Raw genomic sequence first — 69,321 nt, forward strand, 5'->3', positions numbered from 1 at the left:
CTGGGACACCCCCTTCCTCCTTCCCACAAGCCTGCCTCTCTCTCTCTCTCTCTCTCTCTCTCTCTCTCTCTCTCTCTCTCTCTCTCTCTCTCTCTCTCTCTCTCTTTCTCTCTCTCTCTCTCTCTCACACACACACACACACACTCGCCTCCCTCTCAGGCATTTGTTGTGCAGTTCCTCTTTGTCTGCTGGGCAGGAGGGCAAACACATCCCCCTCCCCTCCCCGTGTGCCTCCCCCCACCCACTCTCCACGGTCTTGGAAAAGGGATGCTGTAGTCTAGCATTCACCCTCCACACACTTGTACATTTTCTGCTGCCCCCTCCCCAACACATCCACGCCTCTCTCTCCCTGTCTCTCTCCCTCTCCCTCTCTCTCTCTCTCTCTCTCTCTCTCTCTCACACACACACACACACACACACACACACTCACTCACGCCGGGCTCTCAGCACATACACCCTGAGCTGAGCGGTTCTGCCGGCTGCAGCCGTGGGCCCCTGCTCACCGTGCGGCTGCCACTGCCTGCGAAATGACGGCGGTTCCCCTCACTTCCAGGAATCCACGCTTCCTGGAAGGTGAGTGGCTGGGCTCACCCCTGCCTGCCACCGAGACGCAGACATGCACACACCACCCGCACTCCCTCGCCGTTTCCAAGGCGGCGGCCGCGTTCGCACCCCAGGGTCTCACCGGCAAGGGAAGGATAATGTAAGTTCAGGCAGAAGGCGGCTAGCGGAGGGGGGAGGGCGGTGATGGGGCTAGGGGGCCAATTCAGTAACAACTCCCAAGCCTGAGGAGAGGGGAAGGATGGGGGCTGTGTGTGTGTGTAGCGGGGGAGGGGGCGTTCCTCCTTACACTTGGGGAGGATGGGAAAGGGTGTTTGGTGTTGCTAAGCGAAGACGGTGACTTGGACAGTGGGAGCTTGTGGTGACATCTTGATTAGGCCTTGGGGACAGAGGTAGAGCAGCCAGGGGTGGAATGCCGAAACAGGCCTGGGTGGGAATGGACAGCAGAAAGACTTGAGGTGAGGGAGAGGAGCTTTGACAGCAGATGCTCCATCCTGGAACAGAGGTGTGAGGGGCCTCAGCCTCCTGCCCACAATAGAGCCAGGGATGGCTATCTTTCTTCGCTCATGCACTCACTGGTCCCTGACAGCAGGCTAGCATTCTGGAGCCCATGGTCAAGAAGAGAAAGCAAGAGGATGAGGTCCCTTGCAGGGAAGTGCAGAGGTCTGCCGAGCTCCGGGCTATTCCCCAGAGGCAGCCACTCAAGGGATGCAGGAGAGGGCTGGTCTCCTTCAGCTTGTGAGATGCTTCTAGCTGGTGTGCCGCTTCCCGATCCCTTCCCTCCCGCCTTTCTGCCCTTTATCCACCTCTTAGTTGTTCTGTTGTGAACCTTACAGGTTTGGCTTCGCTCCCTGGGGGCTCAGCCAATCCATGATGGCTTTCTGATGCCCGAGAGCAACCTTCATTCTTGGCTTTGACAGTCTGAGATTTCTTGGAAGTCCCAGGCATTTGAAATTCCCTCACTTGGGGTTTCTGGGGCTGAGAGGGGAACCTATGAGTTTCTCAAATCTGACTTTTGTCCCTGTCACCCTCAGGCTAGAAATCTACATCCCTGGAGCCCCACAAAGACCTCCTGGCCTTCAACACAGGCTCCTTCTTAGATTTTAGTGCTGTGAACGTCGACTTGAGTCTGTTTTCCCTGTTCCCTTTATCCTAGGGATGACAACAGCATCACAGAGCCTAGTCCATTACCCGTGCTCTTCGAGGCTCCCGATTTCTCTCCTGTTTCCAGCCCTCCACTGGGAGAGCCACAGAGAATGCTTTCCCCTTAGTGTCCCTCTGGATCCCTTTAAGAATACTGTCCCCCAGCTAGCTAGCCCCTGGTCTCAGAGGCAGCCCCAGCTCCAAGAAGCTGAGACTAAGTATGGGTTTCCAAGAAGCTCGCCCATCATTGTAGGATCGAGGTTTTAGCAGGTCCCTCCTTACTTTCACTGAGCGATTTGGGACAGGCCAGCACTAACTTTCCAAAGAATAAGGAGTGGGGTGTGGCTCACGCCTGTAATCCCAGCGCTTGGGAGGCTGAGGCAGGAGGATTGTGAGTTTACTTAGCCTCTGTCAGCCTGTCTAACCTTCTAACCTCAGTAAACTCAGTTGAAAGGGCATGTGGTAAAACCGGGCCTGAATCTACAAGCCTTGATGGTTGGGGCTGCTCACAGCAGGGTTTGTGTGCAGCGCTGACTTCAGGCAACTTTTTCAGAGAACCATTACGCTCCTCAGGAGGCTCAGCTGGGGAAAATCGGATTGGAGCCCTTAGGCTTTCCCCATAGCTGGTGATCAGGGTCCCTCAGGCTTCCATGGGATACACTGGGGAGTGGGACATCCTTTAGGAAAGGATGTGAAGGGGAAATGGTCCCAAAGTCCTGAGTGGTTGTTTTCTTCCCACTGACCAAAGCTGGAGAGGGATCCCTCAGGAGGGTGTGTTCCGGATTTCTTGCCTCAGGCCCAGGACTCCAACCATTTTATAATGGAATCTTTATTTTGTGAAAGTAAGTATGTGCACAGCTGGGGAAGCGGGTAGAACGCTAACCTAGGCAGACTTCAGGGATGAATTTTAGGCTCTCTCTCTCTTCCTCTCTCTCTTCCTCTCTTTTCCATGTTTAGGCCTTCTGTGCATATACTCATGCATGTTCATGTTAGCAGATAATATAGATGGCTGTGACATTTACCCAGTAGGTATGTTCTCTATATGTGTATCTACATATGTAGTCTGTGTTTGTTGTGTTTATCGACATGTGTGTTTTTACTTCACTCATATGTTTGTGCAGAAAATTGTGGGGAGGGGGGATTTTTTTCTTTTTTGAAAGACTCATGTTTTTCAGGCATGTCATCAGATTAAAAAAAAAACATGATTTCAAAAAGCATTTTCACAAAGTATTTGGTCAACAGGTTGAAATGAATGCATTTAGCCCTCAAACAGTAAATATGGGGTTGGCTGAATTTAGAGAGCCTGATAAGCCCACCTGGCCAAGCGGTGGCCAAGGGCTCAGCATTATGGTCGTGTGGCCCCTACCCCAGCTCAGCCACCACCAGTTTAGATAAGTAACACAAGCTTCTTCTGTGTCTCCAAATCCAAAAAATTAAAGTAATACTGCAGTACCTGTTGTGTAAGATGGTTGCAAAGCTTACAGGGGAAAAAGTGCATCCCAAGCACACAGACTAATAACGCCTGGTACAGGTTACATATTAGCTGCTATCATTATTGTTAACAAATGTTAGCATCAGGTTCTGGGCAGTTCTAGGTGCCCTCCGCGCAGATTCCAAAGCCACTCCGGGAGCTCCAGAAGAAAGTAGTAGGAAAGAATGTCCCTGTTCTCTGTTCTACCCTGGCCCGCCCAGCCCTGGTCCTGCTTCCTGCAGAGTTAGGCAGTGGGTGATGCTCTTCCCCTCGGGCACAGATAAAGACAGGGTAGGCCAGACTCTGCTGCTGACTTCACGGAAGTCAAGGTCCGCACTGAGCGCCAGGCCTCTGGGGTACAAGGTAGGGTACTTACATTCAGCCTCCCTGGTACATGACTGTAGGATCAATGCTTGTGAAATTTAACTCAAGTTTTTTGTTTTTTCTGAAGATTAGGTAGTGAACCGTAGAGGCTCCAGGCCAAGCTTTACCTGCGATCTGTTCTCTCCTCCAAGGTAGCGGGGACTCATCTCTGGAGAAGGAGTTCCTCGGGGCCCCGGTGGGGCCCTCGGTGAGCACCCCAAATAGCCAGCACTCTTCGCCCAGCCGCTCCCTCAGTGGTAAGTGTGAGCCATCTCCGGCACTAGGCAGCCCCTTTTTGTTTGTTCTCAGTTTGCCTTCTGCTGGCTACTCTTTCCCCATGCCTCCTGCCGATTTCCTGCTCACAGACTCTCAAGGCCTTGAGGTGTTCCAGCCCTCTCCTAGAGTAAATAGCTCATGACAGACTGGGGTAAAATTAAAAGGTGTAGGTGTGACATTAAGATAAAGGTTCCAGTAGGGCACGGTGGTGCACACCTTCAATCCCAGCGCTCGGGAGGCAGAGGCAGGCGGATCTCAGGGAGTTCAAGGCCATCCTGGTCTACAAAATGAGTTCCAGCACACAAAATCTGCACAGAAAAAAAAAAAAAAAAAAAAAAAAAAAACCGGTTCGGGGAGGAGGAGGGATAAAGAAATTTTTCCAAAGAAAAATTCTGGAATTGGAGACAGAAATGATCCTTGGGTAGGGAGAGGCAGCAAATGAACAGTCAGAAGACAAGACGTCATCCCCTGCCATCTCACGTCTCCTGCCAGGCAGGGTCCTCCTGAATGCCCCTCCCCAGTTGGCCCTAGATCTGTGACATCCTCTACATGGTTGAAATAGCCAGGAATGTAGGTCAGAGCTAGTGCCAAAGCTCCTCCCCTGTGTCCCCTCAGGTTCCGTGGAAGAGGCATTGGGGGGGGGGGTTCAGTCTTGTCGGGGAGAATAGCCACACCTGTCTTACAGTTCTACTCTGCTTTTAGCCTATTGTCCCCTTCAGTCTCCCCGGGCTGTTTCCCGCCACTGTTTCTACTGGCTTCCTGAGAGGCCAACCCAGACATCTTTGTATCTTTCTTTTTCTGTTTCGTTTTTTTCAGACAGGGTCTTGCTCTGTAGCCCTTACTGACCTGGAACTCGCTCTGTAGACCAGGCTGGCCTTAAACTCACAGAGACCCACCTGGCTCTGCCTCCCGAGTGCTGGGGTTAAAGGCGTACGACCAGCACCCAACCAAACATCTTTCTTAATGACAAGAGAGTGCAAACAGCCTTCTTAGTCACCTCTTCTGCCTGATGACAGAAGAGATGCTGTGCTTTCTATTTTTTTTTTTTTTTTCTTTTTCTTTTAAACTCTATTTGCCTGGTGGGTGGTAGGTGAAGACTGTTTTCAGTCCAGATGAGTTCTGGAACGACATCTACAGTAGTAAATCAGCTACTGCCCCTCCTGACACTCTGCCTCAGGGTTTGCAGTCACCCTGTTGGGGTGTCACTCTGTCCTGGGAGTGGTTGTCCCTCTGCCTGTCTCTGTTCTAAACATCAGTCCCCTGACCCCCAGCCAACTCCATCAAGGTGGAGATGTACAGTGATGAGGAGTCCAGCAGACTGCTGGGGCCAGACGAACGGCTCCTGGACAAGGACGACAGTGTCATTGTGGAGGATTCATTGTCAGAGCCCTTGGGCTACTGCGATGGAAGTGGACCAGAACCTCACTCCCCTGGTGGCATCCGGCTACCCAACGGCAAGCTCAAGTGTGACGTCTGTGGCATGGTCTGTATCGGACCCAATGTGCTCATGGTACACAAGCGTAGCCACACGGGTGAGTAAGTGGAAAGGCTTTAATGGAAGAGCTCTGGGTGAGGCCGGGGTGCAAGGCGGAGGTGTGCTAGCGGACATTGGTAGGGAGGAGGCTGAAGAGACCTGAGGCGGAGGGGAGAGGGGTGCTCAGAAAGGGAAGGGTCCATCGGAGCATGTTTTCTAGGTGAGAGAAAGGGATATGAGCCCCTCAGAACATCTGTCCCTTTGAGGCCCTTTTTTCCAGCTGTTGTGACAAAGAAAAGCTACTACTCCTTTTCTCAGGGCGTAGAGAGAGTGGGTGTCAGGGTCTCTAGAAGGATTCTCGAAGATTCTGTATAGATCAGTGTGTTTGTGGGGGGGGTGCATGTGTAAGGCCTTGTGGTAGTTCTTAACACCAAAAAATGTTTGCAGAAGTCAGAGAGAGCTGCCGATAGTCAGTCCAAGAGGGACGGAATTCTAGGGCCTTCTCATCTTATAATTTAAAAGGGGGTATAGGAGGAGACCCTCTGCTTACCTCCTCTGACTGAGCTCCCTGGATAGACTGGGATCTGAGCTGAAGTGTTTAACTAATTACTCTTTATCCATATAAGATAGGGGTCAGATACTAGGGTAAGAACCTGAATGGTCAGAGAAGCTGTGGGGAAGCCATCAGTCACCTCCTACCAATGTCTGACTCCTAATCTTTTATGGATAGAGAAAAATTAGGTAAATACTACACGGAGATATTTTGGGTAATAATTTTTTGGCAGGTCTTCTAGGCACTGTACAGGTTTCGGGTCACAAACCTCTAGTCCATACCTTTCCAGGGCAAGAGGGCTCCCAGGTGACCTCCATAAAGTAGGCCTGGTATGTGTGGCACTCACTGCCAGTCCAGAGTGTTCTCAGAGAACTTTCCCCTAGCCCTTCAACATACCTCACACCACTCTTTCCGGAACCTGTTCTCCACCTGCAGGGGAAAGGCCCTTCCACTGCAATCAGTGCGGAGCCTCCTTCACGCAGAAGGGGAACCTGCTTCGCCACATCAAGCTGCACTCTGGGGAGAAACCCTTCAAATGCCCCTTCTGCAACTACGCCTGCCGTAGACGCGACGCCCTCACCGGCCACCTCCGCACCCACTCAGGTCAGTGACTATCCAGAAAGAGCAGAGAGAGCGAGCGGCACCCAGAATGCTCAGAAAAGAGCTTCAAGACTTCTCCACACTGGAGAGGGACAAGGTCCTTGAGGAGTGGGAGCGCTCATGGGGAGCATTCAGGGCAGATAGGGCCCTTGCTTGCTGATTCCTGAGGAAATTGTTGAGCTCCTCACGGGGGTATTTTACTGCCACATTCTGTGACACGAAGCAAACGGAGCATGACTAACGTTCCTGGCTTGTCCCCAACCGTTGTTTTCTTTTTCTTTTTTTAAAGATTTATTTTGTTTTTTATGTGCATTGGCATTTTGCCTGTGTGTGTGTGTGTGTGTGTGTGTCTGTATAAGGATGCCAGGTCCCCTAGAACTGGAGTTGCAGACAGCTGTGAGCAGCCATATGGGTGCTGGGAATTGAACCTGGGTCCTCTAGAATAACAGCCAGTGCTTTTAACTCCTGAGCCATCTCTCCAGCCGCCCCCAACCTTTGTTTCCTAAACATTTTAATGATGCCAACATCGACTACACCTGTCACCATCTCTACCCCATTCCCACTTTCAAGATACCAGAGGTCTTGGGCAATCACTGCATGCCCCGCCCTCCACCTGCTATAAATGTCTACACGACTCCCGGACTGGAAGGGAAAGACTGTCCCAGTTCTACCGTGCATCCCACGAAGTGGTGATTTTCTCATAGAGGAAAGCAAATCCAGAGAGTACCCAGGGTCCCCTCCCAGAGAGGCAGGGCCAGGAAGGTCAGGTATTCAGTCAGCTTGCACTCTGCGCTCTGTGAGACCGTCTCAAAATAATGAAACAAACAAAAGACTGAATTAGGATGAAGGAACTGGAGAAACAGGGTTTTCTAGGTGTTTCACTAAAGCTTTGGACTTTTGGCTGGACTGAGCGGGCAAGGAGAGGGGAGTTGAGGGTTGAGAAGAGAAAAGAGGAGAATTAACTGCCTGACCTCAGAATCTTTCCTGGGCTTTTCTCTTTTTCTAAGAGAAGGACTTACAGGGACCGAGAGGCACTGCAGTAACTTCTGCCTCTTCCATCCTGCCTTGGTCCAGATTCTCTCGTGTAACGGGACCTCTTTGTCTCTCTCTGTATGGGGAGAAAGCAGTGTGACAATTATCACTAACTGATGCCCTGTAATCTACAGAGAAATGTTCTTGTGCCTCCTTACATGATCGTCATAAGCTGGGGAGTGAGAAAAAAAATTCCAGATGAAAATGCCCCACCCCCGCACTCCACTTGTTAAGACAGGGTCTCATGTGTCCCGAGCTGACCTCAAGCTCCCTGTGTAGCCGGACTCTACCTCTCAACTTCTAGGACTGCAGGGGCAAACCCAGCTCGTGCTTGTGAGATGGAACCTCAGGCTTCCCACATGCTAGGCAAATACACTACCAACTGCGGCTAAGGCTCCAGCCCCAACCCTCTCCCCGCCCCCATTTGTTTGACAAGACAAGGCCACTGATCTATGGGGAAGGAAATAAATGTTATGGGTGATAGCCTAGTCTGTTCCCATCAAGATCCCATGGCCAAAACATATGGTCCTTTTTCTCAGAGTCTCACTCTGTAACTCTGGCTAGCCTAGAACTTGCCATGTAGACCAGGCTAGCTTCCAAACCACCACAGAGATCCAATTATATCTGCCTCCCAAGTGCTGGGATTACAGATATGTACTACCATGCCCTGCAGTCCCCCAAATTCTTGACACAATCTACAGAATAGATTTTTGAATGTTGTTCCATGGGAGATTAAGGGGGAAATTAGACATATGTGTAGGTCCCATCTCTGTGAGATGCTTCCTGTTACAAATCACACTGTAAGAGACAAGGGTTAAAGGACGTTCCTCTCCTGATGTGTTAAACCATTTCCCAGAGGGCCTTGGGTGGAGAGAACCCTGATACTCACCTCATCCCTTTAGCACTTAGTTTACAGATGAAGAGCGACATGGCAAAGCTTGATTTAGTCGTAGCCGCGCGTGGATGTATGTGGGGGTGAATAATAGTCACCAGTTTCCTAGCAATGCCTTCTCCCGCCTCCCTGCTCAATAATAGCAATAAACACAAATATGCGGTACCTTGTTCCTCTTCGGGTCCCCCCCCCCATGAAGGGTTACCTCCCAAGAGTTGTGTTTAAACAAAGCTACCAGTTTCTGTTTTCCATTTTTTTCCCCCTCAGAGCTTTAAAACACTTTTTAATTTTTTGTTTTGTTTCTTTTTTGAGACAGGGTTTCTCTGTGTTGCTTTGGAGCCTGTCCTGGAACTAGCTAGCCCTTGTAGACCAGGCTGGCCTCGAACCGACAGAGATCCGCCTGCCTCTGCTTCCCGAGTGCTGGGATCAAAGGCGTGTGCCAACACCACCCAGCTATAACACATTCTTTTTAAGACAAAAAAAAAAAAAAAAAAAAAAATTACAAAACACAGTTGTTCTCTTTCTTTTAGTCTTCCTCCATCCTGTCTGTTCTGTTGCTCTTTGTCTCTTTCTCCTCAGTGTTGGGGTCTCTGGGGGCTCCCTTGGTATCTCAGTACAATGACCAAAAGAGAGAGAGAGAGAGAGAGAGAGAGAGAGAGAGAGAGAGAAGGATCAGTGCAGCCAGACAGGGGATGGAGGTTAAAAACAAAACAACAAGTAAAGGGCAATGACTGCCCCTCCGGCAGGGCGGATCTAAGGGCTCTCATCTCTGTGTTGCCTCAGCCCAGTTTCCCTCCAGCCCAAGCAGAGCGTTCGCAAGCAAAAAGTCCCCGCGTCTGCAGCTGCCTGCAACATGGAAAGGTTAAACCGCAGTCTGAGCCCCAGACTCTTGAGATCATGGGGTGGGGCCTGGTGTGCCTACCAGGGACGATCCCCTACTAAGTCCCCAGGTCTTTACTTCCTTTCAGAAGCAGCCAGAGCATCTAGACTCCCACTACCAGTGTAAAGCTGTGTGCCACACACCCCCCCTTTAGCTGTCCATTGCCACTCAAACGTTGTTCTAAGTGGAGTCGGGGCAAGGGATGGCCAGCCCCCTACCTCCCACCCAGAACATAAAAAGCTAGCATGGTCTGTGCAGTGTGCCGTTGCTCCTGGAGGTGGGGCGCTTCAGAGCCAGGGACAGGGAGCAGTCACTTTCACGTTGCCTCTGCTCTGTCCTCCACAGTCTCTTCTCCCACAGTGGGCAAACCCTACAAATGCAACTGCTGTGGCCGGAGCTACAAACAGCAGAGCACCTTGGAGGAGCACAAGGAGCGTTGTCACAACTACCTACAAGGTCTCAACACTGAAGCCCAAGCTTTGACTGGCCAGCCAGGTGGGGCTGTGGGCAGGACCATGGGGGAGCTGAGGGCAGGGATGGGAATTCAGGCAAGGGTGATTCTAGCACCTCAGTAAAGACGGGGTCCACTCCGTAAACCTCCCAAGCATCCCGGGAATGTCCAGCGCGGCTCTGGGGCAGGTCTGTGATGGGTAGTCATTCGTAGAAGAAACCTGGATCCATTTCTTCAGGCCAAGGGAGAGAGAGACAGCACAAAGAATAGAAAGTCAGCGGTAGGTGTATATAGTTGTCCTCAAATGGTACAAGTGTTCCTAGAATGAGCTTTAGGTCGGGTAAAGAGCCCACAGTGACACACGCCGCCTTTAATCCCAGCATTTAGAACACAGAGGCAGGTGATCTCTGTGAGTTAAAGGTCAACCTGGTCTACATAGTGAGTTCAAGGCCAGCCAGGGCTGCATAGTGAGATCCTGTCACGAGAGAGAGAGAGAGAGAGAGAGAGAGAGAGAGAGAGAGAGAGAGAGAGAGAGAGGAAAGAAAAAAAGAAAGCCAGGCCAGTTTCCTAGGTATGACCTTCCTTGACTACTGACTAGCCAGCTTTCTCCCGGCAAAGGCTGCTGGGCCAGTACCACTCATAGCCAGCTGCTGCCACCTGTCCCCCCCCCCCCAGGTGATGAAATGCGTGACCTGGAGATGGTGCCTGACTCAATGCTGCACTCATCATCTGAGCGGCCAACTTTCATTGACCGCTTGACCAACAGCCTCACCAAACGCAAGCGTTCCACCCCGCAGAAGTTCGTGGGTAAGAGTCCTTTAAGCCGTAGCCCCAGCCTGTCACAGCCCTGATTGCCGTGAGACCAGAGACCTTGAGTCTGGTGGTTTGATTTAGGAGGGGGCGGCCTAGCGGTCTCTGTGTTGCTCAGAATGTCCCCTCAGGCAGGAGTGTATGGAGAGGGACAACACACTTCAAGAAACGTGGGGGCTATAGCTCAGTCTGTGAAGTGCTTGCCTTGCAATATGAGAACTGGAGTCTTTATCCCCAGAACCTACATAAGAAGGACAGGCGTGGTGGCATGTGTTTATAATCCCAGCCCTGGGGAGGCAGAGGCAGAAGGGTGGCCAGGCTGGCTAGCCTAATTGGTGACCTCCAGGCCAACAGTCCTGTTTCAAAGAAGGTGGACAGTGTTCCTGAGGATAACACCCAAGGTTGTCCTCCGACCCTCACATACATGTACACACATGTATGCATGCACCAGCACAGAGATGAATATGCACACATACACTCACACAAAAATCATGTAAAAGAGAGAGGAGAGTGGCCCATATTGAGGACTCTTGCGGGCTCGAGGTTTCCCATCTTTTGAGAATAACAAGGATCGTTCTGTGCAGGCCAGTCTTAGAGAGGGAGGGGAGTGAACATGTGGTTGCCTGACAGCCAATAGCATTATCTCTCTGAGGATCTGAAACTTTATGGAGAATAATGACCATGGAATTTCATAGAGGCGTGTGGTGACATTTATGATTCATTAAAGCTTGCCTGAGGGTTTAGAAAGCAAAGCCAGCCACAAGCCATAGAGGTCAGGCAATGGTAATATACCCCTTTAATCCCAGGACTCAAGAGACAAGCAGGTGGCTCTCTGTGAGTTCACGGCCACACTGAGCTAAGTGAAATTGGCCCGGTCCTAAAGAGAAACAGCTCACACAAAGGTGATCTCAGCACTTGGGATCACACGCCTTCAATCTCAGGATTTGAGAGGTAGAAAGGGAAGAGGCATCAGTCTGGGGTTGCAGTCTGAGGCTTGGTGGAGACAGGATTGCAGGCTGAGGCTTGGTGGGGAGATTTATTCTCCAGCCATGCCAAGGAGAGGACAACCCTTTCAGCCTGAGCTAGAGGTAAAAGCTAGTGTCCAGCTGCTTCGCTTATCCGACTCTCAGCCTGAACCCCAATATCTGTCTCTGGGTTTTTATTTTTCGTGCTACAGAGATGCGTTGCCCTAAGACTATATATAACCTGCCTTGGACCTGGCCCTCTGGGAAGTAAATGAGGTTTATTAAATGATGTTACCTGGGACTATGGATGTATACATATATATTAATGGTAGAATTGTGTGCTTCGCGTCTGTGAAGCCCTGGGTTGGGTCCCCAAAACTAATTAATAACGATGATAACGATGCTGTCATATTGAGGCCCCTCCTGCTCAGAAAAACAAGGAAGTAATTCTGGATGTAGTTTCGGGCTTCTTGGAACCCAGTTCTATGAGGTCTGACTCTCCCCCCACAGGTGAAAAGCAGATGCGCTTCAGCCTCTCGGACCTCCCGTACGATGTGAACCCCGGCGGTGGCTATGAAAAGGATGTGGAGTTGGTGGCGCACCACGGCCTGGAGCCCGGTTTTGGAGGTTCTCTAGCCTTTGTGGGCACAGAGCATCTGCGCCCCCTCCGCCTCCCACCCACCAACTGCATCTCGGAACTCACACCTGTCATCAGCTCTGTGTACACCCAGATGCAGCCCCTTCCCAGCCGACTGGAGCTTCCGGGCTCCCGAGAAGCAGGTGAGGGACCCGAGGACCTGGGAGATGGAGGTCCCCTTCTCTATCGGGCCCGAGGCTCTCTCACTGACCCCGGGGCCTCCCCCAGCAATGGGTGTCAGGACTCCACAGACACAGAGAGCAACCACGAAGATCGGATTGGCGGGGTGGTATCCCTCCCTCAGGGTCCCCCACCTCAACCTCCTCCCACCATCATGGTGGGCCGGCACAGTCCCGCCTATGCCAAAGAGGACCCCAAGCCACAGGAGGGGTTATTGCGGGTCACCCCAGGCCCCTCCAAGGAAGTGCTCCGGGTGGTGGGTGAGGGGGGCGAGCCGGTGAAGGCCTTTAAGTGTGAACACTGCCGCATCCTCTTCCTGGACCATGTCATGTTCACCATCCACATGGGCTGCCACGGCTTCAGGGACCCCTTCGAGTGTAACATCTGTGGTTATCACAGCCAGGACCGGTACGAGTTCTCTTCCCACATTGTCCGCGGGGAGCATAAGGTGGGCTAGCGGCCCCTCTCTCCTCGCCTGTCCTCAGCCCAGCGCTCCACCTACAGGTGTCTAACCCAAACCCCAATACACCCCAAGGAGTTTTGCATTGTAGACCCCATCCACTGGCCACCTCGCTTCACACTGGGCTCTGACCCTCTTCGCCCGTCCGTCCGTCCGTCCGTCCGCTTCCTTCTACCCTGACTTATGTAAGCGCTGGGACTGATGTAAGCACTGCTTACATCTCTCGTCCTAAAGCTCTCTTTTCCCAGCACATTTGCTGTATACTAATGACTTTCCCTTGGCCTTTTTACATTGGCCGACATCTCTGGCCACCCCTCCACTCTCCTGCCCATGGCTCCTTTCCTCTCTAAGCCTAGATTTTTTTTTCCCCCTTCCCTGTGGATCCCACACCCTCTAACAGCCCCAGGGGCCAGAAGCGCCTCCTCTTTGTAGACACTGAGCCTCTCGCTTTTATGTCTCACCTTTATTTATCTGATTCTTCACTTTTGATGCTGATACCTCCCAATGGCCCCACCTGAGCTCTGTGGCATTATTATCTCCTCTCTGGGACCCTTCAACCTGGTACTCCATACCTCTCATGCCCTCTCACTTTAGGCAGCTTGCACTATCTTAAATGAATGAAGAAATTCCTCGTTGCAAGTAGGAGGGGGCTGTAGGAACTGTCCCCAGGACCTGTGGGCTGAGGGTCCTCCTGACCTCACTGGGAATACAAGCCCCCTAAGGCCTCCGTTCAGGATCTCCCTCCAGGATGCTTTTCCCTCTCCCTGGTTCACCCCTCAACGCCCTGCCACTCCCTCGGTGGTGGTTTCTCTCTTCCTGGACTGCCCCCCATCTTATATTCTCAGGGGCTGAAGCTAGGCCTGTAGCCTTGTCTGGCACACCCAGAGCTGCAGGCGTCTAGCCGAGAACCAGGGCACGGGAAAGGGGGTGGGTAGAAATCTCTCCTCCTCCACCTTTCAAACTTTTTTCACTCCAGTGACCTTCCTAGGCTCTCAGGGACTCCTCCTGTCCCCGAACCACGAGAAACTGGCGGGTTGCTGCCCAATGACCAGGGGCATATCAGTCCCATCGGTCACGCTGCCTTCCCCCTCCCTTCCAGCAGGATCCACCGTCTCATTCCCGGGCTCCCGGGCCCTGTGATTATCAGTGGCAGGGAGACAGGAATGTCTCTTTTCTCTCCGCTAATTTTCAGTATAACCAAAAATTGTCCCAGGATGAATGACATGTATCATGTATGTGCCCGTCGACCATTCCACCCTTGTCCCAGCGAGACTGGGATGGACGCGACTGACTGGGAGTCACCCCTCACTGGCTTTGCATACTTGCCCCAGAACACAGGGCAGGAGGGTGCGTCCTTCTCTGGTGGTTGCAGAGACCCTGGCTATTTGGATAATCTAGTATTTGCGCGGGAGACTATGCAGGAGAAGGCATAGTCCCGCCGCATGTGGAGGTCTCTCTCTCTATAAAGCGTTCCCGGCCAAGGCCACAGTCGCCCCACTCTGCTTCTCTGAGATTCAAACCAAAGGCTGTTTTTCTATGTTTAAAGAAAATAAGGAAAAAAAAAAAGTAGAAACCAAACACAGCACCTCATAAGTTACAAGTGTTGGTCTTCTCTCTTCCTTTCCTTTTCCTTCCATCTCCACAGGCCCTTTCTTTGTTGGCTCTCTTGCCTCTCTGGTCCTCACTCCCTGTTAGGGATTTCGAGAGGCATGAAAGGGTGGGCTGGCTCAGATCCTGGGACTGGGGCTGTTAAGCCTTCTGGGGAGTCTGCTTTCCCCTCTCACGAGAAGGGCAGGGCCAGAACACTTTCTTCTCCTCCTTCTCCTGCATTACGTGGCTTCCCAGAAGGACGGCATTGGCAGGGAGGAGCTCTGTGGGTTGGTTCCTCCTCCTTGACGATGGATGGAGCAACACACAGGTGCTGTCAAGGGTGGAGAATGGGGTACGGGCTCCCGAGGGAGCAGTCCCAAGAGAAGGGAAGGGTCTTGGAGACAGAACTAACTCCTAGGGAAGGCAGCGGAGCTGAGGTTAGTGTGTATGCTCCTCCTGAGCTACTCTGGCTACCTACCGAGCCTCGTCTGGGCCTGCCACGTCTCTGGCATACCTGAGAAGGACCAGCTCCTCTGAGCCTTTGAGTGTCCCATGTCTCCCTTCCTTTAGTCAGCCTTAGCACCTGTAAACCCCCCCCCAGAACCCGAAGGACTATGCTCGGAGGCTATCCTACGTGCCCACAAGAGCACAGATGGAGGAAGGACAAGACCAGGTGCTAGGGTGGAGAGGCGTCCTGTCTCCCTCCAGCCCATCACTGCACTTTAACCAGGGTCTTAGGTACAAAATCCTACTCTTCAGAGACCTCCAGCTCTGGAACCTCAAACATCCTCACACTCTCTCCCAGCTCCTTTTGCATAAAAAATAAAATAAGTAAAGAAAAAGAAGAAAACTCAACAACGACAAAGCAAAACACCAAAACCCATACAGAGAAAAGAGGTGTTTTCTTTTTTATTACTATTTAAAGACAACACCACAAAAACCAGTAGGGGGAAGGGAGAGATTTTTTAAATAGACACTTTTCCAGACCTTTGTGTATGTGTGTGTCAGTGTCCAAGCTGCAGGTGGAATTTTGTAATACTTCTGGCAGCTTCTTTCCTTGTGTAAATAATATATATATATATATATTTTTAATCAGAAATTATGAAGATCAAAAATAAAATAAACACAGAAGCAAGTGCAATATCACCTCTCCTCCTCCCCCAGGGTTTCTTTGTAGCCTGTTTGGTGTCCCTTTTGACCTTTGCCCCTTCACCTCTTTTCTTGTCCTCTGGCTCCTAACCTACCCCTCCCTTCCCTCTTTTTAATGAGTTTTTCTCCTTCCTCAAACGGAGTTAAACCAGCTTTTGAGACTTCCTGCAAAGCGTTTTGTATATGTAACATACTGTAAGTAAATATTTGTGTAATGGAGAAATACTACTGTAAGTTTTGTACTGTACTGGCTGAAGGTCTGTTATAAATAAACATGAGTAATTTAACAGCCCTGTCTGTTCTGGGAGACTTTCTTTGTCTTCTTTTCCTTCTGGGAGGGAGGCAGACCTCATCCCACTATTTCTCTGTTCAAAACGTAGACAAGTCTAAGACTCAGGGGGAACCAGACAAGACCATGGACATTGCTGGTCTAGCAGAGCAGGGATTTTTTGTTTTGTTTTGTTTTTTTTTTTTTCTTTTTTCCCCTGAGACAGGGTTTCTCTGTGTAGCCCTGGCTGTCCTGGAACTCACTCTGCAGACCAGACTGTCCTTGAACTCAGGCTCCAAAGCCACAGAGAAACCCTGTCTCAAAAAACAAGCCAAAACACCCCCCCCAAAAAAAGTCATAGACTCTCCTCAAATTCGCACCAGTTCCACTTCACTGGCACTGAGTAATTACCTGGGTTTGCTGAGCAGTTCTCAAGGCCAACGAGAGTTGTTGGTTACCGTCAAGGGGTGCATGCCAGCCCCTTCTGCAGCCTTGAGGTTATGGTACCAGGTGCGTCGTTGATGTGGTTCGTGGGTATCAGAGCTTGGTGGGAGGGTTGGTTGACTCCCTCCTTTGGAAACTTGCACGGTGCCTTCTTGTAGCATGAAATCTAGTCCTGGGAGAGGAAACATTCAGGTCCGTTTCAATTCAGGGGTCTCTTGGGCCTGTTTCCTCCATCTCTGAGGGATTACTAAGGGCCATGGGAATAGGCTGTAAGTTTGGAGAGTCTTTTGGACAGCCCCATCCAACAGTTCAAAAGAGGGTTTCTCTTTTTGTTATGGTTTGGTACTGGGGCTTTTGTTAGATGGCCTTTGACTCTTGGAGGGAGCATGTAAAAGAAAACACGTGTGTGTATATTTATACAGGGAGTTGTGTGTGTTATAGGGTTTGGGGTAAACAGTTGATGGTATTATTCCTATGGCTTTTTCAGAAACCCTTATTGTTATTTGACCCATGTCCCTCCTCCTTCTGTATTTTCCTCCCTCCCCTCCCTCTTCCCATTTCCCCCCTCAGATCAAGCATATGCTCCTCTACGTTCCTCCCATTTTTTTCTGTATATACTTCCCTCCTCCTCCCTAAGAAGCCCCCCCCCCAATTTTTCCATTTCCTTGATAAGATTGCTTGTACTCTGCTACTCCCCTCCCTTCTCCCCAATCCCCCCCCTATCCTGGCAAGGATTCCATTTTACTTTCCTGATTTCTTCAGTTGCTCTAGGATATATACACACACTTGAAGATTTGGAGCTAGGAATTTTCTATGTGGGTTATCTCATTCAATATGGTCTTTTCTTCCTTCCTTCCTTCCTCTCTTCCTCCCTTCCTTCCTCCCTCCCTTCCTTCCTCCCTTCCTCCTTCCTTCCTCCTTCCTCCCTCCCTTCCTTTCTTCTATGGTTTTTCAAGTCAGGGTTTCTCTGTGTAACAGTCCTGGCTGTCCTGGAACTCACTTTGTAGATCAGGCTGACCTTGAACTCACTGTGATCCGCCTGCCTTTGCCTCCCAAGTGCTGGAATTAAAGGCCCACACCACCACCACCACAGGGCTCAATATGGTCTTTTCTAGGTCTATCCATTTACTGCAAAGTTCATGATCTCAATGTTTTTATTTTTTTTATTTTTTTGCTGGCTTGTTTGTTTTTTAATAGCTGAAAAGTATGAAACTTTTCATTATGTTTTCCTCAGTCACCGGACATTTAGATTGTTTCCATGTCCTGGCGGTTATGACTAGAGCAGCAGTGAGTGAGACTGAGTAAGTGTCTTCATCTTCCTCGGAGTAGGACATTGAGTCCTTTTGTCATGTGTCCAGGAATGGTATAGCTGGGTTATGTGGCAGATTTATTTTATCTTTTGAGAATTCTCCACACTGGTTTCCATAGTGACTGTACCAGTTTGCGATTCCACCAACAGTAAATGAGTCCTCCCAGTCCCCAGCATTTATCATCCGTTGTTCCATTGATCTTTGCTGACTGGGTAAGATAAAAATCTCAAAGTTGTTTTGATTTGATTTCCCTAATTGCTAGGGATTATGAACCACCCCACCCCCGAAGACAGGGTTTTTCAGTGTATCCCTAGCTGTTCTAGAACTCACTCCGTAGACCAGGCTGGCCTCGAACTCACAGAGATCCGCCTGTCTCTGCCTCCTGAGTGCTGGGATTAAAGGCGTGCTCCACCTCTACCAGGCTTGAGCTTTTTGTTTTTAAGAGATGTTTCTCAGGAGTTGGAGAGATGGCTCAGTAATTAAGAGCACCGTTTGCTGTCCCAGAGGACCCAGGTTCAAATCCCAGCACCCTCAAGGCAGCTCACAACTGTCTGTAACTCCAAGATCTGCCAGCCTCAGACAGACAGACAGACATGCAGGCAAAACACCAATAAAGTAAAAAAAAAAAAAAGATATTCCTGGGCCATTTTATTTTTTATTTTCTTTAATACTATTATTATTATTATTATTATTATTATTATTATTATTATTATTTTGAGAACTCTCTGTTCAGGTCCCAGGTCCAGTTTTCTGATGGGACATTGTTTATTTGGACTCCTTGTTTTATGAGTTCTTTATATAATCAGGATATTAAACCCCTATCAAATGTATAGCTGGAAAAGATTCTCTCCCACGCCATTGATCGATTGATTTCTGGTTGATTACTTCTTTAGTTATGAAGACGCTTCTTAGTTTCATCAAGTCCCACTCAAAAATATCTGTGGGACTGGACAGATAGCTCAGAGCTCTTGAGTACTTGTTAATCTTGCACAAGACCCAGCACTCACAGGGAGGTTCACAGCTATCTGTAACTCAAGTCCCTGGGCAATCTTTCTGGGCACTCATGTAGTGTACATACATGCATTTGGGGAAAACACTTATACATGCAAAATGAAAAGATAATTAAAAATTGTGTGTGTTAGTATTCAGGCATCTGCACTGGCCTGCCCTCGGGGTTCTGACAGGATAGGCCTTCAGCTGCAGCCACCAAGCACCACCTGTGCACATTCACTATGTTCCCTTTTAAAAGGGCCCTGCCCGCCTCCCATCTCTCTTTGTCTCTTCCTCTATCTATTCGTTCTTTTCCCTTTCTCTCTGGTTCTCTGGCTATTTCTCTATCGTCATCACCCCCTTCTCTTTTCTCTTCTACTGTTCCTGCCCCCCAGAGGCTGTCTCCTACCTTCCCTCCCCCTTTTGCCATTCACTTTTCTCTAACAAAAAACCTCCATCCAAGCTCTGTCGAATGGCATCTTTCAGGTGCCGCTATTTGTTTGTTTATTTATTACGTGTATATAGTGTTCTGCCTGCATGTGCGCCTGCAGGCCAGAAGAGGGCACCAGATCTCATTACAGATGGCTGTGAGCCACCACGTGGTTGCAGGAAATTGAATCCAGTTCCTCTGGAAGAGCAGCCAGTGCTCTTAACCGCTGAGCCATCTCTCCAGCCCCTCCTATGCTGCTTTTTAAATCGCAACGGTGTACGCCACAGCGAGTGTGCGGAGGTCAGACGACAACTTTGAAAAGCCAGTTCAGCAGTCCATCTTGGTGAGATGCAGTCTCCTCCTGTTACTACCACACTGCTGCTCCAGAGGAGCTGAGCTGTCCTGTGAGCTTCTTGTCTCGGCTTTCCATCCTTCTTGTCTCGGCTTTCCATCCTCACGGAGCGGTGCTGGCATTACAGATGTGTGCCACAGCTCTTTACATGCGTTCTGCGGATTGAAACCCAGTCCTTAGGCTTGTAGAACTAACCCTTTTACCCTCCCAGCTATATGATTACCCTAGATTGCCTGTAATTCCACGATCAGCCTGGCGGTGGTGCTGCATGCACGCCTTTGATACCAGCACCCTGGAGGCAGAGGCAGGCAGCTGTCTGATTTCAAGGCCAGCCTGGTCTACAGAGCTAGTTCCAGGACAGCCAGAGCTGTTACACAGAGAAAATCTGTCTCGAAAAACCAAAGGGAAGGAAGGAAGGAAGGAAGGAAGGAAGAAAGGAAGGAAGGAAGGAAGGAAGGAAGGAAGGAAGGAAGGAAGGAAATTAATTCAAGATCACACTTGGCTACAAACTGAGTTCCAGGCCAGCCTAGATTAAATGACTATGTTTCAAAATAAAGTGAGAATAATTGTATCTACCTGGTAGACTTGCTCAGTTAAATTAGGTTGGTATTACAAAGTACTAAGTACATATCTCCCCTGGTCTAGGAGTGAAAGGGGGCTCAAGCCTGGAGTGGTGTCCTGCGTCTTCCTCCCAGCACTTTAATCCTAGAGGCAGAAGCAGGAAATCTCTGAGTTCAAGGCCAGCCTGATTTACAGAGCAAGTTCCAGGACAGCCAGGGCTACATATAAGAAACACTGTCTCCAGAAATAAATAAGGTGGTTTAAAACAAAAAGAAATAGTCCCACTAACAACGCATTTGTCTCATTAGAAGCTTTTATTAGGTTTCTTTTGTGTGTGTGTGTGTGTGTGTGTGTGTGTGTGTGTGTGTTTTTTTTTTTTTGAGACAGGGTGTCACTGTAGCTCTGACTACCCTGAAATTCTCTGTAGACCAGGCTGGCCTCGAACTCGCAGAAATCCGCTTGCTTCTGCCTCCCAAGTGCTGGGGTTAAAGGCGTGTGCCACCAACACCTGGCTGAAGCTTTTATTTGGCAGCATGGATGTACAAAATGGTTTATTTCTTCCCAGGTCTTCTCTTTCTTACTTCTACACACAGAACATACACACTTCAACGAAATGAAGCCACAGCGTCTCACGGTGGTGCAGCGCCGCCTTTAGTCCGGCTCCTCCAGGCCAGAGACCTCTCCGAGCCACACAACTCCCACAATGCATCTCTTTGGGCCTCTCGTAACAGGGAGTGTGCGTCCGGAGAGCGAATCCTAGGTAACTTCCGCTCTGGAGACAACGTAAACCGGATGTTATAGAGCCTAGAATCGCTTCCTGGTTCGTAGCGTATACCATTTTATCCTTCCGCCGGCAGGATAAATAGTCCCGCTGGTACTTTGCTCCATAGATAATCAGCAGCGACTTGCTTTAACCCTACACCTCAGCGTAAACTCTCAACAACTAGGTGAATTTGAGTGCAGTAGTTGCGAGGAGTAGTTAGAGTTACACATCTCTAATTTTTTTCTTCTCCCCCGGCGTGAGCGTAGGGATCCCGCACTATATAAGGGTGGCCGGCGGGGCGCCGGATCCTCTTTTCGGGTCTTGGCTCCAAGATGGTGAGTGTGGCCGCGTGGTGAGGGCGCGAGCCGGGCAGCGGGTGGCAGGCAGGGTCTCGGGCTGTAGGGGCCTGAGAACCGGGGCCTCGGAGGAGGAGGCGGCGGCCGGGTGCGCCCCGCAGCCCGGGCTGGAAGTCCGTGCGGCTCGCTGTGCCGCGGCTGCGGGCGGTGACCGGCCGGAGAGGGCGGACGCCGAGGAGGTGGCGCCGCTCGGTCCTAACGTGGGTGCCTTTCCGTCTCGGCCAGACCAAAAAAAGGAGGAACAACGGGCGTGCCAAGAAGGGCCGCGGCCACGTGCAGCCCATTCGCTGCACGAACTGCGCCCGGTGCGTGCCCAAGGACAAGGCCATTAAGAAGTTCGTCATCCGCAACATCGTGGAGGCCGCTGCCGTCAGGGACATATCCGAAGCAAGCGTCTTCGACGGTGAGTGTGCATGGCTGCCTATGGCACAGGGAACAGGCTTAATGTCGAGGTGTGAGCGTGGGGTGGTTTGTTAGCTTACGCTGAGGTTTGAGCTTGGGATTTTTTTTTTAAAGTACTCTAAGACTGGGTTGTAAACAAGACAGTGCGGGTAGTTTGTGATTTATTTTTCATTTTTTTTTGGCTGTCCAGGGACTTGCTCTGTAGATCAGGCTGGCCTTGAACTCAGACATCCATCAGCCTCTGCTTCCTGAGTGCTGGGATCAAAGGCGTGGGCTGTGTTTTAAGTGAGAATGGCAGGCATTGGACCTGGAAACAGTTGGATTCTTCCCCTCCCTGGCTTGAGCTTAACTGTGTCCCTTAGCCATTTGAATGGGGGCGTCTCCCAAGAGATGGGCTTTTATCTCGGTATATGTAGGCTGTGGGTTTGGTTTGCAGGTGGTATTCAGTAAAGCTGAGATGATGGTTCGATTCCTTTTGATTTATAGGGGAAGGGGGTTGATGTGGAGGGGACGGGGCATGTGTCTAAACCTCTTTTCTGTCTGTCAGCCTACGTACTTCCCAAGCTCTATGTAAAGCTGCACTACTGTGTGAGCTGTGCCATCCATAGCAAAGTAGTCAGGAATCGATCTCGAGAAGCCCGGAAGGACCGAACACCCCCGCCACGATTTAGACCTGCTGTAAGTAAATTCCGCTTTTTTTTTTTTTTTTTTTTCCTTGAGACACAGGGTCTTAACCAGGAAAGTGCCCACTTAACGTTTGAGTCTGGTACCAAAGTGTTTGCTTTTTCAGAGTTGGTAGATTGTTTCCACTGGAATAGTATGGTGTCTTAACCTAAATTTATTCATGGCTGAAACCATTGTTATTGGTGATATTCAGGGTTGTCTTCCTTGATTTTGTGTGTCTGTGATGCTAGGGACCAAATCTAGGTCCTTAAATTTGCTCTGTGGTTGAACTACACAGATGAAGTATGGGTGAGTTTGAATTTGTGTGTGTTATTTATTTTTTAACAAAAGTCTCAACTGTGGCTTTAGCTAACCCTGGACTCTTTTGCCTCTGGGGTACTGTACCTTGTTTTAATTTGGTTCCTCTTACGATTTTCAGGGTGCTGCGCCACGACCTCCTCCAAAACCCATGTAAAGAGATGGCTTCGTGAAGACAGAAGTAAAAAACACCTTGGAAAAATAAATGGGACTTATACTTTATGTAGCATTTGAGTGTGTCTGTGTCCGGTGTAAATTGTGTGCTAATTCATTTTCTATGTGTGCTTCTGGAGACAGTAAGGCAGGACAAACTTGGTGTTGGGCTCTGTACACCTTATTTTCTGAGGCAATCTCTTCAGGCTAGCCAGCTGGTAAGCTTCCGAGATCCTGTGCATGCTTGAGTCAGGCTCAACTTTTTTATGTGGGCCAAGGTTAAAGATGTGTTGTCGGCCATACATACCTACCTAAGTTGACCAGTTACATTTTTCTGAAAGATAAGCCAGTTGGTACCTTGGACTAAGTATGATTTGTAGATGTGTGGTCCAGGGACTAGTGTCACAGGGAAGGATGGTGTCGTGTTTCAAGGTCCTTGGTGTGATTGTATTTGCAAAAACTACTTGATGGCAAAGCTATTGATGGTGTCATCACCATGATAGGAAATACAAGCTAAGAGAATTCTAGGTTAGTTTACCCCTGTTAATAACATGGTTACCTCTTGTGTCTAGATTTGAGGTAAGGTCTCCTGCTGTCCTTGGCAGTTTTGGTGATTCCCTGCACCTTGAGGATCTTCACATTCTCAGAAACTTGTTCTTAATTGATAGGGAGAGCCCCTAACACATGAGGCTAAGGTATGGAGGGCAACTTGTAGTGGTCAGTTCTTTTCCACTGAGCCTGGCATCAATCTAAGCATCAGTTTTGGGAACAAAGTATCCTCAGTCTGTCCCAAGTAACTCAATGCAAAGTGTTTGTTTTTTCCTGAAGATATAATTAAGGGCTTGGCATTAATAATTAGTGAAACTGGATAGGTGGGTCAGTGTGCTTGTTACTTGGGTTATTTCCAAGGGTTCCAGTGCCGGTATTTGGCTTTGAATGTCAGAGGACAGGGTACTAGAAGATGACACCATGATTTATTAAAAGCACTGAATATTCCCAGAGTACCTGGCTCTTACTTCCTGGCTCATGGCAGTTCACAGCTATAACTGGTTCTGGGGAATCAATGGTCTTTAAAAATCCTTTGGAGCCAAGCGAGTGGGATGCACACTTGTAATCTCAACGCTTAGGGGGCAGAGACAGGTGGGTCTCGAGGCAGGCCTGGTGTACAGAGGGCAGCTAGGGCTGTTGAAGGTTTTGGTAACTCCCAATACCCAGTAATTTAAAGTCATCCTGGACTACAGAGCAAGATTTTGATTAAGCTTTGAAGCTACTCATTTCTTCAACCAAAGCCAGTTGTAAAACATCAATTGCCATCTCTAGGAAGGTCACCTACATACAGGCATCCACCTACTTGAAAAGGGAAAGTCATGCTATCAGAGAGGCCAACAATTGCTTCAAGGTTCTTCAGATGTTAATTAAAACTTGTGTGAATAATCAGGTGTAGTGAGATAATCCACCCTGACCGCTCAGTGCAACAGGTATAGGTGGGTGCTGGGAGTTGGACTAGGATCCTTCATAAAATTCCCAGGCTCTCTTGAGATGTTATATCAAAGCCAGCAGCCATTTGCTTAACCTGTTGAGGGCTATGAAAACAGTATATTGTTAACCTTCCCGCTAGGTTTTGTAGGTTGCTGCAACCTGAAATCCATCTAAATGCTACTGAGGTGTCCACACTAAATGAGTTCAAAGCAGGCGGGGCCTTTGACTACCAACTAGATTGGTGCAGCTGTTGAGGTGGACCTGTTGACATTAATGAGAAATTGGCTATTGAGTTCCTGGATTGTCCTTGGACACAGCTAATGCTTGGGTTTCCCCTTTTGTGTACACTAGAACTATTGTGCATGGGGAAGATAGTCCTCATCACCTATGGCTGTGAAATTTTTTCCCTTTGAGTTTTGAAGACAAGATTTCACTGTAGACAAGGCTGGCCTCCAACTCAGATGAACCTGTCTGCCTCCCAGGTGCTGGGAATAAAGGAGTACACCACTACCACCTGGCGCTGCTAATATTCTTTATTACACACATCTAGTCTGTTTTTAAATGGTTTTATTGTACACTATGTGTGTGCAGTGTCCATGGAGGCCAGAAGAGGGTGGTGGGATACCTTAGAAGGGTCAATGCTTGTAACTGCTGAGCCATCTCTCCAGCCCTAGCTTTTGGTTTGGTTTGGTTTTTCAAGACAGGGTTTCTCTGAACAACCCTGGCTGTTCTGGAACTTGCTTTGTAAACCAGACTGGCCTTGGACTTGGAGATCTGCCTGCCCGTGCCTCCCAATGCTGGGATTAAAGGTGTGTGGCACCTTGCTTTTGGTTTTGAGATAGGGTTACTGTATATAGCCCTAGCTGCACTACCTTTTTTTTCCCCCCAACTGAACATTTATGCAGAGCTGGGGATGGAATTTAGGGCCTCTTGCATGCTGTGTTAATTTTCTCCACCCTGACCAATATACCTGACAGACTATTCAAGTGAGGAAGGGCTTACTTGGACTCTTGCTTAGTTCCATCAAGGGTGGGAAGGTATGGTTGAACACAAGGTGACAAAAACGTGCAAAGTTTTATTTCCATTGCAGTGGACATAAGAAGGAAGAGCTAGCCAGGAGCCGGGCATGCATGGTTGCACACACCTATAATCCTAGCACTCTGGAGGTGGAAGCAGAGAATCAGGAGTTCAAGGCCAGTTGCAGCAAAACCTGTTGCTTTTTGTTTTTAAGCTAGCTAGAGAGTTGGGGCTATACCTCAGGTAGTAGAGCTTACCTAGTGTCTTAAGAGTTCCTTTTGCTGTGTCAAAACACTATGCCAACAGTAACTTGGGGAGGAAAAGGTGTATTTATTCTTTTACTCCCAGAGGGAAGTCAGGCAGGAACTTCAGCAGGGCAGAAACCTAGAGGCAAGGAGAAGCTACGGAGGTGTGTTGCTTTCTGGCTTGCTCCCCAAGGCTTGTCCAACCCCCTTGCTTACAGCGTTCAGGACCATCAGCCCAGGGGCCTTCCTATATCAACCATCAACTTTTAAAGTGGGCCACAGGCCAACTGGAGGGGTGTGTGTGTGTGTGTGTGTGTGTGTGATTTTCTCTATTGAGGCTTCGTCTTCCCAAATGACTAACTTGTGTCAAGTTACTATAACTCTAACCAGTACACCTAGTGTGCATGAAGGCCTGGGTTCTATCCCCAGCAATGCATAGTACAATACAGGTGTGGCCATGTACATACACCTTAGAGGTCAGAAGAGGGAGTCAGACCTGTAGCTGGAGTTATGGATAGTTGTGGGCCACCGTGTGGGTGCTGGGAGCTGAACCCAGGTCTTCTGCAAGGACAGAAGTCTGAGTCATCTCTCTGCCTCCCCTTTAAAGTTTTCTATTATATTTATCCTGTATGTGTGTGTGGCCATCAGGACTGATAGCATGCTCCTTTTTCTACTAAGCTACTGAGCTATGTTGTTGGTTCCCAAAGTCTATTCTTGCATTTACTATTAGGGATATGGATATATCCACTTCATGTGTGGAGTTTGTGACCCCTGAAAAGAAAAGACCATAGACTCAGTGCAATTATAATTTAAAGATTTATTCATTAGCTGCTAGCAGGACAATAGCCTTTAAGGCCAATCTCAGGCATGTCAGAAAGGAAAGAGTTTTTTTGTTTTGTTTGTTTTTTTAGATGTATTTATTATGTGTACAGTGTTCTGCCTGCATGTATCCCTTCAGGCCAGAAGAGGGCACCAGATCTCTATTTCAGATGGCATGTGGTTGCTGGGAATTGAACTTAAGACCTCTAGAAGACCAACTAGCGTTCTTGACCACTGAGCCATCTCTCCAGCCCCCAAGGAAAGAGTTTTTAAAGGAGAAAACCACAAGAAGACCTTCAGTGTCTAGGCGAGGAAGGAAAAATTGTTCTGCCAATTTAAGTGGTTAAAGCCATTCAAAACAGCTTTTGGGTAGCTGCATAAGCAAGTCACAAAAGCCAAAAGAGCAACTAGTCATAACCAGTTAAGATAGTCACTGATGTACATTTTGTGGTGGGGGTCGCTGGGAACTTACCTTCCAGGGACCGGAGTCAGAAACAGCTAGTCGGTACCAAGATGGATGTCTGGTATAAAATGGGATTTCTTAACCACCACAAATGAGGTCAGCTAATGAGTCTCACCAAAGTCAATGACCATAGATGCAAGAACTGGGACTAGAACACAAATGTATTTGTTCAATAATCTTTAACTTTTATGTGTGTGTGGGTGTTTTGCCTGCCGTACGTACATCAGTGCACCGTACGTATGCAGTGCCTATGGGAGCCAGAAGAGGGCACCAGATCCCCTGGGACTGGGTTTACAGAGGGTTTTGACGCCCAGTGTGGCTTGTAGACTTGGAATCTGGGTGCTCTGGAAGGGCAGCCAGTGCTCTTAACTTCCGAGCAAGCTCTCCAGTCTTGGTCAATAAATATTCATTTCCTGTATACTTGGGACTTTCTGCAGAGTCCAAGTCCTGTGTTACACAAAACCAACTGATGTAAGATTCCAAAAGAGCCGGCATAGTGGCGCACACCTTTAATCCCAGCTCTTCGGCAAAGACAGATGGATCTCTGTGAATTTCAGGCCAGCCTGGTGCACAGAGCAAGTTCCAGAACAGCCAAGGGTTCGCAGAGAAATCATGTCTAGAAAAACAAAAAAAAAAAAAAAACAAAGCAACAACAAAAATAAAGATTTTAGTTTTTATTTTTATTCATTTTCATGAATGATTATATGTATGCCACGTGTGTGGAGGTCCCTAAAGAGGCCAGAAGTGGGTATCAGGTCCCCTGGAATTGTGCTGGAAACCAAACTCAAGGCCTCTGGAAAAGCAGTGCCTGTCAGCTCTTACTGGGTGAGCCATCTCTCAAGCATGGTTGTTTCTGACACGTGGTCTCTCGTAGCCTATCCCGATCCTCCTGCCTCCACCTCCAATGCTGGGATGCAGTACTGAGCATTTGGTGCTGGATGGGACCCAGGGCCTCATGCCCACCCATCGTGCACTCCACCAACATCTAACAGCTCGCTCAGGGTGGCAGCTCCCCACCCCACCCCCTTCAGGTTCGTTCTTTGTTGACCAGGTTTCACTCTGTAGACCAGGCTGGGCTGTAATTGAGAGAGAGCCTCCTCGTGTGGATTCAGACATGCTGGCCCGACCCTGTCACCTGGCAGGATGCATTCTCAGGCAGTGCCCTGGTCAGCCCAGGGTTCCCAGAGTGCTTAGTCTGTTTGCAGGTGCAAAGGACCCCTTTAAAGTGAGACCCCGCCCGTAATCACTAAATAAGTCTGCATGGCGTGTTTGTCCCCCGCCTTGGTCACCCTCGCCCAACATGGGATTCGCCAAGGTTCCTCTTGCACTTAGCACAGCACGCCTCCTCCTTGTATGTACCTTCCCAGGGCTGGGATCAAAGATGTGTGCCACCATGCCCATCCTCAGGATAGCCACTGCTTTCTGTTTTTCAAGACAGGGTTTCTCTGTGTAACAGTTCTGGCTGTCCTAGAACTCCATCCGCCTGCTTTTGACTCCGGTGTGCATGTTCTTGGCATTAAAGGCATGAGCCACCACGGCCTGGTGCTTTTTTAAATTTTTATTTATTTTTGAGAGAGCGTCCCATATAGCCCAGGCTAGCCCAAACTCTCTGTGCAGCTGAGAATGACCTTGAACTCCTAACCCTCCTGCCTCCACACCCAAGTGTGGAATTCTAGGTATGCAACACCTATTCAAGTCTAACTCTAAGGCTGACTTTTAAAGAGAAGTACAGACCAGTTTGCTAGCACGACTCTCAGGGTGATGGACAGGGAGGAGGAAATTGGAACAGGGGTTCTATCGCGGTAAATAAGGATCAGGATAAACAAATAGGCCGAATAGATGTTTATTCAGGGAGAAATAACTTACAACCTAGACAGATGAACACCAGGAAATTCAACCCGATCCTCTCCTGTCCAAGTCACGCTAGAAAGAGAGCGCCTTTCCTGGCCCCTCCGACCTCCTTCCACAGGTCACTCCGCCCATGGCTCCACCCCCCCAATGGGCGTGGTCAGTGCCACAGAACTATCTCACGACAGGGTTCAGTCATTCTCCATCCCCAACACACAGTAAGTTCAAGACCAACTTGTGCTACACGGGACCGTGTCTCAAAACAAACAAAATCAACACTTAATGCTGGACCATAGCCCAATGGAGGCCCTGGTTTGATCCCCAGCACTGTGGTAGACAAAAACAGAACAAAACCTGGGTTTGGTTTTTGTTGCTGTTGTTTTGTTTTTTGTTTTTTCATGACAGGGCTTCTCTGTGTAGCCTTGGCTGTCCTGAAACTAGCTTTGTAGACCAGACTGGCCTCAAACTCAGAGATCCACCTGCCTCTTAATCTCAGCTCTTAGAAGGTAGAGGCAGGAAGATCAGAAATTCAAGGATAGTCTCTTCTACACACAAATTCAAAGCCAATCTTGGCTACACCACAGCTTCTTAAAAAAATAAAATAAGCTACTTACACAGCTGTGCATGCTCACTCCTTTAATACCAACATGTGGGAGGCATAGGCAGGCACAGTCTGAGTTCAAGGCCAGCCTAGTCTACATGAGTTTCAGGACAGCCAGGGCTACACAGAGAAACCATCTCAAAAACAAAATAACGACTAAGCAGTAGTGGTACACACTTCTAATTCCAGCACACAGGAGGCAGAGGAAGGGGCAGAGGAAGGTGAGTTCTAGGCCAGTTTGGTCTATAGAGCCAGTTCCAGGACAGGCTGCAAAGCTACAGAGAAACCCAGTCTTAAAAAACAAAACAGCAACAACAAAAAACAAAATAACATACATATAAGCCCCTCTCCCCAAAAACCCTGAAACAATAATGATAAGCAAAAAACCCCATTATTACTCCTCTATTGAACTGTCTTTACATCTTTGTCAAAAAGTAATAAAATGGCTGGGGGTTGATGGCTCAGTTGGTAAAGGGCCTCCCCTGCAACATGAGGATCTGAGTTCAAGCCCCAGAATCCACATAAAAATGCCAGGCACAGTGACACACACTAGCAATGGGAAGGTGGCTCCAAGGGTAAATGCTCTTGATTTAACTGGAGTTCGCTTCCCAGCACCAACAGCAGGCAACCATAGGTAACTCCAGTGCCAGGGAATCCCACAAACCCTTCTGGCCTCCTTGGGTTCCTACACAAGTGATGCACATTAAGCCATCTCAGAGGTTTAGTTATTTTAAATTTAGTTCTCATGATTGCGTGTGTCCGAGTGTTGTGTGGGGAATGGTCTGGCACACTGTAAAGGCTAGAGAAAAATTTGGGAGAGTCTGTTCTCTCCTTCGCCTTGGCATGACTTCCATTTGTGTTTTGTTTTGGCTTTTGGATTTTTGGAGACAGTGTTTCTCTGTGTAGCCCTGGCTGTCCTAGAACTCACTCTGTAGACCAGGCTGGCCTCAAACTCAGAGATCCACCTGCCTCTGCCTCCCGAGTGCTGCTGGGATTAACCTGACTCTATCTTTACATAGATTCCAACCACTGAATTCAGGTAGTGAGAATTAGAAGACAAGTGTGTTTACCTTCCAACCCATCTTGCCAGCCCAGAGGTTTAATATTTAGCTGGTTAAATTCTATTTTTGTTGAAGCAAGGTTACTGTGAGAAAAAATTTTTTTTTTTTTTTTTTTTAATTCTTGTGGTGTTCTTGAGGGGCCCACCACCAGCTCCCAAGTAAATCACACACAGAGTCTTATTATTACTTATGAATGCTGTGGCCTTAGCTTGGCTTGTTTCTTGCCAGCTTTACTTAAATTATCGCAACTACCTTTTTCCTCTGGGCTTTTATCTTTATTATTTCTGTATAACTTGCTTTCCTTCTTACTCCGAGTCTGGCAAGGTAGCAGTGTGGCTGGCAGAGAACAACAGCTTCACAGAGTTAAACAGATGCAGCATAAACAAAAGTCACACACCTGAAAATAATGTTCTACCACACAAGGTGTGTATCTGTGTGCAGGATGTCGTGATGTTATGAGAAATGCATGTCTTGTTTTTCCTCACTGTTCCCGGTTCATAACGTCACTTCCCAAGTCAAGACACAGAAACTAAAACTGCTCTTCCTCAAGGAAAATCATACCAACTAATCTCCACCCTGCCTTGGGTTGAGCATTTAGGAAATTCTCTGTCTGCTTTGCCTGACAGTAGATCACAAGGCCCTCATTTCTGAAGGGGGCCTGTCTGTTATTTGCCCGTCTGTTAATGCTGGAACTGAGAAGCCAAGGGAGGGCAAACAAACAGGCCTTGTGGGCCGTTTCCCTCTGGGGCCACTAGCATCCTATTCCTGCTGACCCATCACATTTCTGCTTAGGTATTACCTGTGCCATGAAGTCTCCAGTAAAACAAACAAACAGAGGACAAAGATGAGCACATACCTGTAATCTCAATTATCAGGAGGCTGGAAACCAGGGGTCACTATCAATCTGAGGCCACCTTGGACCATACAGCTAGTACCAGAGCACCAAAGGCTACACAATGAGACTCACTCGGTCTCAAAACAAACTGTATCAATTGCTTTTCTATTGCTGTGATAAAACACTGTGACCCAGGCAACTTACAGAAGAAAAAGTTCATCTGGGTTTTAGTCCATGTTGGTGACAGAGGCAGACAGCAGTGACCACACGTGGTGGTTGGGGCAGCAGCTGCAAGTGCCAAACAGAGAAAGTAAATTTAAAACGGTGGGGGTCTTTAAACTCCCAAATCGTTCCTCCAGTGACTTCCTCCACAAAGCTATCTCTGTTATGAGCAGTTTTCCCGCCAGCCTTGTCCAGAGCTACATCAGTCCCAAATAACACACAGAGATGCTATATTAGATATAAAGCTGTTGGCCTGTTACTAGCGTTTTGTTGTTGTTGTTGTTGCCTAGCTCTGTCTTAAATATTAACCCACTTCTATTAATCTAAGTGTTTCCACCTGGTCTTATCTTACCAGAGAGAGGGTCTGGACTTCTCTCAAGTCCCTACATCTTGACCCTCCCACTACATCTCCCAGAATCCTCCTTGTCTCCTGGTCCTGCCTATATTGCTTTCCTATTGGCCAACAGGGCTTTATTCATTAACCAATAAGAGAAACATATTTACAGAATGACATCTCCCATGATATCTCAAACAGCACCACTAGCTGGGAAACAAGTGTTCAGATGTCAGAACCCCTGGGGGACATTCTCACTCAAACTACCACACTAACAAATGAGAAACTGTAATATGAAAACAACAAACACAAACAAAAAAATGTCAGTAGGTGTCTGGGACTCTAGACAGCCACAGTGGAAGGAGGCATACATAGTCCAACTTTACAAAACAAAAGTCATGACTCTTCCTGAGCTCATCCTGTGCATGTCTTCAGTTGTCTGCATTCTTTTAAAAGTAGTAGTAGCAGGTGTGTGTGTGTGTGTGGTATGTGTGTGTGTTTGTGTGTGTGTGTAGTTCTAGCCTCTTTGGGCATACAAGTATTGCACAGACAAGCAGACATATCCATAGGAATATAACTGAATAAATAACCAAATATTTGAGGCAGCAAGGTGGCTCAGTAGGTGCCATTGGTGTCCAGTCCTCTGAAACTGGAGTTATAGACAGTTACATGTGAGCTGCCATGTGGTTGCTGGGAATTGCACCTGGGTCCTCTGGAAGAAAGCAGCCAGTGCTCTTAACGGCTGAACCATCTCTCCAGCCCCCTATTCTATTTTTTAAACATATCTGTACTCTCAGGTAAAATGGTCACTATATTTATCTTCTCTAGCTTTCATCCTGGCCTATATATAACTAATGTACAGTGCTTGCTTTCAACGCTTATGTTGATGCATCTCTAAACTAGTTTGGTTGTCTGGAATAATTTCTTTCATTGGAGACAAGGTCTTACTATGTAGTCCATGTTGCCCTGGAACTCTTATAGTTCAGATTGATTTGTGTTTTGTTTTTCAAGACAGGGTTTCTCTGTGTAGCTTGGCCAGGCCTCTGCTTCCTGAGTGCTGGGAGTAAGGGCATGGGCCACCACCACCTGGCTGATATATTTTTTTAAATTTTAATATTTTATGTATGAATGCTCTACATATATACCTACATACCAAAAAAGGGCATCACATCCTAATATAGATGGTTATGAGCCAACATATGGTTGCTGGGAATTGAACTCAGGTCCTCTGGAAGAGCAGCCAGTGCTCTTAACCACCAAGCCATCTCTCCAGCCCCCCCAGGTTTGTTTATTTTAAGACAGGGTTTCTCTCTGTGTGGCTCTGGCTGTTCTGGAACTCGCTCTATGGACCAGGCTGGATTCAAATCCCAGAGATCTGTCTGCTTCCAAATGGGACTAAAGGCGTGCATCATCACTGCCCTACAGTTCTTTGACAGGAAGGGCTCAGGGCTCGTGGAAGCAATGTTCTCAGAGCTCCTTTGCATCTATAACTGTCTGTCTGTGCGTGTTATAGTTGAAGGCTGATTCTGCTTTGGCTCATACATTCTTTCTTGACTATTTAAAATATGTCAACTCGATTTTTTTCCTCACCTCAAACACTGATGTCATAAGTCTGGCAGGGTTCTAGTAGCACATGCCGGGAACCTGAACACAAGATGTTGAAGTAAGGCTGGAGTGGTGGCTGGCTCAGCGGTTCAGAGCGATTGCTGCCCTTGCAGAGGACCTGGGCTCAGTTTTCAGTACCTACACGGCTCTCACATTCACTCCAGTTCTAGCCTCTTTGGGCATACAAGTATTGCACAGACAAGCAGACACATTCATAGGAATATAACTGAATAAATAAGCAAATATTTGAGGCAGCAAGGCAGCTCAGTAGGTAAAGGCACTTGCCACCAAAACCTGATGACCTTAGTTTGATTGATACATGGGTTCCACAGTAGAAGGAGAAACCAGCTCTCAGTTGTCCACTAATCCCCACACAGAGTGCAGCACAAACACCTCCACACCCACTCATCCCTCCTACACACAGAGATAAAGGTAACCTTCTTTGATTTGTTTTGTTTTTGTTTTTCAACACAGGGTTTCTCATCAAGCAGTGCTGACTGTCCTGGAACTCACTCTGTAGGCCAGGCTGGCCTCAGACTCATAGAGATCCATCTGCCTCTGCCTCCTGAGTACTGGGATTAAACTTTGAGAAAGGCAATTTTAAAAATGAAAACTAAGAGGCTGAAACAAGATCCTTTTGACTTCAAGGCCACTCTGGGTTTCAGCCAGATCAAAACAACAATAACAACAAAACAAATCAGCAGTTGCCTAACTTTTCCCTTACAGCTCACAGCTATGCTTTGATGACAGTCACTTAACTTTCACATATCTGTTTGGGGAAATCCAAGCTAGAGTGACCCATAGGCAGAAGGTGTTGAGGGAAGACAGAGACAGACCCAGGTTCGGGATCAAGTACTGTGGACTCACGGACACTGGATATGGACAGAATGGTGGCCAAGGGTGGCAGGAGGAACTTGGAGCCCAAGACTTGGGTAGGAGGGAGGAGGCTCACAGGAGAAAAATGACTGCTGTCTCATCTGCTTTATCTCAAGGCCACAGGCAGAGGCATCAGGCAAGTTTGGTGCCTAGGTTCATGATGTAGTCTCAGCTACCCAGAGCCCAGGAAGGCTTGAGCCCAGGACGGCCGGACCAGAGGCGGCTGCCTTTGGAAAGAATAGCAGGTACATTCCTACCACAAATTGCTTTAATGGTTTTGTTTATCTGTAGCATGGAGGAGGAGGGGCAGGTTTACTCAGGAGTAAATAGGGCTGTAACCCCACAGAGTGATTGTAGCCACGGAAGCTGGGTCCTTACCATAACTATTACCTTTTACCTTTTATTCTGTGTGTGTGTGTTTGTGTGTGTGTGTGTGTGTGTGGTATATATGCACGTGTGGTGTGTGTGCGCATGTGTGAGTGTTGTGTGCATGTGTGTGGTGTGGGGGGGTGCCTGTGTATATGTACATGTTGTGTGCATGTGTGTGGTGTGTATGCATGTATGAGGTTGTCAGATCAGTATTAGATGTCTTCTTCAGTCACTATCTTATTTTATTTTGAGTACTTTGCCTGTATGAACATTGTCTGTGCACCACCTGCAAGCTTGGAGTCCGAGGAGACGAGAAGAGGGCATTGTGTGTGTGTGTGTGTGTGTGTGTGTATGCACGCGTGTGTGAGATCAGAGCACAACTGTCTTCTTTCCTCCTTCCTTCCTTCCTTCCTTTCTTTTAAATGGTTTTCAAGACAGGGGTCAGGGTGTCTCTGTGTAACTCTCTGTGTTCCTGGCTGTCCTGGAGTTCATTCTGTAGACCAGGCTTGTCTGGACCTCTCTGAGATCCACCTGCCTCTGCCTCCCTTGTGCTAGATTAAAAGGAGAGAGTTACCACAGCCCAACCAGAGCACATCTTTCAGGAGTTGGTTCTTCTTCCCACCACGGCTCTGTGGGTTCTGAGAATCAAACTCAGGTCTTAAGTGGCAAGCACTCTTAACAGCTGAGACATCTCACCAGCCCCTCCATTCAATGTATTTATTTATTTATTTTCTGAAATACGATTCCTCTTTAGCTTTGGAGCCCATCCTGGAAGTCACTCTGTAGACCAGGCTGTCTTTGAGCTAAGAGATCCACCTGCCTCTGCCTCCTGAGTGCTGGGATTAAAGGCATTCCAAACTATCACCCGGCTTATAAAAGCCACACAATGTCCCGGGGTGGGCATGAACCACCAACCTTTTGGTTAACAGCTGAATGTGCTAACTGATTGCGCCACAGAGACACAGCTACTCCATTCATTCTGTTTGTTTTAAGTATGGAACACTTCACGAATTTGTGTGTCACCCTTGAGCAGGGGCCATGCTAATCTTCTCTGTATCGTTCCAATTTTAGTATTTGTGCTGCCGAAGCCAGCACTACTCCATTTATTTTCCAGTTGGACGATATCTACTCTTTCAATACATTACATTTTAAAATTCATTCTCCCACTAGTGGGCATTTGGGTTGTTTCCATCTCATGGTTATTGTTATGAATAATTCATGCTGAGGATGTGGCTTGACGGTACAGTACTTGTCTAGCATATACAAAGCCCAAATTCAGTCTTCAGAACAAAACAAAGCAACAACAAAAAACATACGTACAAGTGTTTTGGTGAGGATTTATTTGTCTTGTCTATACTGAGGACTTGAATTGCTGGGCCATTTTCTCTTGGGCTCCATGACTATAGTGTTCAGGATGAGCTAAATGATAGCCCACCTGTGATATCTGATTCACTCTAGGCTACGCACATTGACACACTGGACCAGGTACAGCAGAGAGAGGCCTGGGTAACAGTAGGGATTGTCAGCCAAGCCACTTGAAGGAAACTGAGAAGACCTCCAAACACTGCAAACAATGAGAAACGAAAGACACCTTCAAGGATCTAAAGGGTCGCTGCACAGAAAGGGAACAGGGAAGCTGCATACCTATGATCCTAGCACTGAGGAGGCTGAGGCAGGAGCATCACTGAGAGTTAAAACCAGCCTTGGCTTCTGAGTGAGACCCTGCTCCCAAAATAAATAAATAACCGTGGACTGAATTTTGGCTTAAGACCAGGACAGAATTTCCAACAATTTCTGAAATGGTCCCAGACATACTTGGGCCATGTATCATACAAAGTGTCCTTCTCGGCATTGGCAATTATAAAAACAAAATACCAATCAGCATGAGAAACATGCATGAAGAAACTCTAGGCCTGGGGTATGAAACAGGAAGCCAAGGGGATGTAGCTCAGTTGGTAGAATGCTTGCCTAGCATGCAGGAAGCCCTGTGTTCTATCCCCAGTACCACAAAAACTGGATGTAGCAATACATGCCAGTAATCCCAGAACCAGGGATGAAGAGACATGATCAGAAGTTCACAGTCATCCTCAGCCACCTAACAAGTTCCAGACCAGACTGAGCTACCCGATGAGGCCCTGTCTTAAGAAAAATAAAAGAGGGTTGGAGAGATGGCTTAGTGGTTAAGATCACTGACTGCTCTTCCAGAGATCCTGAATTCAAATCCCAAATCCCGGCATTGTCTGTAACTCCAGGATCTGATGCCCTCACACAGACAGGCATACATGTGGTCAAATAAAATAAAAATAAATAAATTTTAAAAAAAGAAAGAAAAATAAAAGAGGGAAATAGTCAAATAGTCCCTTCATAAATATCCTTTTGTTTGTTTATTCTGAGACAGGATCTTTCTATGTTGTCCTGGCTGTCCTGGAACTTGCCATGTAAACTGGGTTGGCCTCAAAACCTAACAGAGATCTTCCTGTCTCTGCCTAAAGTGTGTAACACAGTGCCCTGCATCTTTTTGTTTGCTTTCAGGGAATTGTCTCAGTCACTTTTCTATTGCTGTGATAAAACACCATGACCAAGGCAGCTTGTAAAAGGAAGTGTCTAATTTCGCTTACAGTTTCAGAGGGTTAGAGTCCATCAGTTTCACCAGCTAGGGACTATAAACAGAGGTTTCTCTTTTCCACCCTGTCCCTCAGCCTCTCCTAAAGAACCACTCAGAGCTTAATATTAATTACAGAATGTTTGGACTATAATTGAGGCTTATTACTAACTAGTTCTTGCATTTAAATTAACTCCTTCCTTTCTTTCCTTCTTTCTTCCTTTTTAAGATTTATTTATTATGTATACAGTGTTCTGCCTGCAGAGGGCACCAGATCATATTATAGATGGCTGTGAGCCACCATGTGGTTGCTGGAAATTGAACTCAGGACCTCTAGAAGAGCAACCTCTGAGCCATCTCTCCAGCCCTAAATTAGCACATTTCTATTAATCTATGTATGGCCACGTGGCTGTGGTGTTACCGGTCTGCTGGCATCTTGCTTCTGGAATCTCTCCTGACTTCCTTCTGCTTTTTCCCTGTATTCAGTTTGTCTTTCTTGCCTAGCTGTATTCTGTCTTGCTATAGGCCAAAGCAGCTTTTGTTATCAACCAATGAGAGCAATATATATTCATAGTGTACAAAGGGTTATCTCCCAGCAGGGGACCAGCTATTCAAATATATGACCCATCGAGGGCTGTTCTCATTTGAACCATACAAGAATGGCATGGCTTAAATCTGAAATGCAGCCTGAATGCCCAAGTGTCACAGGCTTGGTTGTGATGGGATTTTAGGAAGTGATTAGATCCTAAGGGCTCTGACTGACTTCATCAATAGATAAGTCCACTGGTAGTTTCACATTGATGGCATTCTTGGGACATGAGAGAAAGTAAAATGTGGACCCCATCGGAGAATGGATCTCTTTTAGGGAGGGTGCCCTGTCCCCAGCTTCTTCTGTTTGGTTGTGACCTTCTCTCTAGCATGAAGTGACAAACTTTACTCAACCATGTTTTCCCATAGCCTGCCTCACGATGTATGGGCACAGGGACAACAGACCCAAGTGACCATGGACCAAAACCGATACAACCATGAACTAATAAGCCTCCTTTGTGTTCTCAGGTATTTTGTCATGGTGTGGGAAGGACTGTCACTTAAGAAAAAATCTTTGCTGGCCTCCCTCCCGGAGCTACACACAGGCCTGGACTTAGCTTCAAGGGTGGTGAAGGAGAAAGACAGGGGTACAAGGGTAAGGACAGGAGTTTTGTTTTGCTTTCTTTCTTCTTCCTTCCTACCTTCCTTTCTTCTTTTTTTTCCAGGCTTTGTGCAGCCCTGGCTGTCCTGGAACTCGATCTGTAGACCAGGCTGGCCTCAAACTCACAGAGATCCACCTGCCTCTGCCTCCCGAGTGCTATGATTAAAGGCGTGCACCACCACTGTCCTGCTAGGACAGGAGTTTTTGTGTTTCATATAGAGAAGAGGATTTTAGATTCTAGTCATAGCTCTTCCCGTTCATTCCTTGTAAGGTATTCGTGTTGTGCCCAGAGTTCATCCTTTGTTTTTCAATGTGAGCTTTAAGATTTCTTGAAGTGATTATGTGTGATAAAAGTAGAGATAAAGGGGTGGGATGCGGCTCAGGTGGTAGAGTACTTGGTTTGGTTAGCACGCACACCACAGCCCTAGCGCGCGCACACAGCCCTAGCGCACACAGCCCTAGCACGCACACCACAGCCCTAGCGCGCACACCACAGCCCTAGCGCACACAGCCCTAGCACGCACACAGCCCTAGCACGCACACCACAGCCCTAGCACGCACACCACAGCCCTAGCGCACACACCACAGCCCTAGCACGCACACCACAGCCCTAGCGCGCACACCACAGCCCTAGCGCACACACCACAGCCCTAGCGCGCACACAGCCCTAGCACGCACACCACAGCCCTAGTGCACACACCACAGCCCTAGCGCGCACACAGCCCTAGCACGCACACCACAGCCCTAGCACGCACAGCCCTAGCACGCACACCACAGCCCTAGCGCGCACACAGCCCTAGCGCGCACACCACAGCCCTAGCGCGCACACCACAGCCCTAGCGCACACAGCCCTAGCGCGCACACAGCCCTAGCGCGCACACCACAGCCCTAGCGCGCACACCACAGCCCTAGCGCACACAGCCCTAGCACGCACACAGCCCTAGCACGCACACCACAGCCCTAGCACGCACACCACAGCCCTAGCACGCACACCACAGCCCTAGTGCACACACCACAGCCCTAGCACGCACACCACAGCCCTAGCGCGCACACCACAGCCCTAGCGCACACACCACAGCCCTAGCGCGCACACAGCCCTAGCACGCACACCACAGCCCTAGCGCGCACACCACAGCCCTAGTGCACACACCACAGCCCTAGCGCGCACACAGCCCTAGCACGCACACAGCCCTAGCGCACACCACAGCCCTAGCACGCACACCACAGCCCTAGTGCACACACCACAGCCCTAGCGCGCACACAGCCCTAGCACGCACACCACAGCCCTAGCACGCACAGCCCTAGCACGCACACCACAGCCCTAGCGCGCACACAGCCCTAGCGCACACAGCCCTAGCGCGCACACCACAGCCCTAGCGCGCACACAGCCCTAGCGCACACAGCCCTAGCACGCACACCACAGCCCTAGCACGCACACCACAGCCCTAGCACGCACACCACAGCCCTAGCGCGCACACCACAGCCCTAGCGCGCACACCACAGCCCTAGCGCACACAGCCCTAGCGCGCACACAGCCCTAGCACGCACACCACAGCCCTAGCATGCACACCACAGCCCTAGCGCACACACCACAGCCCTAGCGCACACAGCCCTAGCGCACACAGCCCTAGCGCACACAGCCCTAGCGCACATCCTGGCAAGAAATAAAACCGGGCATGGTGACAGGTATTTGAATCCTAGCGCCCATGTGTTGGAGTCAGCAAGACCGGATGTTCAAAAATCAAAGCTAAAAGTATGAAGTATGTGTGTGAGTGCAAGCGTGCACATGCTACTACAGTGTGTTAGGTGTGTGGGAGTATGTTCTCTCCTTCAGTATCCAGTTTGGGGACTGGAACTCAGGTCATCAAGCTTGTGTGGAGAGTGCCTTTACCTACTGAGCTACCTCACCAGCCCTGAGTATGTATTATAAGTATTCTTCCTCCACAAAATGCTATTCAAATATTACATCATAATATTTCAATAGAAAAGAAAAAGTTTGGTTGCCTGGCATGGCGGTGCCTGGCTGTACATGGAGGTCAGAGGACAACTTGCAGGAATCAGTTCTCTCCTTCAGCCAAGTAGGTCCAGGGGGTAGAACTCAGGTTTTCGGGCTTGGCAGTGTCCTGTCATCTCATTGGCCCATAGAAAGCCTGCTCCTTATCAGGTGTGGTGGTTGGTGTCACACATCTGTAATCTGATACTCTGCAGAAGCCATAAATTCCAGAGTAGTCTGGGCAATGTAGTAAATTCCCCACACTCCCATACTCACATGCATACGTGATGACATCTTTCTTCTTCCTTATTTATTTATTTTGAGACAGGGTTTCTCTGTGTAGCCATGGCTATCCTAGAACTCACTCTGGCCTCGAACTCAGAGATCTGCCTGCCTCTGCCTCTCTGCTGGGATTAAAGGTTCATATATGACCTCTTTGGGGAATACTGGACATTGATTTTAGGGCTTCACACATGCTAATCAATGGTTCTGCTACTGAGTTGTATCCTTCCTTTCTCTTTGATCGATTCTCATTAAATTGACTGGGTGAGCCTTAAATTTGTGATCCTCCTCCCTCAGCCTCCCAAATAGCTAGGATTACAGGCCTGGCTTTCTTTAAAATCTTTGATATCAGAACAAACAGCTTTGTCCATCTTCAGCATTATACAGTTAATTTGTATTTCATTAGTTTCTTCCTCTCCTCCTGACAAAGTGTCTTCCTATGTAGCCATGGCCAGCCCGGAGCTCACTATATACAGATCAGACTGGCCTTGAATTTCACCAATCCTCCTGCGTCTGCCTTTTAAATGCTGGGGTCACAGACATGGACTTGCAATGCCAGCTCTCTGTTATTTACTTTTCCTTCATCCGGCTAGCTTGGAATTCACCCCTTAGTCCAGGATGTCCTAGAACATGTTTACAGTTATGAGCCCCATCTTTACTCTCCAGCCCTGCTCTATGTCAATTTAATTCTTAGCTCAGCCAAGTAACACAGAAAGCTGATGAAGCATGTTCTCCCCTATTCTGCACAGAGAAGCAACAGCTCACACTCACCTGGAAGACACAACAACATACCTGTGTAGTCTTTCCCTGGGGCTCTGTGAGCCCTCCTGTCCTCTACTATAAAATAACCGGAAGGCAACTGACCAGAGGGTCATCTCCCAGAATCTCATGACAGCGATAACATCATGCAGAGGACTGGTCTAGCCAGGAATGTCAGGCTCTTCACAGAACTCGGTAAGGCCCGCTGCAAAGATCTTTTCAGAATGAACTGGAGCATACCCTGCAGCTGAACAGCCTCTGTCCTGTTTTCTCCTCTTTACTGTAAATGAATGCCCTGTGCCCTGACTTTCTCCTCTCTGGAGCTGGGCCTTCAGGAAACTCCTGCTATGTCCAACAGAGAGCACCTACCAGGAAAAAGGAATTTCCCCCCCACCCACCGAAACAAACAAACAAACAAACAAAAACAAACAAAAAGCCCTGCCAACTGGGACTTTGGCATGTGACAAAATTAAAGTTAAGAAAAAAATGATGGGCCAGACACTGGTGGCGCACGCCTTTAATCCCAGAACTCTGGAGGCACAGGCAGGTGGACCACTGTGAGTTCAAGAACAGCCTAGTTTACACAGGGAATTCTAGGACAGCCAGGGCCACACAGAGCACAGAGAAACCCTGACTTGATAAACACAAAGCAAGCAAACAAACAAAAATGATAGGATAGGGCCAGGAGATGGCTCACTGGTAAGGAGGTTTACCATCAACCCCGAGCTTGTCCCTGAGGCCCACATGATAGAAGGAAAGAACCATCTCCTAGAAGCTGACTTACATGTTCCCTGTGGCTTGAGCGCTCTCACATGTGCACACACATACACACACACACACACCAATTTGTTTTTTAGTCTTTTTGTTTTTCAACACAGGCTTTCTCTCGGAAGCCCTGGCTGTCCTCAAACTGAGAGATCCCCTGTCTCTACCTCCCGAGTGCTGGTATTAAAAGTGTTCACCACCACAAAGGAACAGACAAATAAATAAATAAATAAAAACAGAAAGACCAGAGGAGAGAGAGAAAGTGAATGGATGTAGCAACACATCTGTACCTTAATGGAAGCTATCCTATATAGAGAAAAAAGTATGCAAAGCAAGAGCTAGGAATTCAGTTTCCACTCAAACATATGTAGAACATATCTGGGCATGGAAGGCACGCACAGTAAGTAAACTGCGTCCTCTGAGTGAACTTTAGGAGAAAGCTGGTTTACCGTCTTATGCCTACAAATAATTGGGTGTGTGTATATGATTCAACTCAGACACATGGAAAGAAGGGGCATGTGCCACAGAGTAAAGCTTATATAAGTTGTCAATTAAAACAGAAAACCACTTCAATTACACCCTTACCATCTAGCTCCCCTTTCCTTTAGATCCCATAAGAGAAGGCTCAGCAATAACCTTTGACCACTTCCCCCGAGGAAGCTCACTCGCTGTCTCCAGCAGCATTTACAGTCTGAGCTGGCTCCTTTCCTTTGACAAAAGCTTCATCTCTACTATGATTATTCCTTTTATTTTTGAAATTAATATAATTACATCATTTCCCCCTTCCCTTTCCTCCCTCCAGAACCTCCCACATATTAATCCCTGCTCTCTTTCAAATCCATGGCTTCTTCTTTAATTAACGGTTGGTTGTTACCCACATATATGTGGATGTATATTCCTAAATATATATATATTATACACACACACACACACACACACACATATATATATATATGTATAATGTTATTTGCAGGTATGTTTTCAGAACTGACCGTTTGGTATTAGGTAACTGATTACTCTTCTCTTCTCTAAGACTGTTTCTTCTACTCTTGGCATCCCTAGGAGTCTGTAGTTCTTAGCGTGGGTTGAGAGCACTGTCTTCCCCCCATTCAGCTCATGTTTGGGTGGTCATGTTGGTGAGACTTTATGGGAGGGGCCTCTGACACTCCTAGGAGACACAGTTTCACAGCAAACTCCTCTGGCTCTTACAATCTTACTACTCCTTCTCCTGAAATGTTCCCTGAGACTTAGGTTCAGGGGTTGTTTTGTCGATGTATCCAGCTGGACTGGGCTCCAGTTAATATATTCCAACCTGTTAGCACCTCTTCTTCAGTGTTCTGAGTACAACGACATCAAGAACCCCAGGGCCCCACTCCGACCACTGGTAACAGGGACCCTGCTGTGAGTTTGAGGCCTCAAAAACAAAAACAGGGACTAATGAGGTGACTCCCTCACACATAAATAGATAAAATAAGTGTAATTTAAGCATTTATAAGAGTCGGGTGGTGGTGGCGCACACCTTTTAATTCCAGCACCCGGGAAGCAGAGGCAGGCGGATCTCTGAGGTCAGCCTGGTCTACAGAGTGAGTTCCAGGACAGCCAGAGCTATGACACAGAGATACTATCTCAAAAAAAAAAAAAAAAAAAAAAAAAAAAAAAAAATTAAACAGGCATCAGCTACCGAGCCTGACAGCCTGAGTCTGCTCCTCAGGTGAACAGGGGGAACTAACTCCCCCACCCACCCACCCACCCACCCACCCAGGTTGTCTTCTGATCTTGACAAATACATGTGAACTTGTGCACACACACACACAGCCACAAAAGTCAGGGGCCAAGAATGAAGAAAGATAATGGGATGCAGGGAAAACAGAAAACATTCACAAAAGCCTCCCTTCTTTCAATTAATTTATTCATGGCAGCAATGAATTTATTCATGGGAGCCCTTAACAGAGCCAGTCAGGCACACGGCAGCTTTGTGCACTGTTTATATTCCAGATGCTTAGGATGTTGCTTCACTTAGTGGGGAAGAATGAACTGAAGTGCCCAGAGCACATATATCTTGGGTTTACCTGGAGAGACGGGGTTGAAGATAGCACCCTGAACATTCACTACATGCTGTGTAAGGGTTGAGAACAGCATAGTTACTGAGAACTCCTGGCCTGTCTTTTTCTTATTTATTTGTTGTTTGTTTGTTTACTTCTTTTTCGAGACAGGGTTTTTCTGTGTAGCTTTGGAGCCTGTCCTGGAACTCACTCTGTAGACCAGGCTGGACTCAAACTCACAGAGATCCGCCTGCCTCTGCCTCCTGAGTGCTGGGATCAAAGGCGTGTGCCACCAATGCCTGGCTTGTTTATTTATTTATTTATTTTGAGACATGATTTCCTTATGTGTAGTCTTGAGCAGCCTGGAACTAGCTGTGTAACCCAGGCAAACTGCTGGCGACCTTCCCACCCCAGCTCTGTAGTGCTGGAGAGGCTGGGGTTGCAAGTGAGAGCCATGGCTCCGAAGCCTGCCTCTTCCTCTTAAGTCAAAGCAGCTGTGTGAGTCGGTAGCAGAGTTGTTTTTATGTTTTATCTCTCTTGCTGGGCAATGAACTCAGGGCCTTGTACATGCCAGGCAACCACTGTACCTCTGCTCTACAACTGCTTTTGAACAAGGAAACTCTTCTTTGAAAGAACAGGACCCTAAATATTGTCTTACGTAGGGTTTCTATTGCTGTGATTACCAAAGGCAAGTTAGAGAGGAAAGAAAGGGTTTATTTGGCTTACACCTTCTATTTCTTCTTCTTTCCTTTTGTTTGTTTTGTTTTTTGGTTTTTTGAAACAGAGTTTCTCTGTGAGCCCTTGGCTGACCTGGAACTCACTCTGTAGACCAGGCTGGCCTTGAACTCACAGACATCCACTTGCCTCTGCTTTCTGAGTGCTGTGACTAAAGTTGTGTGTGCCACCACCGCCTGGCTGGCATTTTCTTAATTGAGATTCCTTCCTCTCAGATGACTTTGGCTTGTGTCAAACTGACATAAAACTATCCAGCACACCCACCAAACGGAGGTGACCGTGTGACAATGTGACAGGCTATTTGATTAGGGGGTAGATGCTAAGGAATCTTAGCATCGTCACCTGGTGGGAGGCACGCCACCACTGCTGTGCTGACTATCAAATCTGAGTTCATGCCTGTAGCGAAGCCATGTTTGTCTACTGAACTACATCCTAGTCCTGAAAAGAGTAATATGGCCAGATGAAGTCTTTGTATATACTACCATAAGAAGCCCTGGGTTGCTGGGCAGTGGTGGCGCACACCTTTAGTCCCAGCACTCGGGAGGCAGAGGCAGGCGGATCTCTGTGAGTTCGAGGCCAGCCTGGTCTACAGAGTGAGTTCCAGGACAGCCGAGGCCACACTGGGAAACCCTGTCTAGGAAAACAAAAAATGAGAGAGAGAGAGGTTCTGGGTCAAACTTTGAGCCCCTCCCTTCCTGTCACCACATAGATTTGGAGAAAATTCACAAGTTTCCATTTCTGAAAAGATGAGGTGACATCCCTAGCTCACATGTTTGTTGTGGGTTTGGAACTGGGTACTGGAAATCGAAGCTGCAGCCTCAAGAATATTAGGCAAACACCAGCCACCCCCTCACCTTCTATTTTGAGATAGTTGTTTCCCTAAGTTGGTCAGGCTGGCTTGACACTTCCGGGCCCCCTGCCTCTGCTGGCCTCCATTAATGGTTGCGCTCTTGCTTTTACTAGTGTAACCGTTATGCGGGACATCTAAGAAAAGCCAAGAGTAGATAGGCCCTTGGGATGAGGGCGAGGGGCGGGGGCAGCTGGAGAGATGGCTCAGTGGTTAGGAGCATTGCTCTTCCAAAGAACCAGAGTTCGACCCCCCCCACCCATGTGGCAGCTCACCCCAGTTCCAGGGGATTCAACCACTTCTCTTCTGCCCTCCATCGGTGCCTAAATTCGTTTGCAGAGACTTGAAGACGTGAAATCCAGCTCCATGTCAAAGTGGAGAGAGATAACCGACTCCACGAAGTCTTCTCCCGGCTTCCACGTGCACATGGCAGCACGCAGCGCTCCCCAACATACACACGGTAATAATAACAAACTAATTTTTAAAAAATGTATCAGCTAGACATGTGGTGCGCGTCTGTACTTGGGAGGTGAAATAGGAAAGGTCATTCTGGGTCTCAGATCAACACCAGCCTCAGTATCATCAAATATTCGAGGACAGCCTGAGCTATATGAGACCCTGTCTCAAAAACAAAACGCAAACAAAAGAAAGGCTTTTAGCTAGTAGCCTTCGCCCAGGGGTAAGGGGCAATAAGTTCTCCAGGCAAGCTCTGGAACGCCAACCTAAGGGTTGGGAAATGCAACGGGCTGGGCACCAGGAGGCGCCCGTCGGACCCGCCGGGGACCTAGCAACCCAGGGTACGCCCGCCACACCACCTCCAGGGCCGGGAGCTGCGCGGTTGGTGGGCGCCCCTCTCCACCGTCCCCTCCGGGTGTGAGCGCCGCGGTGGAAGAGAAGCGGGAACGCACGGACGGACGGCGCGGTCGGTCGTCCCAGCGTGGGCTCGGTCGGAGACAGCTGTTCTCTGCGGCGGCCGTGGGGGGCAGCAGAGGGGACCGCGACAGGTGCGGGAGCCCCTCCCCGGGCAGAAGTGGGAAGGCGGGCTCCGGGTGTGTTCCCAGGCTGGAAACCACCCCCGCCCCCCAAACAAATCCCCCCGAGAGGCCGGGCCGGCGCCGGGTCTGCGGGAGGAAGCGGCCGGAGACAGAGCGATTTCACGCGGCCTCCGGGGCTCGGGTTCCCGGGCCGGATACATGAGTTCTGTGTGGGGCTTTGCGTCCCGGGGAAACTGAGGTGGCATGACGCTAGGCTGAAAAACAACCTCCCACTCAGAAAAAACAGAAATATTCACACTCAGAAAGGGAGGGAGGAAGGAAGGAAGGAAAAAAGAAAGGGAGAAAGGAAGGAAAAAGGAAAGACAGAAAGGAAGGGAAGAAAGAAAGAAAGAAAGGAAGGAAGGAAGAAAGAAAGAAAGAAAGAAAGAAAGAAAGAAAGAAAGAAAGAAAGAAAGAAAGAAAATCCCTCAAGTGATCCAACCGGCTAGGGGAGTTGAGTGATTTGGTTAATGGGCGAGGCCAGCTTTCAGGGGGCTGGGCTTTGGCGCTCTCCCCATCCGCATTCACTACCTTTCCCCGGCCTGGGGACATTTGGATTCTTCATCTCCTCCTGACCATTTCCCGGGGAAATTGCTAGAGTGAGACCCCTCCTTGACCCTCTTGGCCAAGCTGCGGGCTGGCAGGGCGCGCTCTAGGCGGGCGTCCCAGGCTGCAACCATCGGCGACTCCAGCCTCGCACTGGAGGGGGCGCGGCCGTGACTCACACCCCCTTCCCCCTTTCCTCCCTCCCTTCCCTCCCTCCCGCCTTCCCAGACAGACACCCTCCCTTGCCGTCCCGCTCCGGACTCCGACTCCGGCTCCTGTTTGCAGTCTGCAAGCTCCGCTACCACCACCTATCCGCCGGGCTGCCCAGGTGGCTGTCGCTTCGATGTCCTAACCCAGGGGCCCCCGGGCCAGACTCGGCTGGGCTCCCTTCACCCTCCGCTGGAATCATGAGGGCGATTGGGACTCTGCAGGTGCTGGGCTTCCTTCTCAACCTGGCCCGGGGTTCCGAGATGGGCAACTCTCAGGCAGGTAAGCGGCGCGGGGAGCACGAGCAGGCTGGAAGCGGAGAGCGCGACCCGAGCGCGTGCAGACCCTGGGCAAGGGGTTCGGGTTCGGGCGCGCTCAGCGGGGGTGGGGGTGCGACCCCATGTCTACTGGCACCTCCTAGGAGGGGACCGTGTGGCTCGGGTCTCGGAGTGGGCTGGGCAGGGACTGCATTCCTGGATGCCTATCCTTCTCCCCCGGGCGTCGCTGACCCTCTGATGGGTGTTTTTCTGATCAGGTTGATGTGAACAGTAGTTCTGAGAGCCTTGCAGAGAGGGACAGACAGGGACCCTTCTGTAAGCCCGAGGGGCCTTGGCTTGAAGGCTCTGTGTTTGCTGTCCTGGCTCTCTGGTCCCCACCACACCACACCCCAGGTTTCAGCAACCCCCAGTTTCGTTGTTTTGCCGACAGGGCGGAGCTATGTAAGGGTTGAAGTTGTTGTTTTCTGATGTTGGAAAAACAAGAATGGCACCTCCTCTTCCGTGAGTGGGGCTGCCCTGAGAAGGCTAAGATTAACCTGAGGGCCAAGTCCAGGTGACTTCAGGGTGAGAGGCCTCAAGGCTGGCTGGTTGGCTGCCTGCCTGCCTGCCTGCCTGCCTGCCCACAAGATAAGCTGGTCCCCAACTTAACTAGCTTCTCTTTACCGAGACCCAGTCGACTCAGTCAGTTAACACGTTGAGCATCAACTCTGTACTGTCGTCCCATTCCCTGAGCTGGAGGTGTGGGGGGAAGGACAGGTGGCCCTAGTCCTCTCCAGTCTGGGTCACCTCTCCTACCTATTCCGTGAACTCGCTCCCAGACCCAACTTTTGCCCTCCCCCCATTCAGTTTATTGTCTCGCTTCAGACAGAGGCCAGATTGTACTTCTCTATACCTCCTGTCCCATGCCATCTGAGCCCATTCCTCGGGCTGTCTCTGGGACTATGGGCACCTGAAGAGTTCTGGAGTTGGTGTGATTAGAGTCCTCTTGATCTCGATTCACCCCCACCCCGTCCAGCTTGGGGTACAGCCAGGGCCCCTTCCCCAGAGTGGGGGTGGGAGAAACCACCTGTGCCGTCCCCCACAGTTGCTGGGCCTAAATTTAGCCCCTGGGATCTTGAGATGTGAACACTCCCAGCTGGTGGAGGGGGTGGTCTGGAGACTGCAGGGGGAGGTGCCATGGGAGTGCCCGGATCGCTCTTCCATCTGAGGCCCCCCACCCCCGCCCCAACCAGGAACCCAAGGGTCCGGGATTCCCACCGGGCATGGTTGGGTGTCTCTACCCTTTATCTCTGTCCTGCAGCCTCTGGGCATCCGGCCCTGTCTCAAGCCTTGTATAGCCCCTTTGTCCCCTGGTGTGTGTGGCTGGGGCAGTGGAGGGGAGATTTCTGAGGGGCAGCACGTTCTTGCTCTGTCCAACCCCAGCCAGTACTCCCCACCTAAGACAGGCCCCGGTATTGCTAGGTCCCACCAGCAGGCAGTTCTTGCTGCTTCCTTGTGGTGGTCCCCAAGTTGCCTGGCTCCTCCTGGGTAGTTGTTTATACTCCTGTCCTGCCCAGGCCCTTTGCCCCTGTTTGTGAAATGCGGACTTTCCCCTCAGGGTGACACCTGTAAGGCTTCTCAAAGCGTAAGTGCAAGGTGTACAAGGCACTGTGGGCCGATAGGATGGACTGGCCACTTGTGATACCTCTCAATGCGGACTCCAGGGGCAAAGCAATCTATATTTCTGAGCCTGGGGAACTGTGTACATGTTTGTGTGCCAGTCATGAAAGGTGTTACACACACACACACACACACACACACACACACACACACACACACAACTTCCGTATACATAGCCCCTCCCTTATCTGGGAAGGAGGGTTGCCTTAACTTGGAAGAGGGGTGTCCTGCCTGGAAGGGGACAGGGGTGGGGCTGTTTCAGAAATGACTAACGAGTCTTTCACTTCAGCCCAAGGACCCTGGGGTTCCCGGGTGACTCTAGGCTGTTTATGCCTCCTCGCTGGGACTAGCTCACACCCCTTGCATCATGGAGACTGACAGGGAAGGGGATCTTAAAGAAGGGGTCAGACCAGAGGTGTATCTAGCAGGGGGAGCCGGGCTTCTGACGCCTCCCAGTGTTGCGCTCTTACCTGCCTCGGGGAAGGGTGGTGAGAACAGGTGGTTCGTACCCCTCACCCCCACCCTGCCCATATGCTCTTCCACTGTGTAAGAGGGAAGATCCATAGAGCACCAAGGGCCAAGACTTCCAATACCCACTGCCTTCCCTTTTTACAAAGGAAAGTGAAAGCCGGAGCTTGGGAGTGTGCGGACAGGTGACCCTTCTGGGTTCTTCCCTGGAGTGCCTGCCTACCCGGGAGTATTGCCAGGGTTAGAAGTGTGTAACAATCCCGCTAACGGTGAAGCTGGGAAGAAGGCCGCAGAGGGAGTGGAGGTTCTGTTCCATTTCTCTCCAGGGCTGGAGAGATGCTGGCGGAGCTGGAACATGCTGGCATAGGGGAAGGGAAGCCAGAATTCAGGAAAGGGGAGGCCGCCAGCTCCTTATCCAGCTTTGGAGACAAAGCTCCCATTGACCCCCACCCTACTACCAGGGTTTCTCCCTCCAGTGAGGTCACTTGTCTGGGCCCAAAGCTGCGGGGTAAGAGGGGGGTGCTGCTGAGGATGGGATGTCTGGGATGGGGTGCAGCAGCCCCCTCCTCCTGGATAGAATCGCCTCATTGTGGGCTGAACTGTGGCCCTAGGCACTGCCCCCACCCTCTGCCCCCATCCCACCCTCTGCAGACACAATAGGGTCTGTGTGCTAGCCCCAAAGAGATGTTTATTCCAGGGCCTAGAGAGAGGCAGGGTGGGGGCAGAAGTAAGTGCCTTAGTTGAGGAGAGGGCAATCAAAGTTTGATCCCTGCCTAACGCGTCCTTTCTGGGGAGAGGAAAAAGTCCCCTGATGTCTTCCTTCCGTTTTAACCCCTCAGTGCCCAAATTAGTGCCTGAAAGAGGCCCTGTGGGGACCGAGGTGAGGACACATTTCACCTTTCTGTTTGGAACGGCCAGGGGGTCATGAGAAGTGAGGAGACCCCAGCCTGGGAGGCCTAGCTGGCAGGGTTAGAGGCAACTGGATGTAACTGAGGGGGGGGCTTCCATGGAGGGGGCATCTACCTATCTACCCCACCTCCATTTTCACAGTGTGTCCTGGGACTCTGAATGGGCTGAGCGTGACCGGTGACGCCGAGAATCAGTACCAGACGCTGTACAAACTCTATGAGAGGTGTGAGGTGGTGATGGGCAATCTGGAGATTGTTCTCACGGGACACAATGCTGACCTTTCCTTCCTGCGGGTGAGTGTGCAAGCCCCTCCCTCAACCTGTCACCCCTTGGCTGCTCCTACTTCTCCCCCCCCCATAGAAAATGCTTCCCTTTCTCAGGCCACCCCATTCCTGAGACTCAGTAGCTGGCAGGCTCAAACCTGTGTCCTTAGGAAGACAGTGGCGTGCAAGCGTGCGTGCGTGCGTGCGTGTGTCTGGTCCTGTAACCAGGGGTGTCTTGGAAGCTGGTCACAAGAAAGAACAAGTGGTGAACTGTACTGTAAGCCACCCAAGGACCCAGAGGCACCTGGACAAAGGGACTAAGCCAGAACCTTCTTGTTATGAGTGACTCTGGGAAGAAGTAGGAAATGTGGACCCTTGGTCATCTCTGTGGCTTGGCTGTTTGCTCATGAAAGTAGCACAGTGGTGTGACAGCCTATGCCCTACAAACTAGGAGCTAGAAAGACCTCAGAGCTGGGGTTTGAGCAGTGGCGGGCTGCTTGCCGAACACGCTTGAGGGATCAATTCCCTGAGGAAGCTAAGGCTGCTTCATTGAGCCCCGGGTTCAGGACCAGTGAGTTCAGGACTGGAGTCTCAGGGTCATTGTGGCTCAGTGGTAGAGCACTTGACTAACATTAGAATGATAATAATAAAATAAAAAGGGTTAAGAGTTCCTTCCTCGGTGCTTTAAGGGAAAGAGGGGTCCCACGTTGTCCCTTTCACTGACATGACCTGCTCTGTCATAGTGGATCCGAGAAGTGACAGGCTACGTCCTTGTGGCCATGAATGAATTCTCTACGCTACCCTTGCCTAACCTCCGAGTGGTGCGGGGGACCCAGGTCTATGATGGGAAGTTTGCCATCTTTGTCATGTTGAATTACAACACCAACTCCAGCCACGCTCTCCGCCAGCTCCGATTCACCCAGCTTACGGGTTAGTGACCCCTTCTGGTCTTGCCCTCCCAACCTCCCTGCCTCCCAGCACGTCCTTGATGATGACCCAAGATTGCTCACTCTAAGCTCATGTTCTCGGCTACCCACTCCCTTGCTGGTCTGAAGCCCACCGCTCTTTAAGCGGTGGAGGGCCCCAGGAGGGGAGCTGGGGGCATCTGCTCCAGGAAGGAGGGACCTTCCCTGGGATTTTACCTTTGCCCTGGCCAGCTGCAAGAGCTCAGTGGGCTAAACACCACCTGGGCACGCTCTCCGGCGAGCCCCCCCCCCCACTCAGGTAACCCTGGGGGATTGAATGGGGATTGGATCAGGATGCCCTGTTCTTCTTGCCCCGCCCCTCCCCCACTGGCTAAACCGGATCTGAACAGGTGTCTGAAGAGGCAGGAGATTCTTTGGCTCAACTCCTCCTCTGCTAGGGTCAGCCGGTTTTTCCTGAAGCCTGAACCTGATTGGAGCACCTGTGGGCCTGGCCCACGAGCCCCCTGGGCCTGAGTGTCCTTTGGATTGGTGGAGAGGAGTAGTCGCGCGGTGTGGTCTCCAGCCTGTGGCCTTTCTTCCCACCACAGAGATTCTGTCGGGGGGTGTCTATATTGAGAAGAATGACAAACTCTGCTATATGGATACGATCGACTGGAGGGACATCGTGCGGGTTAAGGGTGCCGACATCGCCGTGAAGAACAATGCTAGAAACTGTAAGTGGTGGTGACGGAGACGGCCATGCTTGTCTCAGCAAACCTAAGCGACTTCCTTCCCATCCCAGCTTTCCCAGACACTTACCTCAGGCCCCTTGACCCAAGAGCCTGCCTCCCAGGAGGGAGCAGGCCAGTCTCCTGGAGCCCAAACTAGGGGTGTGGGGAAGATGCCAAAATTGACTGGATGCTAAGCAGGGAGACCAGAACTCTGCTCTAAGCCCTGTGGTTTCTGCCAATATGACATCTCTCTGCTGCCCTGACCTGGTCTACTGCTCTGGTCTACTCAGGCACAGAATCTGTTTGTCTGGGAGGAACCAAGTTCCTGGGATGGCATCTAACCCAGCCCCTCCCCTTCAGCTGCCCAGTGGGTAGTGTGGGGGAGTGGCCCTACCCCTTGTTGACAGGTTCACTTGTGCCCAGCCCTGCTCTCCAAGGGCAGGGAGGGGCACAGCCCAGGGCTCTTGCTTCCTGGGATTGAGGTGTTTGTGTGCTGACATCATACCCTGTCGATTCAAGCAAGCCTTTCCCAGTCAACCCTGATGATGCTCTGTGTTGTGTTGCTTCCCATGCAGGTCCACCCTGTCATGAGGTCTGCAAGGGGCGATGCTGGGGGCCTGGACCAGAAGACTGCCAGATATGTGGGTTTGAATTCCTCCTAAAAACTTAAAGCTCACACCCTCTCATACCCCTGCGCATGCAATCCGGCCTGTGCTCATCCTAACGGTCAGAATTCAGCCCTGACCGGCAGACTTCCTCTCTTTTCCTAGTGACCAAGACCATCTGTGCTCCTCAGTGTAACGGCCATTGCTTTGGGCCCAACCCTAACCAGTGCTGCCATGACGAGTGTGCAGGGGGCTGCTCTGGGCCCCAGGACACAGATTGCTTTGTACGTAATGGTGCTGTGTGCCTGTGCTCTGAGATGGGGGCACAGGCTTTGGGGAGCAGTGGGGGTGTATAGACAGTATAAGTGTTAGGAATCTTTTTCTTCCTTAGGCCTGCCGTCACTTCAATGACAGTGGAGCCTGTGTGCCCCGGTGTCCACAGCCCCTCGTGTACAACAAGCTGACGTTCCAGCTTGAACCCAACCCCCATACCAAGTATCAGTATGGAGGGGTCTGTGTGGCCAGCTGTCCCCGTAAGTGTTTGAGGGGAAGGGATAGTGGACCCAAGATTCGAGAGAAACGTTTGGGATGCAGAACATATTAAGTTCGGTGTTAACTCGGGGACCTAGATCTGATAGCGTGGCCTCAACCAGTGAGTGAGTTCTGTGTCACTGCTCCAGACCGAAAAGTTTCTGCACCCCGATAAACCTCTCCACTGATGCAGCAATCCAAATCTGACCAAATCAAACTGAATTAGAAAAGGCCCACATTTAAAGGATATAGTGCTCCCTGGTGGCCTTCCAGTTCCCCTGAGAGGAGACAGGAAAACCACCAGTCTGGTTTCTGGGGGACAGTTTAAATACCCTGGGGGAATAGCATCTCTGTGGGGCAGGCTTTCTGAGATGCAGCAGGGTTTGGAGGGAGATGGGGGGAGGGGGCTTGGATGGAACTCCACCATAACATCCCAGACTCTTTGGGTATGGATGCCAGGGGCTGGGGTGGTTTCCTCCTTAACGCTGACTGCTTTCCCTAGACTTCTAGCTGTGGCCATTTGGAACAACAGAGGGCAAAGGGGACTGTGAATGCAGCTTAGTTGACAGAGTGCTTGCCTAGTACACACAGAGTTTTGCGCTTGAGAACTGCAATGCCGTGAACTGGGAGAAATAGTGTGCTGTGTGCCCAGCACTCTGGGGTAGAGATGGGGGCCAGGGATGATCAGATCCTAGTAGCCTACAATTCTAGTTCTAGGGGATCTGATATCTTCTGGACCCCTTGAGTGCCAGGCACAAGTGTGACATGCATATGTACCTACAGGCATTCATATACACACGCAAAATAAATAGGAGACTGCAGAGTGGGCTCAGTGGTTAAGAGCACTGGCTGCTCTTCCAAAAGACCTGAGTTTGAGTCCTGGCACCTGTACAGGGGTATCTGATGCCTCTGACCTTCAAGGGCTCCTGTACACACACAGACAGATGCACATACACATAATTAAGCAGAACAAAAATATTTTTTGTTTTTGTTTTTTGAAACAGGGTTTCTCTGTGTAGCTTTGACTGTCCTGGAACTCACTCTGTAGACCAGGCTGGTCTGAAACTCACAGAGATCCACCTGCCTCTGCTGCCCAAGTGCTGGGATTAAAGGTGTGTGCCACCACTGCCAGGCCCAAAAATGAATCTTAAGACATTCTAAAAAAGGGTTTGAGGGGGCTGGAGAGATGGCTCAGAGGTTGAAAGCAGTGGCTGCTCTTCCAGAGGCCCTGAGTTCAATTCCCAGCAGCCACATGGTGGTTCACAACCATCTGTAATGACATCTGGTGACTTCTTCCGGCCTGTAGGTGTACATGCAGCAGAACACCGTATATATAATAAATAAATAAATCTTTTTTTAAAAAAGGAGTTTGAGGCCATCTTTTTAAAAAAATCTATTTACTTATGTACTTTATGTATATGGGTGTTTTGTCATATGTACATTTGCACACCAGAAGAGGATTTCTGGGACTCAGGTGGCTGTGAGCTACCATGTGGGTGCTGTTAACCCAATGAGCCATCCCTCCAGCCCCTAGGGGGCATCTTAAAAACAAAGAGGTACCTCATTTACAGGACGGACAGACCTGACAAACCCTAGGTTGTATGTGGAGCGAATGTAGTGCAGGGTAGGGCGGGGTGAGGGTGAGAAGGTCTTAGAAGTTGACAGTATGCAGGGTGTCGGTGGCGCACGCCTTTGATCCCCGCACTCGGGAGGCAGAGGCAGGCGGATCTCTGAGTTTGAGGCCAGCGTGGTCTACAGAGCGAGTTCCAGGACAGGCTCCAAAGCCACAGAGAAACCCTGTCTCCAAAGACCAAAGGGGAAAGAAAACAATAAAAAGAAAGCAGTTGACAGGGTATCTAATGGTGATCTCCGCTTTCCTAGATAACTTTGTGGTGGATCAGACATCTTGTGTCAGGGCTTGCCCTCCTGACAAGATGGAAGTAGATAAAAATGGACTCAAGATATGTGAGCCTTGTGGAGGGTTGTGCCCGAAAGGTGAGCCGGAAGCAGTGAAAAATTACACCCAGCCTTTTCCCTGAGGTCACCCAGGACCCAGCACTGAGACTCTTTTGTGTTTGCAGCCTGTGAGGGGACAGGCTCTGGGAGCCGCTACCAGACTGTGGACTCCAGCAACATTGATGGGTTTGTGAACTGCACCAAGATCCTGGGCAATCTGGACTTCCTTATCACTGGCCTCAACGGGTAAGAGACTGCTGCCCCGCCCTAAGCTCCGTCCCCATCCTCCTCCCTTTCAGTGGCTTAATCCCTCCATACGGCTGAGTAGAGATGTAAGGCATAAAGTCTTAGGAGCCACAAAGGACCTGAGGATGCATAACTCCACCTTCCACCTGGAGCTTGCATCCCTCAGGCCATCCCTAAGCAACACAGTATCACCCTGAGGAATGATATGGTACACAGACAGTGGAGGCCAGTGTGTAGACCAGCTAAAGTTTTCTAGAAGTTCTTCCTTAAATTTAAGTAAGAGGAAGCTGGAGAGACAACAGGTCACAGAGACAGGTTTACAGCTATCTATGCCTCTAGCCTTAGCGAAAACAATTGTCTATTTTTCGTTTTTTTACATTTATTTATTTTGGAGACTGGGTTTCTCTGTGTAGCCCTGGCTGTCCTGGCACTCGCTCTGTAGACCAGGCTGGCCTTGAACTCAGAGATCCACCTGCCTCTGCCTCCCACATGCTGGGACTAAAGGTGTGCGCCACCACTGCCCAGACACTTTATTTTATGTGTATGAGTATTTTGTTTACATATGTGTCTCTGTAGCATGCGTGTACCTGGTGCTCACAGAGCTCTGAAGAGGACGTTGAGTCCCCTGGAATTGGAGTTAAAGATGAGCCATTATGTGGTTGCTAAGACCAAACCCAGACCTTCTACAAGAGCAGCTACAGTTTCTCTGTGTAGCCCTGGCTGTCCTAGAACTCTATCTGCAGGTCTCAAACTCAGAGATCCTGACTGTGCCTTCTGAGTGCTGGGATTAAAGATGAGCACCATCATGTTTTTTGTTTGTTTTGAGCCCCTTTTTTTTTTTTTTTTTTTGAGACAGGGTTTCTCTGTGTAGCCCTGGCTGTCCTGGAACTCACTCTGTAGACCAGGATGGTCTTGAACTCACAGAGATCTGCCTGCCTCTGCCTCCCGACTGCTGGGATTAAAGGTGTGCGCCACCACTGACCAGGCTCGTTTTGAGCATTTTTTAAAAAACCATTTCTCTCTTTTCCTCCCTATACACACAGTTTTGTTTTGTTTTGTTTCCAATGAGATAAGGTCTCCATATGTAACCCAGTTTGGCCTTTGACCTTGCCACCCCTGTTCAGCCTAAGTTTTAGTGCTGATATTATAGGCGTGTGGTTTCACCTTTGTCCTAGTGTGTTTATTCTTTTATGCTGTGTGGGTGTTTTGCCTGCACGTATGTCTGTGCATCGTTTTCATGCAGTGCCCGAGTTGACCAGAAGAGGGCAGGTAGACGGTTGTGAGCAGCCCTGCGCCATTTCTTTTCTTTTTGGCATGAGATGCTCTGGCTGCATGTGTTTATAACCATGGAGTCACACCTCTACTTTGCTGAGAAGTTTTCACTGTTCCCCCAGAGATCCCTGGCACAAGATCCCTGCTCTGGACCCAGAGAAGCTCAATGTCTTCAGGACGGTGCGGGAGATCACAGGTGAGGAAGAGAGGCTTATTTTGCTGGAAGGAGCCGATGACCCACCATCGCACATCCCAGTTAAACCATTTAAGAAAAGTCACATTCTGCCGGGCAGAGGTAGAGCAGGCCTTTAATCCCAGCCTTTGGGAGGAGGAGGCAGGCGGATCTCAGTGAGTTCGAGGCCAGCCTGGGATACAGAGTGAGTTGCAGAACAGCCAGGGCTACACAGAGAAACTCTGTCTCAAAAACCAAACAAACAAACAAGTAAAATAAATAAGAGAGAGAGAGAGATCACACAGAGAACCTGAGTCAGGGAAAAGACACCACCCCCCACCCCCCCACCCCCCGGGCTTATGTGCCTCTCTCCAACCCTTCAGGATACCTAAACATCCAGTCCTGGCCTCCTCACATGCACAACTTCAGTGTTTTTTCCAACCTGACCACCATCGGGGGCAGAGCCCTCTACAAGTGAGTAAGGGGTGGGGATGGTGTCGTCTCTTTCCAGACATCAAATGGGCGTCTTATTATGACACAGGGTGCACTTCCCGGCCAACAGGCCCCAATAGTCTGCTAACACCAGGGGGCAAAGGCCAACAGGGAGGGGGAGGCCCAATTGTGGTGTTGTAAACTTCACATTGGGGAGACTGACCCAGGAGGATCACAGCAAGTTCAAGACCAGCTTGGGCCACACCGTGAGTTCAAGCCCTGCCTCAGAGATGTAGTTAAGACCGGTCTCAGAAAGCTGTCCCTCCAAAAGAGGGACTCCCTCCCCATGGTTCTAACTTAACCTGGAGCAAATGTGTTGAGTGGAAATAAATCCCGTGCGTATCTATATTTCCCCTTATAGTCAGTCTGCCTTCTAACTCTGCCTCTTATTCCAGCCGGGGCTTCTCCTTGTTGATCATGAAGAACCTGAATGTCACATCACTGGGCCTCCGGTCCCTGAAGGAAATAAGTGCTGGGCGTGTCTACATAAGTGCCAATCAGCAGCTCTGCTACCACCACTCTCTGAACTGGACGAGACTGCTTCGGGGGCCTTCAGAAGACAGGCTTGACATCAAGTATAATCGGCCTGCGAGGGAATGTGGTGAGAGGGAGGGGCCTGCCAGGGGTGGGAATCGGGGGTCGGGGAGGGAGGAGGGTTAGGGGCAGTGTGACCCCCGAAGTGCGAGTAGGCTTGAGGAATGGAGCTGGTGAGGAAGTGGGTGTGAGGGTCGAGGCAACAGAGGGAGGCTTCCTGGGAGTCCTGGGTCTCTTCCTAACGGTGTCTGTGTCTGTGTCTTCCAGAGGCAGAGGGTAAAGTGTGTGACCCATTGTGCTCCTCTGGAGGGTGCTGGGGCCCAGGCCCTGGTCAATGCTTGTCTTGTCGGAACTACAGCCGCGAAGGTGTCTGTGTGACTCACTGCAACTTCCTGAAAGGGTACAGTGCGGAGAAGGCCTGGGGGTGGGTGGAGTGGTCCAGGTGCTAATGATCTTTAGGCTATGAATGATTCTACCCGCTCTTCCTCTCCCCCCTCCCTGCCCCTGCTCCTCCCACCCCCCACTCACTGTGTAGCCCAGACTGGCCTTAAATCCTTCTGTCTAAACCTTCCAAATGCTGGGATTACAGCTATGAGCCACCATGTCTGGCTTGAGCGAGGGAGTGGGGGCTGGGAGAGACAGACAGACAGACAGACAGACAGGACCTCATAGTCCTGGCCTGGAACTTGCTATGCAGACCAGACAGGACTCGGAGATCTTCCTGCTTCTGCTTCCGGAGCACTGAGATTAAAGGTGTATGCTACCACATCTGGTCTTCTGTTGCTCTCTTGTTTGCTTGCTTCCCTGCTTGCTTTTGTTTTACACAGGATCTCACTCTATAATCCAGGCAGGCCTTAAACTCATGGAAGTCTTCCTGCCTTAGCCTCCAAAGGCTAGGATTAGAGACGTGAGCCACCACCCCTGGCTCTGTCGGAGGCTCTCTGCTTGTGTTTTGGTGGGCATGAATTAGAAGGCCTGCGCTACAGAATAGGGTCATGAAGGGCAGAACTTTGGAAGTGACCCCCTCTCTGTGTCCCCCACTGCAGGGAGCCTCGGGAGTTTGCTCATGAGGGTGAATGTTTCTCCTGCCACCCAGAATGCCTACCCATGGAGGGCATCAGCACATGCAATGGCTCGGTACAGTAGCAACCCTGGGATCTGTGAGGGAGATGGGGAATGTCTAGGGAACCATATGGCTGAATTTCCAGGGAAGCTGGAGAACCCTGGAATTTGTGCATGGAGGACCGTTATGTGGGAGGCTGGGATTAACACTGAGACCCCATTCTTGATGACCCTCTTCCACTCAGGGCTCTGAGGCCTGTGCTCAGTGTTCCCATTTCCGTGATGGGCCCCACTGTGTGAACAGCTGCCCCCATGGGATCCTGGGTGCCAAGGGTCCCATCTACAAGTACCCAGATGCTCAGAATGAATGTCGGCCCTGTCATGAGAACTGCACGCAGGGGTGAGTGAGGGCAGAGAGGAGGGGCTCTGGGGGAGAGTAGGGTCATGGAGGGAGAAGCAAGAGAGGTTTGGCTACTTAAGACTCACTTCCAGGGCTGGAGGGGTGGCTCAGTAGTTAAGAAGGCTAGCTACTGAGTGCAGTTCCCAACAACCACATGATGGCTCACAGCCACCTAGAGTGAGATCTGGTGCCCTCTTCTGGCCAGCAGGCATATATGTAGGCAAAGCACTGTAAACGTAATAAATAAATCTTCAAAAAAAAAAAAAAAAAAAAAAAAAGACTTCCAGCTACAGAGTGAAGGGCTGGAGGAAGAGAAACAAACCCACAACAGGAAAGCAGAGCTCGGGGTTTAATTCAGGAAAGGCTCATAGTGAGCGCCAGAGATGGAGGATGGAGGGTGGGAGTGGGGTGCCGTCTGTTTGGGGGTGAGGTTGGGTTCCAGGACAGGTTTGTTCTGAGACAAGCTTTTATATGTGGAAGGAGGGCTCTTGGACCTGAGTCTTTTTTTTTTTTTTTTAAATTACTTTATAGGAGTTGCATGTAAAAAAAAAAATATTTATTGTGTATATGGGGACAGTGTGTGTGTGTGTGTGTGCTATGGTATGTGTAGATCAAATGACAACTTGAGGAAGTTAATTCTCTCCTTCCCTTATATGGTTCCCAGGGATCAAACTCAGGTCCTCGGGCTTGGCAGCAGGGGCCTTTACTGCTGAGCTAGCTGTCTTGTTGGCCCAAGCCTCTATTGTCTGCTTACTAAGAAGGTGATTTTCTTTCCTAGGTGTAAGGGACCAGAACTACAAGACTGTTTAGGCCAGACAGAGGCATTAATGAGGTAAGATGGTAAGATGAGCTTGGAGATTGTGGAACCCAGGAATATTTGGGAGAAAGGTTGGGGGAAGATGCATTCTGCCTTTTTTTAAAAGCTGGAATTAAAGTATATGCCACCACTGCCTGGCTCATACCGCCTTTTAAAAAATATTATGTGTGTGGTTTTACCTGCATGTATGTCTTTGAATGATTTGTTTGCCTGGTCTCCTTGGATGCTTATGAGCCATCATGTAGGTGTTGGGACTCGAACTCAGGTCCCTCACAAGGGCAGCTCTTAAACACTGAGCCTTTCTCTAGTGTACCATTCTGCCCTTCTTTTAAAATTTATTATATGTATATGTTTTAAGATTTATGTATTTATGTTTAAAGTGTTCTGCCTGCATGTATCCCTGCTAGCCAGAAGAGGGCGCCAGATCCCATTACAGATGGCTGTGAGCCACCATGTGGTTTCTGGGAATTGAACTCAGGACCTCTAGAAGAGCAGCCAGTGATCTTAACCTCTGGGCTCTCTCCAGCCGCTGTGTTTTATAGTTTTTGTCTATTTTGCTTTTGTGACAGACAGGGTATCACTATACAGCCCTGACTGGCACAAAACTTGTTATGTGGACCAGACAGGCCTATAACTCACAGACATCCACCTGGGATTAAAGGTGTGTATCGCTACACCTACGTTTTAAAAAAGTTATTTTTTTATATGTGTGAGTAATGCCTGAGTGTGTCTGTGGACCACATGGGCCTGGTGCTCAAGGAAGCCAGCCGGGAGCATTGGAGTCCTCTGGATCTGGAGTTATGGATGGTTATGAGCCATGATGTGGGTTCTGGGAACCAAGCCTGGGTCCTATGTAAGAGCTCCTAATGGATGAGCCACCTCTCCAGTCCCCCCCCCCCCACACAATAAAGACTTATTTCATTTATTTATTTGGTTGTTTTGGGACAGGGTTTTTCTGTAGCTTTGGGGCCTGTCCTGGAACTCACTGTGTAGACCAGGCTGGACTTGAACTCACAGACATCCGCCTGCCTTTGCCTCCTAAGTGTGGATCTAGAGGCGTGAGCCATAGCCACCACCACCCCGCTCAACTTATTTTTAATTGCACGTATTTGTGTGGATATGTGCACTTGAGTGCAAATACACTCAGAAGAGGGTGTCAGATCCCCTGGAACTGGAGTTAAAGGTGGTTGGGAACCACCACTGGGATGTTGGGAATTGAACCCAGGTCCTCTGCAAGATCAGCCAGTGCTTTTAACTACTGAGCCACCTCCCCACCACCTTTGAAATTATATTTGTTAGTTATTCTTTGGAAGTTTGGTACATTATATAATGTATTTTGATCATACAAATCCACCATTATCTCCTGCCAGACCCCTCCCCCCCCCAGTGCCCTTAGCCTGTCCCTTTCCTGATTCCCTGTCCTTTTAATTATCGCTGTCAATAATACCGAGTCTATCATGCACGTGGGTGTGGACCCATCCAGCGGGGTCATTCTTTCCTTGATATATGTAGTCACTGGGCTCAAGAATCATGACTTCCGCCATCCCCTTCCTAAAACTAACCCACACTACCTTTGAAGGGGGATGTCTCATATTTAGGTTGACTCCTTCACTGCTCACAGATATTTGTGGAGGTGAATGCTAACTCAGATCTATACAATAGAAATGGCATTTGTGAAGCTGCTGTAAACCCAGGATGCTGGCCTTTTCTATATCTCACAGCAAAACCCATCTGGCAATGGCTGGGATGGTCGGACTGCCTGTGGCTCTTCTGATTCTGGGAGGCTCCTTTCTCTATTGGCGTGGACGCCGGATTCAGAATAAAAGGGCAATGAGGCGCTACTTGGAACGGGGTGAGGTGTGTATTAGCTTGGCTTTGGGGGACACCCTTACAGGCTGCTCCTGGGGATAAGTGGTAGGATGGGGGATGGGGGCTACTCCTCTTCTCTTGCCCTGGAATACAGTCCCTTTCTTCAAGAGGACAGTGTAGAGTTTTGGATACAGCTCAGAATGCTTGCTTAACATGTGAGAAGAAGACCTGCTGAATCCCAGAAACACACATGTGCATATGTGTACACACCAGTCCACACCAGAAGTGTGAACATATATTCTCACCTTGCTCTTGGTGTTTACCATGACTCTGAAGAAACTGTGTCCCTTCTCTGTGCCTCAGCTTATGTAACTTAGGTATAAATAACATTCATTGTTTGTATCTGGTGGGTAGATATAAGAGCCGATGGGTAGAGTGCTGGGCGAGAGCTTTGAAAAGCTCGCCAGACCATTTTGGTACATGGCGATAACTCCAGCACTGAGGCAAGACTAGCAAGTCTACCTACACAGCAAGCTCTCATCGTGAGGGGAGAGAGGGATAGAACCAGCCTTGTGTGGGAGGTCTTCAAGGTGGAGTATGACGGTGTCTCCTCCCCTTGTGTTGCTCAGAGGGAAACCAAGCCTCTGGGCCGTTCTCGTCAGCACAGCTTCCTCAGTCCTGTTCCTAGAAGGGCCTGTTCCTCAGTGAAACTACATAGCTATCCAGGACTAAAGGCTGGCTCTTGCTGCCCTCAGCTCCAGGCTCTGCTGCCCTTAGCATCCGCCTGTGGGGAGCAGGTGGGGCTGGGCCTGTGTGATTCGCCTTTCTGAGCTTCTTCCTATTTGCTCCTCAGAGCATTGAGCCTCTGGACCCCAGCGAGAAGGCAAACAAAGTCTTGGCCAGAATCTTCAAAGAGACAGAGCTGAGGAAGCTTAAAGTGCTGGGCTCTGGTGTGTTTGGAACTGTACACAAGGTGAGTGACTCACGGAAGTCTGGAGAGGTGGGAAGATGGCAGGAAAATAGGAGGATGATTTTGGCGAAAGATTTGACATGAAAATAATGACTTTTTTTTTTTTTTTTTTTTTTTTTTTTTATGTCCACCCCAAACTTTCCAGGGGGTTTGGATCCCTGAGGGTGAATCCATCAAGATTCCAGTCTGCATTAAAGTCATCGAGGACAAGAGTGGACGGCAAAGTTTTCAGTCTGTGACTGACGTAAGTAGAGAGAGGCAATTCCCAATGTGCTGGCAGACAGTGTGTGAGGTTCATGGTAGGCATGCTGTGCTGGGGTGTTGTTAGAGGGATGTGTGGAATGGGTGGATTGGGTGTTTTCGTGGACCTGTTACTAATATCTCCTACGTTTTGCAGCACATGCTAGCCATTGGTAGCCTAGACCACGCCCATATTGTACGTCTCCTGGGACTGTGCCCAGGATCATCTCTGCAGCTTGTCACTCAGTACTTGCCCCTGGGCTCCCTCCTTGATTATGTGAGGCAGCACCGTGGGGCATTGGGACCACAGCTGCTGCTCAACTGGGGAGTACAAATCGCCAAGGTGAGAGGGGTCTGGAGGAGGCCTGTGACAGCAGCCGTTTGGCTGGGGTCTGGGCAGCCCCTGTTGCTCAGTGAGTGCTCCCCAGCCCTGAGACCGCCCCCTCCTTTAGGGTATGTATTACCTTGAGGAACACAGCATGGTGCACAGGGACCTCGCCCTCCGGAATGTGCTGCTCAAGTCTCCTAGTCAGGTCCAGGTGGCAGATTTTGGTGTGGCTGACCTTCTGCCACCAGAAGACAAGCAGTTACTACACAGTGAGGCCAAGGTAAGGTGACGGGGGTGGGGTGGCCGGGTGGGGCAAGCATGGAATGTGAGGACTCTGTGAGATGTGTAGGTGAGCCATGGTCAGCCTGGGGAGAGGGCGCTGACTGTACAAACTTTACGTTCAGAAAACAAACGATGATAGAGAGCTTGAAGTTTAAAGACTACTGAAATTTGTGAACATTAACTGATAGCAACTTTATCTTTCATCTTCAGACTCCAATTAAGTGGATGGCCCTGGAATGTATCCACTTTGGGAAATACACACACCAGAGTGATGTCTGGAGTTACGGTGAGCCTATCTGGCTGCCCTGCAAGTCATCACCAGCCCAAGTCCCCCCCTAGCTTTTGTGTCCCCTCTTCTTAGGAACTCTCGGCCTGACTAATAATTTCTGGTCCTTGCATTAAAGCAAAGCCTACCTTCCCTTACTGTCTTTGAATAGCCGGGGTCTATTTTTCATACTTGCTTGTTGATCTCTTCCTATACCAGGTGTCACAGTTTGGGAGCTGATGACTTTCGGGGCGGAGCCCTATGCCGGGCTGAGGCTGGCTGAGGTACCAGACCTGCTAGAGAAAGGAGAGCGCTTAGCGCAGCCCCAGATCTGCACCATTGATGTCTACATGGTCATGGTCAAGTGTGAGTTGTTGGCTGACCCCTGCCTTTTCTAACTCACTAACTTCCTTTCTCCTCCATCCATGGCTGTCTTCTCTTCTGGCGCTGACCCCTCCATCTCATCCCCAGGCTGGATGATTGATGAGAATATCCGCCCGACCTTTAAAGAACTAGCTAATGAGTTCACCAGGATGGCCCGGGACCCACCTCGGTATCTGGTTATAAAGGTGAGTAGGGGCTACAGGTGTCAGGTCCTTAGAGGACAGGAGACCTGGTTGGAACGAGAGTCCACCTAATGGTTGTCCGCCCCTGTAGAGAGAGAGTGGACCTGGGCCAGAGCCCTCTGCCCTGACAAACAAGGAGCTGGAAGAAGTAGACCTGGACCTGGACCTGGAGGCGGAGGAGGACAGCCTGGCGACCACACTGGGCTCTGCCCTCAGCTTACCGGTGGGAACGCTTACCCGGCCGCGTGGGGTAGGATACCTTCCGACCGCACAGGATTCTGCCCCATGAGCCCTCATGAGACCACTTGGAATCACCACTCATTGGCCTCCATGCTAATAGATTTCTTCCTTCGTTTTAACCCTGGCCTTTCCTTTCTCATCCTAGAGCCAGAGTCTTTTAAGCCCCTCCTCTGGATACATGCCCATGAACCAGAGTAATCTGGGGGATGAATGTCTGGTAAGTCTGTCTGCTGCCAGAGGCTGGGGTGGCAGAGTCTTATAGACTTGGAAGTGTTGGCTGAAATGTGGAGGGAGATGCTTCAAATCTTGAAGATTTTTTATTTAAATTTGAAACAAATTTGTCTTACATGTCAGTCCCAGTTCCCTCACGCTCCCGTCCTCCCCTGTCCCTCCCCACCAACCCATCCCATCCCTTTTCTGCTCCCCAGGGAGGGTGAGGCCTTCCATGGGAGATCTTCAAAGTCTGTCATGTCATTTCGAGCAGGGCCTAGGCCCTCCCACATGTGTCCAGGCTGAGAGAGCATCCCTCTGTGTGGAATGGGCTCCCAAAGTCCATTACTGCACTAGGGATAAATACTGATCCTCTACCAGAGGCCCCATAGACTGCCCAGTCCTCCTGAGACCCACGTGCAGGGGGTCTGGGTCGGTCCTGTGCTGGTTCCCCAGCTGTCAGACTGGGGTTCCTGGGCTCTCCCTTGTTCAGGTCAGCAGGTTTCTCCAGCCTGGTCTTGACCCCTAATCTTGAAGGTTTACTCAACACCCTGCAATAGAGAAGGCTTTGAGCAACCACACCTCCTGCTAAATCTGTTTAACTCTCCTTGTACTGTCTCCTGTTATTTCCCCCTTAGGATTCTGCAGTTCTGGGGGACAGTGAACAGTGCCCCCGTCCCATCTCTCTGCATCCAATTCCACGGGGACGCCTGGCCTCAGAGTCATCTGAGGGCCACGTGACAGGCTCTGAGGCTGAACTCCAAGAGAAAGTGTCGGTGTGTAGAAGCCGAAGCCGAAGCCCTCGGCCACGTGGAGACAGCGCCTACCATTCACAGCGACACAGCCTGCTTACCCCTGTCACCCCGCTCTCCCCACCAGGGTTAGAGGAAGAGGATGTCAATGGCTATGTCATGCCAGATACACACCTCAAAGGTACCTGGCTCTTTCTCCGGCTTTGTCCTCAAATCTCCTAATCTTTTTCTCCAAGCTCCCTTATCTTTCATAGTCTCTGATGCCTCCTAGTCATTTGTTTTCTAGCTCACACCCACTCCTGGTTATTTCTCTGAATTTCTATACATACTTGCCATTTTTCTCCCCCGCAGGTGCATCCTCCTCCCGGGAAGGTACCCTGTCTTCGGTAGGTCTCAGCTCTGTGCTGGGTACCGAAGAAGAAGATGAAGATGAGGAATATGAATACATGAACCGGAAGAGAAGGAGCAGTCCACCTCGGCCCCCTAGGCCTGGTTCCCTTGAAGAGCTGGGTTACGAGTACATGGATTTGGGCTCAGACCTCAGTGCCTCTCTGGGCAGTACACAGAGTTGCCCACTACATCCTGTGGCCATCGTGCCCTCTGCTGGCACAACTCCAGATGAGGACTATGAATATATGAACCGCAGACGCGGTGTAGGTGGTGGCGGGGGCGATTATGCAGCCATGGGGTCCTGCCCTGCAGCTGAACAAGGGTATGAAGAGATGCGAGCTTTCCAGGGGCCTGGACATCATGCCCCCCATGTTCGTTATGCCCGCCTCAAAACTCTGCGTAGTTTAGAAGCCACTGACTCTGCCTTTGACAACCCTGATTACTGGCATAGCCGGCTTTTCCCCAAGGCGAATGCCCAGAGAACTTAACCTCTGCTTCTTGAGACTCTCGGGGAGCATTTGTTGGCAGCTAGTGCCTCTTGAGGGTACTCCTTCCTCATCCCTCTCGCTCAGGTCCCACCCCCATTTCTCCAGTCCTAGACAATGCCATTTGGTCTTTGGAGACCTGTAAACATATCCTCACAATTTTTTTTTTTTTTTGTGGTATGTAGCCAGCTGTGCACTTTCTTCTCTTCCCCCAACCCAGGAGAAGAGGTTTTTCCTTCTCTTTCCCAGTCCTCATCCCTCAGCTTCCTCGGGGAAACTCCCGGGAGATAAGAAGGATTACTCTCTAAGCCCCTTTCTCTCCGGCTCTTACTTGTTAGGATTGGACTTTGCCTTTGTTTCCCATCAGACTGTCCTAAGGAAGAGGAGATGAAGTAGATCTGGTGGAGGAAAGGAAAATCTTGGCTCATGAGACTCTTAATCCCATGGAAAGATTGAGAAGCTTAAAACGTGTGGAGAAAAAGTTAGGTGTAGGTACCAATAATTTAACATTTACTGAGCCACGCATCATCAAGCTGAACTCTGCATGCATTATCTCACTTAGGTAGAGCTGATCCCATTTTTACCAATACAAAAGTCCCCCTGAGTCTTCCGGGGTAGCCAATGGGTCCCTGAGTCTGTGGATAGTATCGAATCCTGTAGTTTTTGTTTGTTTGGTTTTTCATTTTTTCTAGACAGGGTTGTCCTGGCTGACCTGGAACTTGATCTGTAAAGCAGGCTGGCCTTGAGTTCAGAAATCCCCCCTGCCTCTGCTTCCTGAATGCTGGGACTAAAGGTGAGCATCACCATCACTTAGCCTTTAGTTCTTTAAAAAAATTTTTTTTAGTTGGTTTACAAAACTGAATGCTATAGCTTAGTGCCTTTTTCCATCTTACCTAAGAATCTATCATTCATTATGGTGGTATTATTTTTTTAGTTTGAAGTGCCACAGCAAAAGTAGTACTAGTTTGTCTATCTTCATAATTTCATGGATTTATTATAGATCTTACCATATGACTTTCCCTCTACATGAAGTCAAGAACTTTCTTTCACCTTTTCTCAAACAAACAAACAAAACACTTCTCTCTGGCATATCTGAATTGCCACATCGCTACTCTTGCATTCTGGGCCCAGGGTATTTGAACATAAGAACTGTGATACCGATGTTGGTCAGTCTAATAACAGGTGGGTTATGAAGTGACTAAGGTTATTTTGTATGGATGCACTATGCAAAGAGATGATTCGTCTACCAGATACAATCAAAAAGGATGGTTCTAGTTTCATCATGCTACTCAGAATGGTTTGCAATTTAAACTTTAGGGACTATTTATTTCAGGAATTTGTCATTCAATATTTTCAGGTTGTAGTTGACGATGGGTTATTAAAACTGTGGACAGCAAAACCTCAGATAAGGGGGGACTGAGCCTTGAAGAAATTTAAGCAGCAGGTCTAGGATTCAAAATCTTCCCAATTTCATTGCCTGTACTTTTACTATAAGACGTCAAGGAGTACCTATGTCAAACCCTTGTAAGGTGTGTGTGTGTGTGTGTGTGTGTGTGTGTGTGTGTGAGAGAGAGAGAGAGAGAGAGAGAGAGAGAGAGAGAGAGAGAAACAGGGTCTCAGCTTTGCAGACTAGCCTGGAACTATGTAGCCCCAGGATGATGGCCTTGAACTCAATTCACAACAATCCTGTCTCAGCCTCCCAAAGGCTATGCCTACAATGTGAATTGCCAGGCTCCTTGTTTGCGCACTGAATCAAGCAGATGGCAGCGGCCACATTTCCCTCCAGCACTCAGGCTTCTCATCCCAGGAAGTTGTGAAGACAACACACAAGCACAAATAAGTGGACATTTTCGTGTGAGCCATAGCCCACACACATTGTGGATAATATGCACTCCTTACAGCCAATTCACTTACAGCCAAGACCGGTATTTAGGAACTATTCTTAACCTGTAAGGAGAAACTTCTCGTGGGATAGAAAGAGGATCCATCTTCAGACCTCAGTTTTCCTGGATGGGAACTGAGGGAAAACGTCTTCCTGTATCATTAAAGTTTTTTGTTTTGTTTTTATACGTGTCGGAATAAAGATGCCAAAGTATCGTTTGGATTCTTGTCAACTGAAGAATACATGAGGCCACCCTTTCCTTTGCTTCTTAGCAGTTGGTGGCTTCCTCTGCTCCAGATATCCCCAAACTTTTACTTAAACGTTTCTAAG

At 49.5% G+C, this 69,321-nt stretch overlaps 3 protein-coding genes and 1 non-coding gene across 4 annotated transcripts; 3 read left to right on the forward strand and 1 right to left on the reverse strand.

Annotated features, from left to right (window-relative positions):
- The first annotated feature begins 423 nt into the window (after nucleotides 1–423).
- On the forward strand, nucleotides 424–15,774 carry Ikzf4 (IKAROS family zinc finger 4). Its single transcript, XM_051176038.1, has 8 exons — nucleotides 424–703; nucleotides 2,453–2,546; nucleotides 3,691–3,795; nucleotides 5,086–5,346; nucleotides 6,277–6,444; nucleotides 9,591–9,740; nucleotides 10,372–10,503; nucleotides 11,982–15,774. Exons 1-8 carry the CDS (start codon nucleotides 617–619, stop codon nucleotides 12,743–12,745), a joined length of 1,761 nt encoding a protein of 586 aa, XP_051031995.1. The 5' UTR covers nucleotides 424–616; the 3' UTR covers nucleotides 12,746–15,774.
- A 5,071-nt stretch (nucleotides 15,775–20,845) lies between these two features.
- On the forward strand, nucleotides 20,846–22,573 carry Rps26 (ribosomal protein S26). Its single transcript, XM_051176039.1, has 4 exons — nucleotides 20,846–20,940; nucleotides 21,187–21,364; nucleotides 21,911–22,041; nucleotides 22,466–22,573. Exons 1-4 carry the CDS (start codon nucleotides 20,938–20,940, stop codon nucleotides 22,499–22,501), a joined length of 348 nt encoding a protein of 115 aa, XP_051031996.1. The 5' UTR covers nucleotides 20,846–20,937; the 3' UTR covers nucleotides 22,502–22,573.
- Nucleotides 22,574–35,259: 12,686 nt separating this feature from the next.
- LOC127215869 (U6 spliceosomal RNA) lies at nucleotides 35,260–35,366 on the reverse strand. The gene has a single exon (XR_007833987.1). It is a non-coding gene; the product is annotated as a U6 spliceosomal RNA (small nuclear RNA).
- A 12,005-nt stretch (nucleotides 35,367–47,371) lies between these two features.
- Nucleotides 47,372–69,205, forward strand: Erbb3 (erb-b2 receptor tyrosine kinase 3). Its single transcript, XM_051176040.1, has 28 exons — nucleotides 47,372–47,554; nucleotides 50,728–50,879; nucleotides 51,593–51,779; nucleotides 52,363–52,488; nucleotides 53,061–53,126; nucleotides 53,256–53,374; nucleotides 53,482–53,623; nucleotides 55,503–55,616; nucleotides 55,703–55,823; nucleotides 57,218–57,291; nucleotides 57,651–57,741; nucleotides 58,155–58,360; nucleotides 58,561–58,693; nucleotides 59,340–59,430; nucleotides 59,601–59,755; nucleotides 60,534–60,587; nucleotides 62,294–62,429; nucleotides 63,235–63,354; nucleotides 63,497–63,595; nucleotides 63,749–63,934; nucleotides 64,044–64,199; nucleotides 64,412–64,487; nucleotides 64,686–64,832; nucleotides 64,938–65,035; nucleotides 65,124–65,282; nucleotides 65,418–65,489; nucleotides 66,121–66,415; nucleotides 66,586–69,205. Exons 1-28 carry the CDS (start codon nucleotides 47,473–47,475, stop codon nucleotides 67,110–67,112), a joined length of 3,984 nt encoding a protein of 1,327 aa, XP_051031997.1. The 5' UTR covers nucleotides 47,372–47,472; the 3' UTR covers nucleotides 67,113–69,205.
- The last annotated feature ends 116 nt before the right edge of the window (nucleotides 69,206–69,321 follow it).

The sequence above is a fragment of the Phodopus roborovskii genome, unplaced genomic scaffold (genome assembly GCF_943737965.1).
Source record: "Phodopus roborovskii unplaced genomic scaffold, PHOROB, whole genome shotgun sequence".
Taxonomy (NCBI): Eukaryota; Metazoa; Chordata; class Mammalia; order Rodentia; family Cricetidae; genus Phodopus; species Phodopus roborovskii.

Bases quoted from the DNA above. Each gene is read 5' to 3' on its own strand.
- Rps26 (XM_051176039.1), top strand. The intron at 21,365-21,910 runs GTGAGTGTGCAT...TCTGTCTGTCAG, and splicing joins CGAAGCAAGCGTCTTCGACG to CCTACGTACTTCCCAAGCTC. The intron at 22,042-22,465 runs GTAAGTAAATTC...TACGATTTTCAG, and splicing joins CGCCACGATTTAGACCTGCT to GGTGCTGCGCCACGACCTCC.
- Ikzf4 (XM_051176038.1), top strand. From the start codon at position 617: ATGCACACACCACCCGCACTCCCTCGCCGTTTCCAAGGCGGCGGCCGC. The intron at 3,796-5,085 runs GTAAGTGTGAGC...CCTGACCCCCAG, and splicing joins GCCCAGCCGCTCCCTCAGTG to CCAACTCCATCAAGGTGGAG. The intron at 10,504-11,981 runs GTAAGAGTCCTT...CTCCCCCCACAG, and splicing joins CACCCCGCAGAAGTTCGTGG to GTGAAAAGCAGATGCGCTTC.
- Erbb3 (XM_051176040.1), top strand. From the start codon at position 47,473: ATGAGGGCGATTGGGACTCTGCAGGTGCTGGGCTTCCTTCTCAACCTG. The intron at 47,555-50,727 runs GTAAGCGGCGCG...CCATTTTCACAG, and splicing joins GATGGGCAACTCTCAGGCAG to TGTGTCCTGGGACTCTGAAT. The intron at 53,624-55,502 runs GTAAGTGTTTGA...CCGCTTTCCTAG, and splicing joins CTGTGTGGCCAGCTGTCCCC to ATAACTTTGTGGTGGATCAG.